This window comes from Cupressus sempervirens, chromosome 5 (genome assembly GCF_028749045.1).
Source record: "Cupressus sempervirens isolate cs-2001-9-10 chromosome 5, ASM2874904v1, whole genome shotgun sequence".
NCBI classification, from domain to species: Eukaryota; Viridiplantae; Streptophyta; class Pinopsida; order Cupressales; family Cupressaceae; genus Cupressus; species Cupressus sempervirens.
The window spans coordinates 890,108,869-890,180,957 of NC_143122.1; the positions used below are offsets into that span (position 1 = coordinate 890,108,869).

The following is a 72,089-nucleotide window of genomic DNA, read 5'->3' on the forward strand; positions in this document are numbered from 1 at the left end:
TAAGCATTGCTCATTGAGCATGACCTTGTGGTCATCTTGCACCTAGGCAATACGGTTTGGATATGGGTGTTTCTACCTCTTGAGATTTAACTCCGTGACCATCTTTTCTGACACTAGATTGTAAGTGCTTCTACCATCAATGATCACATCACAACACTTATCTTTACATTTGTACCTTGTGTAAAAAAAATTCCTCCTTTGATAAGGTTCATTCTCACCACTCAACAAGACTCTTCGATTAACTAGGACTTCTCCTCTTTCAACATCTTCAGAATATGATGATTTGGCATCTTCATCAACATCCATAATTTTATCCTGGCCTTCATTTCTTCTATATATTCTTCCTTGGCATTGGGAACATTCAAATGATATATGCCCTTCTTCTTCGTAGAGAAAACATTTTGCACGAAAACCTCCTCTTCCAACTCCTTGCCCTCTTCCTCTTCTTCATCCTCTTTCTCTCTGATCTCTATTGTTCGAAGCTAGAGTTGTTATCGCATCAAAAGGTCAACCTATTAATGTCTGATATGACCACTAGACTTATAGAACACAAGAGGTAGTTAAGCCATGTAGCAAATCTCGAAGGGGAAGGTTGTCGATTAGTCCAACAATTCCCCCCTTAGTGTTACCTGAGGGGATTTGAACTTGTGATTGAGCTCCAATACCACTTGTTAGAAGCCAAGGTTGTCATTGTACCAATAGATCAACTTATTAATGTTCGATACAACCACTCGACTTATAGAACACAGGACGCAGTCGAGTCATGTCGTGAATCCTAAAGGAGAAGACTATCGGTTAGTCTAACAGTTTTGGTCATGGAAATGATTGGAATTATTTTGCCTCTAGTTGTAACTACTACTTTTCATCTCGTCCTTATTCTTTTTTATCATCATTTTAGCCTCCATAACATCGTCCACTAGATCTTCCACTGTGACCTCTTCCACTATTCTTGTTATCAAACTTCTTGTTTAGCTTTTCCTCAACTCTTATGGAAAATTGGTATGCCTCTTCGATACTTTTCATTTGAACTAAACTCATCTCCTCCTAAATTATTGGCCTTAACCCATTGAGATAATGGAAAACTTTCTCCTTGTTGGCTTTCACATGGCCAGTTCTAATGAGAACTCGGTAGAACTCTTCAATATACTCTTGAACATATATTTTTGCTTATTTCAACTCTTGTACTTTCTTTAGTAGATGAAGATCATAATCCATGAGAATGAATTGTTGCTTCAATTTAACTACCATCCAGTCCCATCTAGTGATTTTTTCCTTTCCTTTTCTATTTCTCTCCAACTAAATATCCCGGCACCAAATTTTTGCATGTCCTTTCGATTTCGCCTTCGCAAAATTCACCCTATTAGGATCCTCAATATCTTCATACTCAAAGTATTCATCCAATTCATTGATCTAATCGATCAACTCCTTTGGGTTAAGATTTTTCAAAAATGTGGGAACCTCAGACTTAGGTCTTTTTCCAATCTTGGAGATGGCCTTAAAAATTCTACTCTTCTTTGAGGTTCAGAACCACCTCTTCTTCAACATTTTCTTCTTCTTCGCCTTCATCATCACTTTCATCTCTTACAAAAAGATTTATCCCTTTACGCATTTGATTTTCCAATGCTTGAATTTGAAATGTCCCCTTACTAATTTTATTTGATATTTAAAACCTCTAATAAGGTTTTTAAAATCAAACAACCAATATTTCAAAGATCCACCAATTTCTCAATAAAACCCAAATCGAGTATGCCCAAAATAGTGCCAAAAACTTCACAGCTTCACATATTATTAATAAATTTGAAAGTAGACATTTTTACAAAAAATTCACCAGCATAACGGCCTACAAAATGACATTTCTCAATTTGTATAGCATTTACACAACAGCTCCCAAACGGAGGACAAAAACAATGCTCATCGGGCTCCCAAAAATAACACAAAATAGCTTGAAAACACCACAAAAACACTAATAATCTATCACAGAAGTATAAACATGACCAAATACATATATTCATCTCTTTTTTAACATCTAAATGTCTGAAATATAGCAGCAACCCAAACTGATAATAAATACTCAACCGAAAACACCAAACTCTTACAAAAACACACCCGAAAACCCACAAATTTGCACTGTTCAACACAAGGGAAAACTCTGCATGAGCTTGCACATGGAATGGCTTTAAAATCCCATCCTTAGCCTTCCTTTAAACCTACAAACTCCCGTCCTTGGGTCTCCTTCTCCACAGGTTTGGCAGCCTCTGAAGAACAACAAAGCAATGAACAAAAATCAAGTTCTGGAATGAGCCCAAAATGTCTCCAAATCCCTTAAAAGAGGGCATAACCCTAACTCACGTCCAAGAGGGTTTAATAAAATATATTTTAATAATAATTTTCATTTATTAGTCCATTGGTTTCCAAAGATTAGCCCCTTTTGCTGAAACTTCACCTTTTTGGGCCTGCCTGCCTTAGCAGAGATTATTATTTTTAATTATTTGAAAAGGGCACATGATAGAATTTGTCTCTAAAGGGCTTTAAAACCCTCAAGTGTAACACATGCGACTCTTCCACCACACTCTTTTCATTGAGGTATTTTTATACTCTTGTGGAAACCCTAGTGTAAACTACCTCACAATTGGCAATATGTCTACACACTTAGCCTAAACGATGGTCCTAGTGCAATTGCCTCATAGTCAGCAATCTGTTTACCCACTTAGGAACTTTGATACAGCTTGATCAAGGGTGCTCCTTTTAATACCACAAAGACATAACTAAGATAAAGAAATAACAACAATTTTTGAGAACAAAATATGGGCTTCTAATTATCTCCACAAAAGAAAAATTACAAAAATTTGAAATATAATATGCAAACCCACATGAGTGCCTTACAATAATTTGCAACACAGAGCTGCAAAATATCACCCAGAGCTATCCTAGATAATGTATGAGCATTCATTCAATAGACATTTTTATACCACCTGCAAAGTTTCTAGACATCAAACCCTAACCCTTGAGACCAACTAACTCAAAATTTCCATATACAGTCGACCTAATACACCTTTGACACTTATTTTGATAAGTTTGGTTGGCCCAACTTTGGAAGGGCACAACTTTCAAACTATTTCTTTGGTTGGCTATTATAACCACTTTTTAGAACCCTCTGCTTTAATCTACAAGTCTTGATTAGCGAAGGTGACCCCATTTCAAAGCATATTCAGGGCCTCTAAGGTCTTTAACGGTGAGCCTGAAGTTTTTATACTAAATTGTACACCAACGCTTATGTTATAAATCCATGAATACTCATGATATGGCACTCAGCCTCAACTGGTAGGCTAATATATCCAAGATAAACATCCACCTCTAAAATTAGGACATTTTGAGCTCGTATGACTTACTTACTAAGTAGCAAGCCTCAAGAAACAATAACTCTATGCTAAGACAACCATTATTCAAGAAACAAAAAGGACAATTTTTGGGTGATGCAAGATTACTCTTACACCTAGGATGCTCATGCATTAGACACCTAGGGTAATTTGAGAAGTGACCCCTTCACGTCTCAGGTGTTCAGAGAAAAGCCAAGACGATTAACCTCCTCCCTTGCTAGTCATGATGAATCTTCTACTAGCATACCTTTCCACTTGACCATGTACTCTTCATAAGTTTTGTTCCTTGTACTCTTGCCAATACAGTTGTCTAATATCTCTTCAATCTCTTTTCTAGTTGAACTAGTTGCTGGAATACTCCACTGCGCTTCTGCAACTTCATCTCCATCACCTCCTTCATAATACTCTATCAAATCTAAAATGTTAAATACTGGTGGAATATTCAATTCAACAGGAAACTCTGCTTCATAGGCATTTCTAGAATCATGTCACTTTACTATCTTGCATAGTCCAAACTTCTTCATTTTCAGTTTATTATATGTACCTACTAAAAAATGCTTCTTTCTCAAATGAACAATGACTTCATCTCCAATATGAAATTCCTTATACCTCCTTTTCATATCTACCTTAGCTTTACAATGTGTACTCATCTTGATAATGTGCTTCCTCACCTGCTCATGGATATTCTTCAAATGTTCAACAAATTCTTTTGCTTTAGCACTGCTTATTTAACCTTTATTCAATTGTTGCAATTCATAAGCATTTCTAGGACTATTCCCATATACAATTTGGAATGGTGATCTACAAGTACTCATGTTGATAAAATTAATGCATGCAAATTCTACCTCTGATAAAATTAGATCCCAACCCTTTGGTTTATCTCCAACGAAGCATCTCAACAAACTACCCAAACTCCAGTTCACAACTTTTGTTTGTGCATCATCCTGTGGATGATGTGATGAACTGAACTTCAAATCTATCTTCAATTTCTTTCACAATTTTTGCTAGAAATACCTAACAAACTTGGTATCTCAATCTAAAACTTTACTCTTTGGAAAACCATGTAGTATTACCACTTCTTTGAAAAATAACTCTGCTACATGAACAACATCACTAGTCTTCTTGTAGGGAATGAAATGTGTCATCTTTGAAAATCTTTCAACCACCACAAATATTGAATCATGCCCTCGCTGGGTCCTTGGTAAACTAAGAATAAAATCCATGCTCACATCCTCTCGGGACTTCTTTGGTACAGGTAACGGCTGATACAACTCAGTATTTTCTTCATGCCTTTTGCCATCTAACATAATCTGCAATTCTTTAAAAACTTCATCACATCTTGCTGCAAGTATGGCTAGTAATAATTCTTAGCAACCAAAGCAATGGTCTTATCTCTCCCAAAATGTCCATTTAATCCTCCACTATGCTTCTCCTTGGTGAGATTCTCTCTTGTAGAACTTCTAGAAATGCACGATTGACATCCTTTGAACAACATACCATCTTGGATAATGAAATCCAACCACTTTGTCCTTTCAAGTGTAACAAGTTTTGTACAAGCCTCCCAAGCTTCGCAAAAATCAAGATATGTTGGATATAAAGTCTTGAGTTCCTTGAACCCAACCACCTCAATCTGCTTCTCTATCAGCAAACATTGTCTTCTACTTTGAGCATTTTTAAATTTGTTAGAATTCCCACTATAGTAATTCAAAACAAATGGATAACTCTACAAACACTCAACCCACTTCAAATGCCTTTGGTTCAATTTCCCTCAACTATTCAAATATTGCAAAGATTGATAATTAGGATACAAAACAAACTCCTTAGGAAGAAGATGGTGTCTCCAGTTCTTCAATGCCTAAACTATAACATTAAATTTTTGATCATAAACATAATATTTTCTTTTGATGCCATTCAACTTCTCATTGAAATAAGAAACATGTCTATCTTATTGGCTCAAAACAACTCATATTGCAGTACCATTAGCATCACAATCTACTTGAAACACCTTGTTAAAATCTGGAAGCGCTAAAATAGGATGCTTTGTAACTTTCTATTTCAACATATTACAAATTTTATATGCTCCTACAATCCACTTAAAGTCTTTCCTATTTTGTCTCATTATTTCAGAAAAAGGCTCACAAATGCTATTAAAACCTCTAATAAGTTTTTTGTAAAAACTAGCCAGTCCATGAAAAGATCTTACCTCACTTGCACTCCTCGAAGTAGGTCAGTCAAGGATTGCCTTCACTTTCTCATGGTCCATTTTCAAACCTTTTGTTGATATGAAAAATCCCAAGTACACCAACTCCTCCTTCACAAAACTACACTTCTGTAGAGTTATTAGCATATTTTCTTCCCTCAACTTATCAAACGCCTCATGAATATGTGTCAAATGCTCTTCTAATGTCTTGCTAAAGATCAAAATATCATCTAGACAAATAATGACAAACTCCTTCAATACCTCTTTCATGAGCCTCATGAAAGTACTCAATACATTGGTTAGCCCAAAAGGCATGACTAACCACTCATACAATCCTTCCCTTGTCTTGAAGGCAATCTTCCACTCATCTCCTTCTCTGATGCTACCCACTCTTCAGATCCATGTTTGTGAAATACATAGCTCCACTCAAACAGTCCATAATATCATCCATTCTTGGAAATGAAAATCTATACTTTATTGTGATCTTGTTAATAGCATGTGAATCTGTGCACATCCTCCATTATCCATTCTTCTTTGGTGCTAATATTACTAGTACAACACATGGACTTAGACTATCTTAGACTCAATCCCTTCTTCTACAACTCATGAACTTGTCTATTTAATTTTTCACTTTTTGTTGTTGTCATTTTGTGCGCTGCCTTGTTTGACAACCTAGCTCCTAGAATCAAATCCATTCGGTGACTGATTTTCCTCACTAGGGTTAATCCACTAGGTACATTATCTGACTCAATATTAGGAAACTCTCCCAATAAATTTTCAACTTCTGCAGGTATCTCCTCTACTTCTTCTTTACCATCTTTCGGGATTACAACAAAATACATCTGCTTATGCTTTATGACTTTGAGAAAATCCATTCTATCAACAAAACATGTTCTAGTAGCACTACCTACCTTTTCTTCTTTCTCCTTCAACAACTTTGACGTATGGTTCACTCCATCCTTTGTTAGAGTGTAGGTATTTGCTTGCCCATCATGTACAACATGTCTGTCAAACTGCCATGACATGTCCAACAACATATGATATATGTCCATATGTATGATATCACACAACAACTTATCCTGGTAGCTTCCAATCTTGAACTTCACTAAGCACTGCTCATTGACCATGACCTTGTGGTCATCCTGCACCTAGGCAATATGATACAGACACAAATTTTTATGCCTCTTGAGATTTAACTTCATGATCATCATCTTGTCTAATACTATATTGTCAGTACTTCCACCATCAATGGTCACATCACAACACTTATCTTCACATTTGCACCTTGTGTGAAACAAATTTCTCCTTTGATTTAGGTTAATTCTCACCACTCAATAAGACTCTTTTATTAACTAGGACTTCTCCTCTTTCAACATCTTCATAATGCAATGATTTGGCATCTTCATCAACATGCACAACTCTGGCCTAGCCTTTAGTTGTTCTATCTATTCTTCCTTGGCACTGGGAACATTCAAATGTTCTATGCCCTTCTTCTCCATGTGAAAACATTTGCCGCAAAAACCTCCTCTTCCAGCTCCTTGCCCTCTTCCTCTTCCTCTCTGATCTTTGTTGTTCTAGTCATGGAAGTGATTGTAATTATTTCCCCTCTAGTTCTGACTACTACTACTCGCCTCGTCCTTGTTCTTTTGATCATCATTTCGGCCTCCATAAGACCATCTACCAAATCTTCCATTGCAACCTCTTCTACTATTCTTGTTATCAAAATTTTTGTTTATCTTTTCCTCAACTCTTAGGGAAAAGTAGTATGCCTCTTGAATATTATTTATTCAAACTAGACTCAACTCCTCCTAAATGCTTGGCCTTAACCCATTAAGATAACAAAAAAATTCTCCTTGTCAACTTTTGGATGGCCCAATAGAACTCTTTAGTATAGTCTTGAACAAATCTTTCCGCTTGCTTCAACCCTTGCATTTTCTTTAGCAGATCAAGCTCATAAGCCATGGGAATGAATTGTCACTTCAATTTAACTACCATTTGGTGATTTTTTCCTCTCCTTTTCTATTTCTCTCCAACTGAATATCCTGCCACCAGATCTTTGCATGTCCCTTCAATTTCACCTTCAAAAACTTGACCCTATTAGGATCCTCAATATCTTCATACTCAAACTATTCCTCCAATTCATTGATCTAATTGATCAACTCATCTGGGTTAAGGTTTCTCAAAAATGCGAGAACCTCAAACTTAGGTCTTTTACTAATATTGGAGATGGCTTTAGAAAATCTTTCTTCTTGAGGGTTCATAACTGGCTCTTCTTCTTTGCCTTCATCATTGATTTTATCTCTTACAATAAGATTTATGCCTCTATGCATATGTTTTGTCAATGCTTGCATTTGTCTCTAAAGGATTCTAAAACCCTTAGGTGTAACACATGTGACTCTTCCACCACACTCTCTTCATGGAGGCATTTTTGCACTTTCACAGAAATCCTAGTGCAAATTGCCTCACAATTGGCGATCTATCTACATGCTCAGCCCAAACCATGGTCTTGGTGCAATCGCCTCACAGTCAGTGATCTATTTACACACTTAGGAACTCCAGCTCTGATACCACTTGATGAAGGGTGCTCCTCTTAATACCATAAACATATAATAGAAACAAAAAAAAACAACAATTTGTGAGAACAAAACATGGGCTTTGTTGTCACTGAGGTTTGAACCCTTGTCCAAAGCCTATGCATGAGGACAACCTAGTGAAACATGGAAACAACCTCCAAGCTGTGGGACTTGAACTATGAGGTTGAGTCTCTGGAGAAGGTCGGCTTCCTCTTACTATCAGGGTGCACCTAACTACTCTTGGAGAGGAAAAGGGAGAAGGAGAACATGAAAGTGAATCTATCTAATCTAATCTAAAGAGGTGATGCACCAAAATAGAGTGTTCAGACCAATCTCTGCCGATATATGCACTATTGAACCAGAATGAAACTAAGGACATACACATTCAGACTTGCTTTAATATAATAATCACATACAGATCAAAAGACCAAGATGAATGTCTCAAGGAAAGAGATACAAAACATCAGTAAGAGGCAAAGAGTTCTTGCACTTTCATAACAATGGATGAAAGATATAAGGCAAAAAATCATGCAGTTCAGAGGCACAGGGGAATTTACACTAAGAATCTGCAGAGCAATAACAGAGAAAACAGAGAAAGGTTGACCCCTTAAAATTTTTTAGAAGTTGCCTTTATAGCTCAGGCATAACTGAGATGTCCTCCAACTGAAGTTACTCCCCAACCACTACATTAAAGTCCTACATAGAACAATCATGGGGATCCAAAGGAAAATCCGATCTGAATATAGCTTTTTGGTACCATGAAATCTGATTTTTAAATAAAATAGGGCCTCAAAAAGATAGAAATGACACCATAATTGTGCTTTGACCAGGTAGATAAGTTGGATTGGGGGGTAGAGTGTTCCTCTTTGTTTCATATTTACTCCAGGGTGGTTGGAATCGATCATAAGATCAGATTATGCAAAAAACTTCGATATCCCCTGTTCCTAGTTCATGAACCAGCGTGGTCAGCAGGTCAACATAACCTTGGCACTGAAATGAGCCACATGGACCAACAATCTCTTTTCACTTTGCCACCCCACAAGGTCTTCCCGAGGTTCACCAATCTTTCTTTACTAATTGCACCAATTCCTCAAACTCCAACTACGATGGTCACATTAACTGCCAACGCATCTAACCGTTATTGCCTCCACCAGACCCACTAGGACACATGTCACTGAGGTGCTATGTCACTATACATATCCTCCAAGCAATTTTCCATAGTGAGATAGCGCCCACTATGGATTTAGACTGATCTGACGATCATGAAGACTCGCCATATTATTGCGCTATCTCCTTAAAAGAAACTTGAAAACCTAGGCCCACGAACCACTTGGCAACCTCCTGTTATCTTCATCTTGGCGTAACCTGGCCCTACCGATCCATGTGGCACAATGGCGCTATGGGTAATATCCTCATAGTTTTCCATAGCGAGATAGCGTCCACCGTTGATTTTCCCTAGATCTATGGTGATCAACAAAAATGCACGACTGCACACCGAGTTGGCTGAGTGGACCAATGAAATATCACCACTGTACTATGACCCACCTGACAATTGCCATCAAGGAAGAGCCATAATATTACTTTGGAGAAGCGCATGCCCATGATGTCGTCTGTGCCACGCGTTGTCGAGGCGCTATATCGCTATGGATAATTTCCTCGCAGTTTTCCATAGCGAGATAACACCCACCATTGATCCAAACTGATCTGAGGGTGAGGAAATCTTCATGCATTCAAAAGGGGCGTGGGTCCAGGTAACTGTTGACATCAACGAACTGCCCAACTGGTGATGAATCAAAGCCTTGTTCCAAGCACAGTCATCATTCCACGTTGCCTAAGGTCCCACCGTTTGCGCTAAATTTCATCACTGATATCCAACGGGGCATGCTTGGGACTCGCCTTGCTTCTGATGTCGCTGTAATATCATTTTTCGTCCGAGCGCTATGTCGCTAACGGCGAGGAACACAAATTTTTTGATAGTGCTATAGCACCCACCGTGGATCTATCAAAACTCAGCGCTGGAGAAACAACAAGGAAAGGGAGGACCCACCCGACACACGGCCAAAAGGCGCTATGTTCCTATGGAAAAACAACGTGCAACTTCCCATAGCGAGATAGCGCCAACTGTTGATCTTCCTTAGATTTGACGATGGGGACTTGCGGGCCCGTAGAAATATTAAAATGTGCAAGGAAGAAATATCATAAGGTTAGCCTAAAGTATTTTGCGCCCTTTTGAATATTTGAATATTTAAAACTTGTGAACTTTACTACGTTGAATTCAAATGTGGTGATTCTGGCGAGAAGGCAAAAATGACCAACATGCTTCTTATTGTCACCGCAAATGCATAATTACAAAATTTTGAAATACAATATGCAAACCCACATGGGAACTTTCCTTTTAGTAATTTGCAACATAGAGCTATGAACTATCACCCAGAGTTGTCCTAGATAATGTACAAACATTCTTTAAATAGACATATTTACACCAACCGAGAAGTTTCTAGACCAATCTTATTAGATTTCCACAATCCATTAAACATATAATTTTTGCTTCTGGATTTGGTTGTGTTTGCTTTTTTTAGCATCAACATTTCATATCACACTCTCTGATCCATCATTAGGATGAGAGAATGCAAGAATGGAATAGTTCTAGATTTGATTGTGTTTGTTTTGTTTAGCATCAATGTTTCGGATCACACTCCGTGACCCATCATCAAGATGAGAGAATGCAAGAATGGAATCGTATGATTACAATTCCATTCTTGCATTCTCTCATCCTGATGATGGGTCATGGAGTGTGATCCAAAACGTTGATGCTAAACAAAACAAACACAATCAAATCCATAAGCAAAAATTATAAGTTTCTAAACATCAAACCCTAACCCTTGAGACTAACTAACTTTAAAATTCCATATAGAATAGGCCCGATACACTTTTGACACTTATTTTGGAAATTTTGGTCAACCCTACTTCAGAAGGCCATAATTTTTGAACCGTTGCTCTAATTGGCTATTATAACCACTTTTCATAATCCTTGGCTTAAGATTTGCAAGGCTTTACACACAGAAGGTCCAATTGACCCCATTTCAAAGCTCATCTAGTGTCTCCGAGGGCTTCAACGGTGAGCTTGAATTTTTTATACCAAAATTACACACCAAAAATACCTAATAAATCCACAAATACTTATCATATGGCACTAAGCCTTAATTGATAGGCTGATATATCCAAGATGAACATCCACCTCTAAAATTAGGACATTTCGAGCTTGTATGACTAATTTACTAAGTAGAAAATCTCTAGAAACAACAACTCTGCAGTAAGACAACCCTTATTCAATAAATAGAAAGGAAATATTTTTGGGTGATGCAAGATTGGTCTTACACCCACGATGGTCCTCTGTCACAACCTTGTGTAATGGACCCAAGAAGTTTAAAATAATAGGATCTAGTGCCATTCACTTCTAACCTTTTGAATTTATCTTCATCAACATAGAATCTATCCAATTTGCAAAAGATTGTTTTATCCCCTAGTTAAAGATTGGACTCAGTATACAATATAGCTTTGTTGTTAGTCTTATTGCTATCCAAATTGCCAAAGAGCTTGTGTTTATTGATCTTTTTATACCAAAAGTATCTGTCTGCACCATTCTAGTCAAAATGACACCCTTTAACCTCATTTTAAGGGGGTTCAATCATATTAATGTCATTTCCAAAAATCCATGAATTGTTTCTTAGTTGGAAAATCCATTTCCACAACTCAGTTCTTTCTATGTGGTCATTTTCTGCATATACATTATAGGTGCCAATCTTTTCATGACTATATCTAAAAATGATCCAAATTATTTAGATTAATCTATGACAAGGAGGACATTCCCAATTGGTAATATGTTTGCTCCACTTAGGGCCAACTAAAATGACAACCCCACTTTTCCTTTATGGCGAGATGTGGTGAAGTATTTGAGATCTTTTGAGATGCATTTTAGGGATACATCTTGATAAAAATCAACAACTTTAATTTCTTGGAGAAGGATAACATCTTTTCCTCTATTCATCATAAGAAATCTTTTAATAATATATTTCCTATTAGGGGAATCAAGGGCCATGACATTCCATGACATACATTTCAAGTCCATAGGCAACCTTAAAAATCAATATCCATGAGTGTTATAAAAGCTCTTATAGTAGCTTGGGAGTTGTTTCCTTGGTATTTATTCCCTTTATTGTTATTAAAGGAGTCCTTCAATCCCCCTCTCTTCTTCTTAATCACAACCTCTTAGGGGTCCAAGTATTGAGTAGGGGTTTCTAAAGTGTTTCTTAACCTTTTGATCCTTTCCCTCCCCTTCTTTTTTAGAGCATTAAAAATAAAAATGCTAGGTTCATCTTGAGTGGCATTTACGAGAACAATAATGATCTCATTAATATCTTCTTTACCTAATTTTAGTGCATGAAACATCTCTTAAGGAGCATCACTTGGCTCTACCTCTTGAATCTTAATGGTACCAGGGTTAGAAGAGACATAAAGGGGAAATGCAAAAATGAAATGCTTGCAAAGGGGAGGTGGGGGAGGAAGATTCAAGATGATCACAAGGGAGAAATTAGAGAGCTTTTTCTCTTTAGCATACATATTTTGAAGGGCTTCCAAGCCATCACAAGAAACTACAATATTAGTATCGCTGTTTAAATTCTTAACCCTACCCAAAATCCTAGATTCGTTCTTAGTCACCTTGTGGACACTTCCAACCTTGCTACCATTCTTATCTAGGACTAAGGGTGAAATGACATGTTTTTCCAAAGATGCCTAGTCCATGGAGGTAGGATTGTGGGGTGAGGAACCTTCACCTTTGGAGGATCTGTTACTAATAAACATAGGATCAAGGACCCTTGTGATTTTTTCAATAGAATTTTTTTGAGCATTCTTAGTCCCGTGTTTAGGATGAGGATCATAGGGCTTCAAACCAAAATTTCAAGAGTTGGCCTTAAGTAGGTTTTGACCCCTAGGGAGAGTCTAGCTGGTGTACAAAGCGACAGGTTCACCTTTTTCGAGAAAGCAACTTTGAGGTGGTCAAGTTTTTTAGAAATGACCATAAAGTTTGATGGAAGATGTCTTAGAGGGGGTATGAGAAGAAAATTTAAAGGGCTATGTATTTGGAGTATTCTTGGCAAGATTATTAAGGTAAGAATTACCATTGCAAGTCTCTAATGATTTAGGGTTAGCAATAAGCTTCTTTTGATTAGTGGACAAGAGCTTCACATACGTCTTGTCCTACACAAGAAGCACACATTGATTCCTCCAAGGAATGTAACAAAACAAGAAACCAATTGATCATCCAAATCATTTCCCCCCCCTTGGCGATGTCTAGACTAGGGTTGAGAGATATAAGGACCCTTGCATTAGTATGGAGGAGAAGATAATTAGTTTTTATCAACCCTTATAACATTTATAATGAGTTAAAGAGCACGAGGTACAATATTGAACAAAAATGGAGGAACGTTTTCATTAGAGAGCCACCAAGGGCAGGATAGGGCAAAAATCTCCTCTTGTATAGGTTATGGAGACCATGAGATGACCCAAAAGTTATAGGCACCTATCCTCCAAAACTGTCTTAATACTTTTCTTTTCGCTATTATTGTTTATTGAAAACCCCAAAACAATCCTTGCTGTAACATACGAAAGCATGAAAAGTGAAAAACTAATATTTTTCCCCACACTTTATGAAGCCACTCATTTTAAAAATTTTGAGAAGGCAGATTAGTTAGTTCCTGGGTTGATAGAAATACAATAGAGCTCTTTAATTTAGATTTTTCTACATCAATAGCCATGACCATTTGTTGGTTAGGTTTAAGCGTTGGTAGGTAGTTCCTTACACCCATTGAAGTCCTTGGTAGAGGTGGATGTGGTTGATCACTACTTGTAGAAGCGTGCTCCATCTAGGATTGAGAGGGTTTCTTGTAATGCTTCCTTGAAAGACGCATGTTCGACCACCAACGATTTTTGGAGACATTGAACACTTTGATTATGGTTGGCCATTGGGAAATAAAGACCCTATAGAAAAAAAGGTTGGATAAGGAAATAAATGCTATTAATAGAAAATGACCTTCTACACACAAGGAAGGCCTACTTGAAGATCATACTCAACTTACAACCAATAGATTTCTTATTTATATGTGAAACTATTTTTAAAACTAGTTATCAAAAATTAAATGAAAACAACTTCAAATTAATCTGAAAAGTATTGTAATATGTCTACCAATATTTATATAGTTATGTAAATTTGTAAAATTTATATAGTTATGTAGATTTGTAAAAGTATATGTTAAATAATTATAAAAAAAAAATATTCCTTCCATCCAATTTAATTCTTTTCGGTCGCATAGGCAAGATTCAGTCCCCCAAAACCTAAAATTTATTTTCAGAGGTTTAAGCCGATGAAAAAATGCAGTGGCAGTCACAGAGTTTCTGAAGGAAGGTGCCGCCATTGTTAAAGCTGAAAGGATCAAGATTTCCGACAATGTTTAATATGAAGAAAAACCAGCAGCGCCATAAGAGCAATGTATCCAGAGGAGGAGGAAGAGGAGGACGAGGAGGAGGAAGTAACAGAAAAAGAAAAACTCCTGCAATTGGCAATGACCCATTTTTCAACGATAAAACCTTTAAACGACAAAGAGGGAAGGGGGAGGAGATTCATAGCAGCGAAGAAGACGACGACGATTTTGTTGACAGAAATGGGGAGGAAGAAGATGAAGACGTCGCCTTGGAAGATACAGAGACTGCTGATGATAAGCGACTTAAGTTGGCCAAAGCTTATCTGGACAAAATTAGGGAAATAACAAAAGATCAGGATGAGGAAAACGAAGAAGATGAAGATGAAGAAGGGCGGAGGGGTAAACGGGATTCGCTTGTTGCCGAGATTCTTCAGCAGGAGCAGCTCGAAGAGAGCGGCCGTGTGCAGCGTCTTCTTGCTTCGAGGTATTTCCCTTCTTCATTTAAATTTATTTATCGGATTGATAAAATTCTCTTTTTGGCTAAGGTAATAATTGGGAGGATGATTTTGAAGGTATCACGTGCGAGAAAACTTTTTCTTGATAAGAACATGGAGCAATGGAGTTCATGAAATCACTTGATTTTTGTTTTGGTTAAGAGACAGTCCTAAAGGTAGAAATTGAGCACGACAGCGTTTCAAAGAAGCAAGATAGACATTGCAAGGAGCAACAGAACTAGTGTCAGTTTACATGGGCAATATTGTGTAGTTTTCTCTTTAGGGACATTTCTTATTTTTGCCCTAGAACAATAGTTCCTATTTAGGTTGAAAACTGTATTGTATCTTAAATATTAAAAAATGATGAAATTTAATTATCATTCAACTCAATAATTCTGAAAAGAAAACTCATCTGAGTTTTCTGCTGTGTCATTGCTGATTGCAGTTCTCTTCCTTAATATTGACTTGTCTTTCACTCCTTAATAGGTCCTCATATATAATCCAAATGAGCCCCCTTGCTCCATCTGATCTTGAACTTTTGGTAGAGGAATTGCCCACTTTTGGCCACACTTAAAGAACAATCCATGGTTCTTACACGAGACCAAATCAAATAGCTGGAAATGATATTTTACAAGAGTTTCGAGAGATTGCTAATTATCACATTCATAGATGTATCTATGCAAAGGGATTGACTTTCAACATTTTCTTCTCACCATGTTGGCAAAAAATGCTCAGATAAATTAATGAAGATTGAAAAGGGTACAAGTGCCTAGGTTTTGAGGTATGTGACAACTAATTGCAAAAGATGAACCTCGTAAGGGATCCATTGAAGCCCATAAGTAATTTGTGGGATGAGGTAGAGGTATCCATATCATGGATGGAATAATGGAAACCTTTAGTTGTTGATCAATCAAAGTCATTGAAGTGACTTGTAAAAGGAAAATGCATCTGATAATAGTGGATTTTAAGGGGGAGATGAAGGATGGTGCATGTGTTGATTACATCTTTATCTTGACCATTATCATAATAGACAACACCAATAATTTTAGAGTAGTTGGCTTTTGGTTGAGGAGCATTATTTGTTGGTTTTCGCGAAGGATCGCTGCAAATGTACTAAGCGCTACCAGATTGGTATTTGTGTTCCAAATGCCAGCAACCTCTAATTTATAATGAGCAAAGGCTATGAAGAGACGGGGATGCACCAGGGACTTGGGCTATGAAACTATAATTATTATGCACTATTATCATAGTAACATGGAGACACGTCCCTCCCCTTTTGCCCCACATCTCGAAGAAGGGGATGCACCAGGTACTTGGGGACTTTGTCCCCCTATCCCAAGCGACACCGTCAATTTTTGCCACCTTCACTGAGGATGGGGGGATGTCCAATGTTTACTATGTGCTTATTTGACTATTTATTTTCAATGTTCGATGTTCCAACTCAATGCAATGTTCAAGTATTGACACTTTTACATGTTTATATCTTCTATTGCAATACATCTTTTCATAACTAGCATTTTAAGTATCGTATGTATAGTATATACAACGCCCCGTCCCCTGCCACCGTCTCCCCGTTGTCCCCAAATTGAGGCCCCTCTGTAAGCCCGTCCTAGGAACTTGCCCCCCAATTCTGCCGTCCCCCTGTCCCCAAAGGCGGTGTAACTATGACTATTATAGATTGCCCTTTTACAAGAAGCAACAAACTCTTATAGTTTATAATTAATATTACAAAGTAGATTCAAAATATTAATTGTTATTGTCTATTAATAAATATTAATAGCATAGAAGCAAAAAATGACAAAAAATCACGATTATGTGTGATTAATCATTAGTTGGCATGTGCAGTGATTCATTCTCCCAAAAATCAAGGATTTTTGGTCAACGACTTTCAACTTTTTTTGCAATTTAATAGATGATTAATTGGCAAAAAGTGACAATTTGATAAGCAAAATAATTACGGGAAACTAGCAAAAACTCTAATAGCAATTGTGATGGGAAAAACTTGCAAAAATATGACGTGTTTCTCTACAAAATTGATGCGTGGTGTTCAAGATGCAATTGGGAAAGTGGGGTTGAAAGTTTTGCGTAGTCGCGAAGTATTGTAGATTCGAGAAGTGGCATGAGAGATAGGCAATTACAAAGAAATTTTTCCTCTCAGCATTGAATATATTGTATAACTTGATTGATAATATTTCTTTTCTAACATTGATTTTGTTTATGTGAATTTCAAATATTTAAATTGTTGCAATATGAAGCAAAAGAAGATCATAACAAAGCTTCCTTATTTGTTGCAATATATCTAAAAGAGCAGGGTAACATTGTTTTTCACTATCTATTTTAGAGAAAACAAAGAACCTGTCGATAATTATATAAATCACTTTAGGCTTGTCAATTATGACATATAAGTTCTTATGATTTATGAAATTGCTCAATATTTATAACTTAAATTAAATTTATAATTCACGCAGCTCAGTCTTTATGTTCAACATATATAGAATTGTTTTGTTATATACACGTGTATGTATCACTTCACATATGTGTATGTCATGCCAACTTTGTATACAATTGTTTGTTGAGTGTATATAATGAAAGGAACTTGAGAGAGTTCTAAATAATGAATTTTCCTTCTTATCAATTGATGAGATTAAGGGGCTTCCTAATGAATGCTTCATAAGGCACAATACTTGTTAAAGGTTTTGCAAATAGGGTTTCAAGAAAAGTAGCCTTAACCTTGGACGAAACTCCATGGTTAAGCATGTCAAAGCTATAATACTAGGATGAATGACCTCTCGAGAATTCCTAATGCTTCACCTCTACGAGCTTCACCTAGATGCAACGAGTGGTTAGTGCTCCATTCATTTTCATGAGGGATGGGCTCTTGTGAACCACTACTCACAAAACATGGGTCAACGAGTTTAACTCAAAAATTATTAGCAATATCAAAATTTAACTTATGGAAAATATCTCCAACTTATCATTTGATGAGCTTAAGGGGCTTTATAATGAATGTTTCATAGGGCAGAACACTTGCTGAAGGTTTTGTGAATGGGGTTGCAAACAAAGTGGGCCTAACCTTGGAGGCAACTTTGTGGTTAAGTGCACTTTGAGTTGGAATAGTACTAGGATGGGTGATGTTTTGGAAAGTCCCGATGCTTCACCTCTGCTCATCACCTAGATTCAATGAGTGTTAAGTGTTCCATTCATTCTCATGAGAGATGGATTCTTGAGAACCATTACTCAAGAAACTTGGATCAATGAGTTTGACTCAAAAATTACACTGATGAATTTTGATAGAGATATCATAGTTTGACTTGTTGTGGAAAATATGGCCTACTTATTATTTGATTTGTATAAGGGGCTTTCCAATAAATGGTTCATAAGGCACAACACATATTGAAGGTTATGTAAATGGGGTTGCAAGCCAAGTGGGATTAACTTTGGAGGAAACTTCGTTGTTAAACACACTTGAGCTAGACCGCTATTAGGATGGGTGACGACTTGGGAAGTCTTGGTGCTTCACTCTTTATCACTTAGATGCAATGAATGCTAATTGTTCCATTCAATCTCATAAGAGATGGGTTCTTGCGAACCACTAATGAAACTTAGGTCAATGAGTTTGACTAAAAAACTACATAGATGAATCCTGATAGTAAATATAACGATTAGATTTTCTGTGGAAAACATCTCCCACTTATCAATTGATGAGTTTAAGAGGCTTTCTAAAGAATGATTCTTAAGGTACAATCATGGTTAATTGCACTTATGCTTGGAGTAGTACTGGGATGAGTGACCTTTTGGGAAGTCCTAGTGGTTCACGTTTGTGAGCACCACTTGGATGTAATGAGTGCATAGTGTTCCATTTATTCTTATGTGAGATGGAATATTGTAAACTACTACTCATGAAACTTGGGTCAATGAGTTTGACTCAAAAACTACACAGACGAATCTTGATAGCAATATCACAAATAAATTCTACTTAAATGAATATGAAGATTTTCGTAGCTTCATTCTGATTTTGAAAAATAAGAAAGGCCACATCATATTTTGTTGTTCAAATCATAGCTTGATTGAATTCTAAACAAACAATATCACGGTTAAAACTTTGAGTACTCCAAGTTTAAAATATATCAGGAGGTTGTGCAAGTGCTTTGAATCATTATGTATGTCCCTTTTCATCCATTCTATGGAAATGTCCTTTAATTAAAAAAGAAGCGCAGTTCTTGACTGCTTTTCTTGAGTTTTTCACATTTTTTTGTCTATATCTGATTTTTGTCGATTTTTTCCAAAATTCCACTCCTCTGGTTTGCGGATTTAAAAATCCCACTCCTCTGGTTTGTGGATTTACTCCCCAAACAATTTATGCTTTTATGGGGCTCTAAACCATGATATACTCTGCTTTGGTTATCAGTAAGTTTATACATTGCAAGTTGAAGTTATGATTTTATAGTACCTAAATTTTTGTTATAGTACTTCGCATTTTTGCAGTACTATACATTTTTTATTTTAGCTATGGCCTTAGTGGAACTTAAATTTAGGGACATTGCAGAAATTATCTTTTTGGGACAAGTTCTGCACATTTTTCTTTTGGGTGCGGATCCAACTCTAAATGATGCTTAAGCTTTTGCACCAGAAATAAGTCACAGTTGACTGTATGCCGTCAAATTACAATGATCTTTTAGTTATTTTTATTGGTGTCTGGAGTTCTCAACTGTATATTGGTTTAGTTGTGTATTATTATTGATGCGACAAATAAGAGCAACTTGATGGCCTGGAGATTCAAACCTCTTGTGTTTAAATTTTTTATTATAAGAACTTTTTTTCTTGAGGTGATTCTTTGTGTTTATTTAGACCAGGGCTTTTATTTTAACGTTTTTGAGTTTCATTCACCAGAGAATGGTTCAAACACTTAAAATTAGTAGTTATGATAATCTGAAATATTAACAGAAGATTGTTAATCTAAAAATACTTGCTTTTTTACTTGATTGTCAATGAAATATTAACAAAATACAATTTAAAGATAATTTTTTCGTAGATGTTATGATAGCTTGCTGGTGCATTTATCTTTTCTCTACTTCCAGAAAAGGCATTGTATTCAACTGAACTGCCTAGTCGTTTGATTCTGTTACATGTGTGCATACTTCATTCAAGGAACAAGTCTATACGCATGAATGTTTATAGCTGTTTTAGTTTCTTTTTTTGATGTTTATATCATGAATTTTGAATAGCTATCCAGCCTATTGGTAATATTTTTTTTTTGCTAAAGAAATGTTGATAGTGTGGTTGGTGCTGAGTTTTGTAAAAGAGTTCAATGCATAGCATCGTATGATGGTTTGAAGTAGTAAGTAATTGAGTGGACAATTATTCCAAATTCCAAATTTCTCTAATAAGTGCCACAGGAAATTATTGATTAGCCCTTCAGAATTTTGAAAAGAATTCATTTAGTAAATGGAAATTCAAGACAATATGTTGTGGTATGTTAGTTTGGTTCCGTATAATAAATGAATGCTAAAGGTCAATTCTCAACAGGGTTGTGAAGCCTTCCAATCAGGTAGAGTGGCGAGTTGTTAAAAGACACAAGCAGTCTGTAACAGCTGTAGCTCTAAGAGAAGATGATTCAAAGGGTTTCTCAGCATCAAAAGATGGTACTATTTTTCATTGGGATGTTGAAATAGGTGCAAGTGAGAAATATGACTGGCCCAGCAAGGAAGCCTCTACAAAAAGTTTAAATAGGAAGCAGCGCAGCAAACATATTCTATCAATGGCTATCAGTTCTGATGGCCGGTACATGGCTACTGGAGGATTAGATCGTTTTGTTCATCTATGGGATATCCGCACACGGGAACATATTCAAGTACAAATTTCATAACCTCTAGTGCTTATCCATTATTAATCTGGGCAGAGCAATCATTCAATTTTTAATCTTCTCTATTTACTGCAGGCCTTTCCAGGTCACAGGGGAGCTGTGTCTTGTTTAGCTTTTCGGCAAGGTACACAGCAACTCATATCTGGATCATTTGATCACACAATCAAATTGTGGAGTGCAGAAGACAGATTGTACATGGATACTCTCTACGGTCATCAAAGTGAAATCCTAATGGTAGATTGCTTGCGAAAAGAACGAGTTCTTTCTGTTGGACATGATCACACATTGCGTTTATGGAAGGTATCTTTTAATGTATTGGTGGAAGGATTTAGGCACTTAGAGATATCCTGTTTCATATATAATTTTTTATATAGCAGCTCAAGTTTACATTAAAAAATAATGTCACTTCTTTTGAGGTGTTTGATGATAGTATTCTGAAATTTTTGCTATCAGTATGTGTTGTGTGTCATGAAACAAATACCAAGATCTGCTGTAATTTGCTTTGAAACTTCTTGTCTAGAAAATCTGAATGATCTTATGGTGTAGGTGCTTAGCTCATCATATCATTCTCCCAATCTAGTGTCTATATTATGGAGCATTCCCGTGGTTGTGAAAAGTTCGTTTTATCTTTCACAATATTTAACCCCTTTTTTCTAGCTTCCCTGTATAGTTTTAGTATTTTATTTGTTGACATTATATAAAATGATGGATCATTTATTACTAATGATGTTCAAGGCAGATAGACTAGAAATTCCCATCACCATCCATTCAGTGGCTTCAACTTTTATGATGAAATCTATTTATGGCCTTTTTTCTTTAGAGTGCTTGTGTGATGGTTATGGTTTACTGATTATTTAATAGATTCTCCCCAATGACTAACTTTGGTGTGCAGATTCCTGAGGAGACACAGTTAGTGTTTAGAGGACCTGCAGCATCTTTAGAATGTTGTTGTTTTGTCAACAATGAAGAGTTTATATCAGGTTCTGATGATGGAAGCATAGAACTTTGGAGCATGATGCGGAAAAAACTGGTTTTTATTGCAAAAGGTGCACATGGGCATGCGGGTATTCAACATCTCTCAGAGAATCATGGCACTGAGGAAAAGCCAGAAGAAATGACATCATCACAAGTTGATGATGGCAATGATATTGGTAAGCAATTTGTAAATGATAATTGGAAATTTGGGTTTAATGTCATGCCACTGTTTGATTAAAATGCCAACATTGAACAAAAATAATTGATCTATTGAGAAAGGTTAAAAAAGACAACATTGAACAAAATGAATTAATTTGCATAGGAAGGTGCAATTAGCAATTATGCTAGGCAAAATAAGTGTCACAACTGCAGCTCTTCAAACTTGAAGTCTCTCTCTCTCTCTCTATACTATTCCGGAATCTCTATGGTAGATATTTTTTTAAAAATCAAGGATGAGTGGACTGTAAAGACAACCCCTGTAACTAGCCAAATTTGTTGCAAGAGAAATAATGTCATTTATTCAAAGAGATATAATTAATTGATAAATCATTGGTGCCTTTATTATACTGTTAAGTTGGAGAGAAATTGGGTTGAGAGAGAGTATTGGGTGTTTGATCATTTTTCTGCATAGATATTTACTGGTCTGAAATATGAGTAAATCTTCTGTATCAAGCACATCTTATGATATTGTATTTGTATGTATGTGATCTGTGATAAACCAGATTTGAGTGAGTTAGTTAATCTCATTTGAAGAACTTTTATATTCTGTATCTGCATAGTTGAAGTGATTGAACTTCGTATACTACTGACTGATCGATTGTTTGGTATTGATAATCAGAAGTTTAAGAGCCCTGTGTATTTGTTTTAGCTTTCTATAAAAGGGTCTATATTTTGTGGGGCTGGATTTTCCACCCCTGAGTAGGAGGGTTTTCTCAGGATAAGTTATTGTGTCATTTGTTATCGCATTCCTGTATTCTGGTTCGAAAACATTAACAACCAGAAGTCGTAAATAACATGTGAAAGTACTAATGACTCCTTTAAACCGTCTAAGCTCATTGGTAAATTATTCCTCTGATCAGGCTGACACTAACCTGCAAAGCCAACACCAATTGCATTGTAAAAAAAATCCAAAATGGAGACATTACACGACCTGCAAGTTTGGACCTTGTTACTGCTTTTTGGATGTCTATGTTTTTAACACGCTTTTGTTTTGGTTCATTTGTTTCTCTTTCTTTTCTTCTCTAGTTTATGTGTTTAAAACATTGTGTTGAATTTTTTGCTTGGATGCAGGAAATGGTAACGTAACACATAAAATGGGAAGTAGCTCTTCTGTAGAGTCCTGGGTTGGAGCTCTTGCAGTGTGTAGAGGGAGTGATCTTGCTGCATCAGGGGCTGGTGATGGAATTGTGCGATTGTGGGCTATTGAGAACAGCAATAAAAGCCTTAAAGTTGTGCATGATATACCTTTGGTAAGAAATGAGATCACCTTTTTCTATTCTGAAGTCAATGTCAGATGAGAAAAGGCCTAATTAAAATTTAAATAGCACCAGTGAGCATATTTTTAGTGGGAAGTTCATATTGCTGAAGTTAAATGCTAAGGTTATCTAATTAGACTCATTAAAAGATGATTGTCTTGCACTATTGCATATTGCAAATATATGTTACATTAAGGGCTTGCTTTTCTGCCTTTTTAACTTCTGATGTAAAACTTTCCTTGCATTTGAGTGCATATTGTTAAGATTATAGCTACAGTCGGATTGATTTAATCATAAGATACAATGTTGATATAATAAAGATTATATATGTATAGTGCATAGAGGATTATCAAACAACAAAAATGGAAGGTATCTGCCGGAAAAACAAACTTCATCTCAGCTATGGGAATGAAAGAAGATAAGGTATCACAATTAACCTACTACCACGTATACTCGAGTCAATGGAATATAAGGATTGACTCATCAAACAAGACTTACATTGATACCTATTATTGAGCATCCACACTATGGAAGAGAATCAGGTCTACTATCATTTGAAGACTTGTTCTACAGACCATATTTTAAATACATAGTGCAAAAACTAGAATTGAACAAAATTCTCTTCACACAAAAACCTACCATTGCTGAATTGTAAAGGAAGATGAATATTAATAGAAGTTATCTCAGAGATTCATTCGAATGCTCCAGCAATATTCTCTATTGGAAGTGTTGGTACTATAAGCATCAATGATTAGACTCAATTCAGACATCAATATATATTATCCAGTTTTCTATAGCTTAGGATGACACCTCAATCAATTAATAAAAATGATTGATAGAAATAATCAAGAAGGAAGGAATCACATAAGTTAGGTCCAGTCAGAATCAGCGACCAGTATAGAACCTCACAATTATATATCATAAAAAATCTCAGTTTCTCTTTCAGCTATCAGACAGAAATTCAACTCTAGGGTAAATTCATTAGTCGCAGATGACTATGATGGAAAAAGAGGGATTACAATTTATAAATCGAATAATATTTAATATGATTGGAATATAATCAGACAATGAATATCCAACCAGGGAATACACATGGAAGAATACATAGTCAATGGTACGAATGAAGATTCAGACTTTGTGTCTATTCAGCATATGTCAGAAACTACTGATGATTATTATATACAAATAACATGCTAACAAAGCATAAGTATCGACCCAAGGAATAATATTAAATCAACTATTTTGGGTATTTGCTGAAAGGTGAAGACACAGAAGAATTTTGTGATGCTTATTATTGATATAATCACCGAATTGGAGAAAAGGGAATCGATTCATCACTTAGAACATACGGTCAGTATTTTTGCCACATATAAACAAACAATGATGGGGGTCTCATAGGAAGTCGGTCCATTTCTTACTTAGTTGAGGAGTTTAATGAAAAATCCAAACTGATCCAAATTAACACAAGGCACTATTAAAGACTGCAATTGTATCATCCCAATCTATGATAAGTCAATAACCAAGATCGAACTAGACAGCAATCATATTTGAGGACATTGATTATTGTGAAGAAAATGGTTTGGAAATGTCATCATAAAAAAAATATGGTCTCCAGTTGTATAAGAAATTGATAACATAATTTTAGTGATAAGGAAGTATGAAATGGGAATGTTGATTCAATGAGTAAGAGTGTAAGAGTGTAACGTCTATTGTCAAAATAAGATAATTATATTATCACCCTAAACAAATTGAGAGAAAACTTACCAAAAGGAAGGGTTCATCACAGCGGTAGCTGAGATAGGAAATACGTGATCCAGTTGAACAATGTTTTGTTAATAGGGATGGTAACAATCATGTTCATCTTCAGAAGAGACAAATATCATTAAACACTTCTAGAATATATCTATCATAAAGTCAAATTTGGAAAAATCTGCATATTTGGAACAATGTTCACTATCACACCATATGATAGAGGGGCTACATCAATATTATGGGGGGGATATGACCATTCACCATAATACTTGTATCATGCATGGAGGCTTATGATGGATTTGGGGATGTTTTCAATAGCAGTTACACATTTTCTAGACCTGTCAATCTGAAATGACTTGAACACCTCATAGTGTTACTAGAACTTTTCATATGATACAGAGTCTCAATCCATTAATGTACCTTGCAATTTTCTCAACATCATCATCCACATGTCCAGATCTGATGTCCAATCTATAGAATTCCTCGGTATATTCTTCCACAGTCATGTCCCTTTGTTTCAAATTTTGCATCTTTCTCAATAAGCTAACTTGGTAATCAGTAGAAAGGGATTTGTTCTTTACCTTGTTCACCATCTTTGGCCAAGTTCTTATCTTCTCCTTTCCTCTCCTTTTTCTATTAGTTTGCAAGTGCTCCCACCATAATGATGCATGACCTTTCAGCCTAGTGACTGCAATCTTCACCTTTCTGTTATTAGGAGTGTTTTCATACCAAAAGAACTTCTCCATATCAGAGATCCAATCTAGCACAGTATTTGTATCCAATTTCCCATCATAAGGGACAACTTCTACAGCAGGCTTTGAATTTGCCCTAGTCAATAATCGCAACAATCTTTCCTCATCTCGATCTTCTTCAGGTTCTGGATTATGGTCTGGTGTTGCTGCTTCATCATCACTTACATCTTCAAGATGCGCTCCTCTCCTCTGGGCTATCTCCACATCATCTAATCTGGGTGCAATTTGTCTTAACTGATCCAATATAGCGTTATCAACATTATTTCCTCTACCACGAACCATCTTTACAAATTAGGTTCCTGCAAGATCGTAACCCTCTGCAAGTTATAGGTCAAATCCACAGATCTGCCACCCTACAACCAGATCCAAATCAGGGTTCTACACGATCCAATCTCCACAAGGATGAACTTCGGGCTCTGATACCAACTGATGCAGGCAAGGGATGAATAACTAGGGCCAAAGGCACACCCAGCTATCAAAACCACCCTACAAGAGTTAACACAACGAAAGCAAACACGAGGAACAGCACCAAGGAGAGGGAGAACAAGGATATATTTATTGATTCATCAAATATTCAGCATACATGCCCAGCTATAAGGCCTTTTGGGTTACGACCAATTACAAATGTACAACTTCCAGATCTTCAAATCAGCTTTTTAAATCCACATATCTCTTTTCTATTGAACTCTCCCCAAAAGTCTACCTTAACCCTAAACCTAAACACCCTACTTATACTTGCCAAAATGGCTTACGGATAATTCTAGAACATGGAGAAACCACAAGTCGGCCCTCATCAAATATAATTTGACTATACCAAAATTAAATGTGAGCGAAGTCGGCCCAATTGGAACTAGGCAGAATGAACTAATGTGCAGGATTATAAAGAAACCCAGGATGCTCCTGCATCACAAGTTCTCTACAATTGTATTTTTCCACCTCTCCCACTCTATTTCACTTGTTTAGGTTTGTAACTTTATCCTATTTTTCTTATGCTTTCTTATTTTCATCTTGATGATGGATAATTGAGTGTGATTTGGAACATTGATGCAAAATTATTCGACACAATTTAATCCAGAAACTCTTATAGGTAATGTTAAACTATTTTGATAATTTTGTGGATATATTACTTCAAAATAATTAAATTTATATAAGGCGATTGTAATGTTGATTTTGTTTTTTCAAATTTGTACCCTTGCATAATCTTAGTTTTATTATTACAAACCCAAATTAGAACCTTGTGACTTAGCGTCAGCTCGTTGTTATTCCATACTGGAATTGAAATTTGGATCTTTGAACCACTTATTTTCTAATTCAAACGGGCATTGATCTAGGTTTTGATCTTCTTTGTGTAGTAGCTAAATTGAGAAGTGGTCAGATCCAAGAATAACAAGCATACTTTATGCACAAGTGGGAAAGATTTCCAGTTGCTACTGATCTAGTATCTTTAGTTATATTAAAAAAACTCAAATGACGATTTATCCAAGTTAAGGGTGCGTCTTTTAGTTTAGTGTTTGGTAAACTTGCTCCATTTACAAATAATATAAAGTCCAGTTATGATTGCTTCACCTTCTTAACAACCGCTAAATTATCTCATTAATAATATATTTTTGTTGAATTCTAATGTCCCCTTTTTGAAATAGGACCTAATAATAAGTAATAATAAAATAAAATTATAAGAGAATCAAAAATAATTTATATATAAAAATTTAATAATATTAAAATATAACAATACAAAATTAAGTCAATAAAGGTTCAAAAGGCATTAAATGAAAAGTCGTGACTCCTTCAAACATGACATATATAAATAGAGAAGAGAACTTCATTATAAAGGGGAGAGAAAGGAGTAAAAAGGGAAAGGTATGAAGAAAGGAAGAATTAATAGAAGAAAAAAGAGGAAATTAAAAGATAAGGATGTGACTCCTTCAAAGGGCAAAAGTTTTGAAGGGTTGGGACGCTTTGAAAAGGTACTAATTACGAAGGCTTGTGACTCTTTCAAAGAGGTCAATTATGAAGGGTTGTGACTCTTTTAAAGGGCATAAATGATGAAGGGTTGTTATATTAATTGATAGGCTAATGTTCTTTGCAACTTGTGGTGATCTATGATAGGGACATTACAAGATGGATCTAGTCTTGATTGAATATTCTTGCCTCTTGTGGGTTAAAAACTTAAATGATAAATTAATTACCCTAAGGGATGGATTTGGTTCTGGTTGGGCGTCCTTGCCTCCTGTGGGCCAAATGATGAATTGATTACCCCAAGGGATGGTTTTGGTCCCGATTTTATGTTATTGCCTCATGTGGCCTAAGTGGTGAATTGATTACCCTAAGAGATGGTTCTAGTCTTGGTTGGACTTTCCTACCTATTTTGTGGACCAAGTTAACTTTGGCTACATTATATTCATGTGTTCCCTCCATTTTTTTTATGTGTATGTTTTGTGTTTTAATGTTATGCTTTCTGTTTCGATATATTCACTTGTTTTCTTTGTGAATGCTCCATGTCTTCACGCATTCATGTGTATGCATCATGTTTTCAAGTGTACGATCCATGCTTTGCTTTATGTTTTTAGTTGATCTAGAAGAAGAGAATAACTAAGAGTGAACAAAAAGATATGAATTTGTGGTATGCTATCATGCGAACATTGGCATTTGCAAATTCAATTGACACCATTATGAGATGGGCTTGATCTTTTTTCTAGAAGAAGAGAGAAAAAATTCTCTCAAGCTTTGTCAAGTTTCTACTATTGATCATAATTCACTTTCAAAATAAGGGAGAGAACACATATGATAATAATTGTGCAGTGGAAGGTGGATATGGATGAGATTCCATGATCATTTAATCATTGCTTGAGGATGAGCAAATTTGGGAAGGGCATGTAATGTCCCCTTTTTGAAATAGGATTTAACATAATTAAATCAAAATATAAAAGGATAAAAATAAAATATAAAGTAATAAAATAAATATTAATATATAATATAATTAATTTTAGTTAAGTTGGTGAAGGGTCAAAAGGCATGAAATGAAAAGGTGCAACTCGATCAAACATGTGATATATAGTGGGAGGAGAACTTCATTTGAAAGGGGGAGAGAGTATAAAATGGAAGGTGTGAAGCAAGGAAGATTAATTGAAGAGGATAAATAGAAATGAGAAGAAAATAAGGAAGTGATTCCTTCAAAGGTCAAAAGTCTTGAAGGGTTGTGACTCTTTGAAAACATGGTGATTTTGTAGGTTTGTTACTCTTTGAAAGAGGGCCAATTTTCAAGGGTTGTGACTCTTTCCAAAGGCATAATTATTAAAGGTTGTCCCATCCAAAGAGGGGTAAACCTTTGCAAAGGGAGCCACGATGAAGAGGTGTGGTTCAAGCTCACATTGCAAGATATGAAGGGGCAAGTGTTTCATTTGAGGACATTTAGGGAGAGCAATTTGGGGAATATTATATTATTCTCAAAGGCAGCATTGATAAGTGTTGACTCAATTCTAATGAAATGTGGTGACCCTTTTACCAATAAAGTATACAAGAGTTATCATTCCAAGCCAAAATGGAGGAATAACAGTAAAAGAGTGTTATGCAGATTTTGAGAGTAGACTGAGTAGAAGAATAACATTTGATAAAGGAGATTGATTTAAGAGATCAAGCTGATATGAAAAATTGGACTTTCGGTATTCATACAACTTATTTCATCTTATTTAAGTAAGAATTGCGACTCTAACTGCTAAGAATTACAACTCTAACTGCATTTTTGCTCTTGCTTCATTTTGGATTTGTGAATTCAGAGCAAACTATAAGTTGGTTCTGAAAAAGGACATCACGTGAATAGTATCAATAAATATGATAATTATTTTCTCGAATCCTTTTTTAATTGTGGAAAAATATTCGATTTGATATAATATTAGTTCTGAAAGGGGACATTACATGAATGGTATCAATAAAGATGATAATTTGTTCCCGAACTCTTTTTATTAGTGCATATAGTTGGGCCATATACATTTGATCAAGAAAAATATTCAATTTGAGCAAAGATATAGGTAATACTACTAATTTTACTCATCACTAGTGTCATTCTTTCCAAGTGATTTCATGTTTGATAATTGAGGATCTCTTGTTGCACTTGTTCCTATTCTTCTCCTTGTATTGCATCCGCTTATCTTTCATTTGGAATTGGGTGGGCTGTTTGCTGATCGATTCCTTGTCCTTTTCTCATTTCTCCCTAGGGGTGAATATTCCCCTACTTTTTTTGCACCTCCAAAAAGATTCAAGGTGATATCAAAGGTAGATTGTCCTTATATATCCAAATATCCCCCTAACAAAGTATGATTTGTATGCAATATTATTTGCAAATCTCCATTTCTACCTAATTATTGCCAGGTTTTGGGGTTTGATTTTGTTTCTTATTTCTCGAGAGACTCGGTTCTTCCAAGGCTAGCAGTTGTTTTGAATTCTTTAGCAATTCTCTTTGATTTGACCACATTTTGAGCAGTTAGGGTAGAACTCTGACAACCCTTGACTTCATCCTTTTGTATTCAGCTCCTTTCTTAGGTCCGGATTCCAATTGAATATGGCATTGTGTGGTAGGTTTAGGAAGGCACAAATGTGCACATATAACCATGATTTTATTTTATCAGCCATTATGAAAGTGTATAGGTAATTGTCTAGTCCTACCAGGAGCAAAGAGCTCCAGTTTTAGAGTTTGGTTATACATTCTAATCCACAATTGTGTATTCAAAACATTGTGGTTAGAAGGGTCAAAGTTTGGCTCCTAATCCTTGATGTAAAATCCAGCTCGATCCATTAGCCAAGGTGTCCCTTATTGATTTTTTTTGAATCTTTGATTCACACTCAACTTGGAAGAAGCCTTTTGCAGATTTTGGACTTTCACCTCTTGCCCTTCCTCTTCTTGCCTCCTGAGACTTTCCTTCAATTGATATATTATTCTGCTTTATTGCTCCATTTTTTTGTGTTCCCAATCTTTTTGTCATTTCTCTGCATTTTTCCGCTCCATCGTCTTTTTATCTCTCTCTCTCTCTCTCTCTCTCTCTCTCTCTCTCTCTCTCTCTCTCTCTCAGATTGATATTTAATTATATTCTTATTTTAAATTTTTGGGTCTTCAGGCTGGTACACAATCACGATTCCATTAGTATTATGTTTTATGCTATATTTCTTGTTTTGTGCATTTCATATGCTCTGAGGCTATACTTTATTTTGTTTCAAATATTAAGCCTATGTTCATGTTATGTTAGTTATCTGAATAGATGCCTTGTTGTGCTATGTGGAAAACAGACCGGATTTGTTAATTCACTTACGTTTGCACAGTCTGGACGATTTCTTATTGCTGGAGTTGGGCAGGTACGCTTTTTATTTTTATACGCAATCTGAGTTCAGTATGATTCAAAACCATTGTATTTTTTATTTTCAGCTTATATTGAAGGTTTTTATTTGTTGTTTCTATGGTGGGCAACAACAGCTCAAGGTTGAATTCTTGTCTGTTTTTGTTCTAACTTCTAATATTCAACAATCTAGAAGAATGCCAAAATTTCTAACATACATGCATTGACATTGCATTTTTTTGGTAGGAGAATTCTTCTTTAATGATAAACGTGGTCTTGCATTTATGTGGTTGCACTTAATACTTCCTATTCTCCTACTGCTGAAACATTGATTTATAAGGGGTAGTCTATTTGTTTAATTGCTAGATTAAATGTGCATCATGCCTCTATCTCCCTAGCTCAAGGTTTCTTTTCTGATAAAGATTCACGTACCCATATACCTTGTATCTTGATTTACCATTTCATTAAGCTCAAGTATTGGACGACCGTGAATGATAAATAACCTTTTTTGTGAACACAAATTCATAATTGTTTGCACAACTTGTTATTTGGTATTTTTATGAACCTTTCTCAATTGATTAAAATTTTGAATGCAATGTTGGACCATTTTTATACCTTTCTTGAGCAACAGCAACACTAGATATCTTATGGACATGCAGATATCCAAGGTAAATGCAAGTCGACCTACACGTTTAGGTGAACATGTGATGTCTGTCCCTTTTGGGATTTACTTGGATTAAGCCCAAAAATAAAAAATCAACTTCAAGATGAGAATGCATAATGCTCAGTGACATAAACTTGTAATAAAGTTGCCCACTCTAAAGATCCTAATTGGAATTATTTTTGGTTTAGGATCTGCACTTGTCAATAGTCACTAGAAACTTATATTACTACAATAAATATTAATAATCCATAATAGCTTTTTAATTACATAAATCCATATTAATATCTAATTCCACATCAATTTCATTTTGAGCAATTATATTCCAATATTTAATCATATTAGGAATGTATTAGGAATAGCTTGCATACTGCAATCCCAAGGATAATTGTTTTTGTATTCTGAGAGCATGCGCGGAGCTCACATCCATCCATCCCAGGTGGCCTACTTGATAAGACTCTCAAGCCCAAGGGCACTCAATGCCCTTGGTCCATATGTATGACAAGCGTAAGGTCTCCTCCATCCCTCAGTCCACCCTGGAGGTTGTTGTCCTTGTTCTGACTTGGGGGCATGCAACTCGCCTCAACCCATGAGAATGGCTCCAACCATCTTAGAGTGGCATACTTGATGGGGCCTCAAACTTAGGGGCACTTAATGCCTCTGGCCTACAAGCATAACAGTCATCTTGGTGGGCATGCTTGGGTCTCATGAACTTCAAAATATGTTCCTAAAGGAAATTTCTTTATCATTGCCAGCAAAATATCTCTTGATGAATTAATAGATTTATTCTCAAACAGATGTAACAAGTACACACACACACACTCACACACCCCTATGCACGCACGCACACACACAAGTTGCTGCTCTCTATTTGTATTTCCAAATTGATGTCTGTGATGATTGATTGAATGAATTCCTTTGATTTGTTGATTTGAGGTATTGGTGGATGATGATCTAAGATTGTTGATTTAGTAAAGTGATGGTTGATTGCTGGATTGTTTTTATCTTATTCACAAGATGAAGTGATGATTGATGATGATTTGATTGACCTAACTGATTGTTTGTTTGCTTGATTTCTTTAGGGATTGTTGATTGATGGATGAATGGAGGATTTGTTTTGTTGGATTTTGGAGTGATGATTGAACATTGAATGCTTGAAACGATTTCTCATTTATACTTCATTGGTGAAAGAGTCACCTCCTTTCATAAGAATTGGGTCACAACCCTTCTTTGTGCCTTTTGATAATAGTACCAAAAGTATCTAATAGAAAACTGACCTAGCTATTTATCCAAGGTTAGAAGATTGTATTTGGGGCTTGGTAAGTGCACTCAACCCTACACCTGTTAACGATGCAATTCAAAAAGAACTTAATGTAGTCATCATGCTTACGAAGGACAAGAACTGTACAAAGACTCAAAATCTCCTAAGCCTTTTAGTTTTTATAAAGACAAATGAAAAAACCATTGATGCCTTACAAAGAAAGGAAAGAGTCTATGAAAAACAAATTGTGTTTTAAGTGCAAGGAAGAAAGGGAATAGGATATATTTGTAAAAGACAATGCGAAGACCAAAATTTGTATTTTAGCTACCAATAACAATTGATACTAGGCACGTGTGGAAAGGAAAGTCGAGCATGCTGTATGGAAGCATTATTTGGCAAAGTAGTATAGAAAGGAGGGAAAGAAAACCCTAGCAAATGAAGATGGGGTGAAGAAGGGAAGATCATGGGAACTTAGCCACCATCTCACAAGCCTCCAGATCTTGGGTAGTGGGGCATTCTACAACTTGATCAACAAAGACTTAGTTGCAAAATTGAAATTGGAGATTAAGGACTTCAATGGTTTTACAATGGGTCAATTTACCAAGATAATTCCCTGAGTAGAAATTACTCCAGGGAAACACCCTAGCGAAGAGGATTTCCGTGTAACATTAGATGCCAGTGAGAGATTGGGTACTCGGATACGCTCCTTGGGATGCTTCATTTTTGACCTTCCAAATTTGGAGATATTTTTCCAACATAATGGAGTAGTAGTCACTTTGAGAGGGTTACTTGATAGATCACCAAAAGTAGTCTCATCTGAAATGAAGAAGAGTGGTTTTTTAACCACTAGGGTTGTACCAAAAGGTCGACCTGCGAATACCCGATACAACCACTAGACTTATAGAAGACACATGAGTCAGTTAAACCATGTTGCGAATCCAGTGAGGGATGTTGGCCTATTGCTAATTTAGCCGATAGGCTATTTGTAGGAACTTTGTTCCCAGAAATTAAATTTTTGACGAAAAAGTTGTCAGTTTGGCCGAAAAATTGTAAATCTTTCCCATTAATTATTATCGACCAGTTTTTATCTCACTCCACTTTTAACTCTTGTTTTGATATTTATTAGTTGTTATATCCACTTTTAAATATTGTTTTTCTTTTTCTATATATTTTTTTAAAAAAACTATTACTTGTGATCTCATATTAGTTCATGTTGTGATCTCTATTTATTTAATTTTTGATTCTCAAAATTGATTTTGGTTTTAGCTTTTAAATTATTTTATTTTGTTCTAATGATCGAACATTGAATGCTTGAAACAATTTCTCATTTATACTTCATTGGTGAAAGAGTCACCTCCTTTCATAAGAATTGGGTCACAACCCTTCTTTGTGCCTTTTGATAATAGTACCAAAAGTATCTCATAGAAGACTGACCTAGCTATTTGTCCAAAGTTAAAAGATTGTATTCGGAGCTTGGTAAGTGCACTTAAGCCTACACCTGTTAACTATGCTATTCAAAAAGAACTTAATGTAGTCATCATGCTTACAAAGGACAAGAACCATACAAAGACTCAAAATCTCCTAAACCTTTTAGTTTTTATAAAGACAAATGGAAAAAACATTGATGCCTTACAAAGAAAGGAAAGAGTCTATGAAAAACAAATTGTGTTTTAAGTGCAAGGAAGAAAGGGAAGTAGGATACATTTGTAAAAGACAATGAGAAGATCAAAATTTGTGTTTAGCTACCAATAAGAATCGATACTAGGCACATGTGTGGAAAGGAAAGTCAAGCATGCTATATGGAAGCATTATCTGGCAAAGTAACATAGAAAGGAGGGAAAGAAGACCCTAGCAAATGAAGATGGGGTGAAGAAGGGAAGATCATGGGAACTTAGCCACCATCTCACAAGCCTCCAGATCTTGGATAGTGGGGCATTCTACAACCTGATCAATAAAGATTTAGTTGCAAAATTGAAATTGGAGATAAGGACTTCAATGATTTTACAATGGGTCAACTTACCAAGATAATTCCCTGACTAGAAATTACCCCAGGAAAACACCCCATCAAAGAGGATTTCTGTGTAACATTAGATGCCAATGACAGATTGGGTACTCGGATACACTCCTTGGGATGTTTCATTTTTGACCTTCCAAATTTGGAGATTTGTTTCCAACATAATGGAGTAGTAGTTACCAAAAGTAGTCTCATCTCAAAGGAAGAAGAGTGGTTTGTTAACCACTAGGGTTGTACCAAAAGATCGACCTGTGTATACCTGATACAACCACTCGACTTATAAAAGACACATAAGTCAGTCAAACCATGTCGCGAATCCAATGAGGGATGTTGGCCTATTGCTAATTTAGCTGATAGGCTATTTGTGGGAACTTTGTTCCTAGAAATTAAATTTTTGACTAAAAAGTTGTCAGTTTAGCCGAAAAATTGTAGATATTTCCCGTTAATTATTTACCGACCAGTTTTTATCTCACTCCACTTTTTACTCTTGTTTAGATATCTATTAGTTGTTGTATCCACTTTTAAATATCATTTTTCTTTTTCTATATATTTTTTTAAAAAAATTACTTGTGATCTCACATTAGCTCATGTTGTGATCTCTATGTATTTAACTTTTGATTTTCAAAATTGATTTCGGTTTTAGCTTTTAAATTATTTTATTTTGTTTTTTATATTAGTTTTTTTTTTCTTTAAATATTATTTTTTATATTAGTTTATTTTTTTCTTTAAATATTATTTTTAAGTTTCTATAATTTATTTAGTCAATAAAATATTTGTTAGAGATGTTGCTATTTTTTCATATTATTTTTTTGTATTCCTTTTATTAATTTTTCATAATAGATTTTTTGAAGGGGTTTTTTTAAATGATTTTTTTTCATATTTGATAAATTGAATTTAAATAAATAATATTTATTAATCTATTTAAAAGATTTTTAATAAATATTATGTTATTTAAATTGAAAATTATTAATAATCTAATTTGTTCACAGAAGATTATATTTTAAATCTCCATTTTTAACTATTGTTTTTCTTTTCCTATTTATTTTAAAAATAATTACTTGTGATCTCCACATTAGCTCATGTTGTGATCTCTATTTATTTAGCTTTTGATTTTTAAAATTGATTTTGATTTTAGTTTTTAAATTATATTTATATTAGTGTAGTTTTTTTAGTTTCTATATTTTATTTAGTCAATAGAATATTTGTTAGAGATGTTAGTTTTTCATATTATTATTTTTTTATTTCTCTTATTAATTTTTCATAATAGATTTTTTGATTTTTTTTAATTTTAATTTTTTTTCATATTTGATTACAAAAAATTTATCGGTTAATTATTATTATTTGTGGTTAAAGATTTTTTATTATTAGTTAAGCTTGAGTAGATTTGAACCCAAAACCTCCCAATTAAGAGGCTCACAATTTACCGTTATGTTGTAGGCTCTTGCCTTCATATTTGATAAATTGAATTTAAATAAATAATAATTATTTATCTATTTAAAAGATTTTAGTAAAATGTTATGTTATTTAAATTAAAAATTATTAATAATCTAATTTGTTCACGTAAGATTGTGTTTTAAAAAATAATTTTATTATTGAGCACCTATCAAATTATCGTTGCAAGCACATGCATGCAATTGCTAGTAATCCCCCTCCCAACATTGCTCATTGCGACCTGCAAGGATTCAAACTTGTGACCAAGTTCTGATATCACTTGTTAACTGCTAGGGGTGTCGTTGCACCAAGTGATCGACTTGTCAATGCCTGATACAAACTACTAGACTTATTGAAGACACATGAGGTTGTTAAACCATGTCGCAAATCCAGTGAGGGACTATTAACATGGTTTGTGCAATGTATGACTATTAACAAGACTTTTTCCCAAGGGAAGATAGTTCACATTGATATCCAACCCATGTAAAAAGAACATAGGAAGGTATTTGGTGATATTCCTCTAGGACTACCCCCAAAGAGAGGATTTGAACCTTTTGCATCCATCCTGGTGCTAGTTGAGAAAGTCAATGGCACTATGAAGATGTGCATAAATAAAAGGGTGTTAAAACAAAAAGACAAGAAAAACTCCCCTACTTTATCCCAAGAATTAATAGATTAATTAATGAATTACACAAATCAAAATATTTTTCCAAGATCGATTTAAGGTCTAGGTACCATCAAATAAAAATGAGAAAAGAAGATATTCCCAAGACGACTTTTAGGTTGGACACTTGAATTTTTGGTCCTACCCTTTGGCTTGACCAATGCCCCTGCAACATTTGAATTGTGCACGAATAATATATTGAGGAAACAACTAAGGAGGTTTCTATTGATCTCCGATAATATCCTTCATTACAATAGGACATGCAAAGAACATATGATTTATACTATGTTCCCCCAAGTTTCCTGTACAGGGACGGTGTTCGATGGCAGGATGGGTTTTCAGGACGGCAAATTTTTATGGTGATTTTGGGGATGGGGGGGATGGCAAACGGGGATGGCTATATATATATATATATATATATATATATATATATATATATATATAGAAAAATTTAAAATATATGTTGAAATTTGCAAATATACACATCATTCATATGAGCATGTCATTTAAACATTATAGAACCATAACATACAACATTTGAATGCCATCTAGGAAATAATATCCGATTTTAGTACCCAATTGTCAAAATGCATAACAATATCAGTGAACGCTGAACAATAAACATTAACAATTGTCAATATCAAAATTTCATAATGATAAACATGATAAATCTGAAAATCAAAATCAAAATATGCCCAAAGCTATAGGCCCAAAGGATAGAGGGCTGCCATAAAGTAATAAGTATCAATGTATCATAATCATGTTTTTTTTTAACTTAAAAAACAAAACATAGAAAAATGAAGCAGCTTGGTGCTCCTATTTTGCCTCTATTGCCTTTTAGGGCATTTGGACGGGTGGGGCCAACCTAGCCGACCAAGTTGGAGGCTTTAAAATATTTTTTTATGTTAAAACTTTTTTAATTTTATGTAAACAAAAAAGGGGGACGGCCAGCCATACCTAGTACGGAAAGGGAATGTTCGGAAAGGGAACGTTTGGACGTTCCCTTTTCGTACTGGGTACAGCTAGCCGTCCCCCATTTTTTCCCTCTAGCGTCCCCAAGTTTTTGAGATGTCCCCTGCATTTTTTCACTTTTTGGGGACGGCTAGGGGACGTCCCCTACTTGTCCCCCTCGTCCCTAGGACGTTCCTGTCCTCAAAATGTCGGGTTTTAGGCCGGGTATGCATCCCCGGGGAACATAGGAATTATATTAAGCGAGTTCTAAGCATTTTGTGACAAGAACCACTATACACCAAGACTTGCAGATTTGAATATGGGCTAGAGGAGATTTTGTACCGTAGTCATCAAATCAATGCACGTGGAGTGAGTGTCGATGAGGATAAAATTAAAGCCATCAATAAATGGTCAACTAAGAACCCTAACACATTTATGGGGATTTGTGGGAATATGCAATTATTATTGATGGTTTGTAAATGGATTTTTTGAACTGGCCACTCCACTCACAGGCTTAACTAAAAAGGGCGCTTTTGTATGGAATAAGCGACTCAATAGGCTTCTAAGAAATTAAAAGAGGTATAGGAGCTTATGCCCTATCTTAGCCATGCTTAATTTTACGTTCTTTCATAGCCATCCTTGATTTTACGTTCTTTCAAATTGGTACTTCATCTATGACAAGAAGAAGTTAGCCATCATGCATACCCTATAACCTAGTCAAGACTATTTGGTTTGTGGGAAGTTCCATGTCAAAATAGATCATAATAGCTTGAGATTCTTTATTAATCAAAGCACCTAAATGAAAAACAATATACAAGCCTATAACTTTTGATCTTGATTATGTTTGTCCCCAGATGCCCTATCATAAGGATCCCACCTTAACTCCATGAAAAACATTGGAGCCAATTAGAGGAATGACATCATTGCGAAATATGTTAAAGACACACAAGATGATAATATTCTAGAAGGAAATATGCTCAATGAAGAATACAAAGTAGTAGAAAAACTTTTCTTGTACAAGAATAGGCTTTCTTGGTACCCAATTCTAAAATGAAGGACACGATTATTAAGGAATATTGTGGCAACTCGTTAGCCGGTCACCATGGATTTGACAAAACTTACAAAAAAGGGGAAAATACTTTTGGAAGGGACTTAAAAAAAGATGTCCTTTGATGTGTACAAAAATGTATGACTATCAAAGAAACAAAACTGAAGAAAGTCATCCAGTCATGTTCCTACAACCTTCATCCAATCCAAATGAAAAATGGGAATTATCTTTATGGAATTCATAATCTGGTTACTCAAGGTTGAAGGAAAGGATTGTATGTATGTAGTGGTGGATTGTCAAGCTCTGCAAATAGTTGAAACTTCTAACCGCATGACCTTGCAAGTTATCAGTGGTAAAGATAGTTCCTGAGCCTATCTTGGTAAGTTCTCTTCCATTTAATAGGTACTAAACTTACACCCAATACAAGCTACCATCCCCAAATAGATGTACAAACAAAGATTGTAAACAAGTGATACAAGGATACTTGAGGAACTATGTCTCTAGACAAGAAAATGAATGGACAAGATGGTTGCACCTTGGTGATCATTGTTATAATACCTCCAACCACATGTCATTGTTCATCCAAGAAAGTTGAGTACCAAGGGCCAAGGACTTTGCACAACAAAATATGGATATCGCGAAGACTCTCAAGGGCATCTAGCATCGTACCTGGAACTAACAAAAGATCTATACCAATTGGAATTGCATTGAGAGAACGCTTGAAGTTGGAGGTTTGGCTTTCTTATGGTTACAACCTAAGTTATCGATTCAGATGCGGATATAGGATGTAGGATTTTTTCGGGTACGGATGTGTTTAAATTCTTTGCATATTAATAAATATGCAAAGAATTTAAGAAATTTATAAATACAAGAACTTAGAGTTAGAAACATAGAAATAGACAAACATACATCATTTGATAGTATCGTATGATGCTTTACCATTGATCAAGATTCAAGATTATTTATATGTCAATTAAATAGTTCAAACTTCAAATTTAACTTCATAGCCACAATTATTCATGTTCTAGACTCCATGTCCAAACTACAAAATCAAAAACATAGTTCACGATTCAATGTTCACTAATCAGAATCATAAGGATTCTCAAAAAATTCTGGATCCTCCTCATCTCCAACATTTGCAAGCTCCATATCATTTGAACCAAGAATGGTTCCACTTGCACTAGATGCACCCTGTGTCATAGACCTATCATCACCATCATCCACCATCTTAGTAAGATCATGAAGTGTTGCATCCAAGTTTGCACACTGAGGGAGTACATCCCAAATTTTGGCTGCCCCATCCAAGTATTCATCATCCTTATGTGACAAAAGATGCAAGCTGGTATGAATGTAGACCAAGTCCTCAGCTTTCTTTGACCCCAATTGGTTGCGCTTCACTCAATGGATATAAGAGTATGTAGCCCAATTCCTTTCAGCAGCATAAGAATTCACAACTCACATTGTGTTCACAAAATTAATTTTTAAACATACAAACGAAAAGCAAATGACAATATGATAGATGTTAAACACTAGATTGTAGAATACAAGTTGTATTCTAAAAACAAAAATCAAAACTTACTTGTGAGATGATTTTGATTGCAAGATGTTGTAGATGTTGGTATGGCTGATCATACATGTACCACCATGTGATTGCTCCCATTTCATTTTGGTCCTTAATTGGAAATGGAGTAAGTGTTGCTCCGAAAGCAAATAGTTAAACTCTAGCCTCACCTTTTCATGCATCTCATCATCTTGGAAGATTCTTGCAAAAGCTTTGGAGCACCCATTAGCAAACTCTTCATCACCATATGGTGCAATTCTATCTGGCATTGAAAGTATCGCCTCACTATAATACCTGAGAGATAAAGCATATGCAAGGGGGTGCAATGGGGTAGTCATCTTCTCCCAATGATGAAGAATTAATGCTTCTGCTTTAATGCATAAGGCTTGACATTCTGTAGGGTCACTCTCATGTGCTTGTATAGAATTTTTTACCATCTCAATCATGGTGTCCATGCCATTGTACACATCTGCCAAGCAAGGTGTATCTGTATCGGCAAAGTGAAGCATAGTCATGATGGGCTCGGTGATATCTAGTACGTATTGCACACGAGTCCACCAACAATCATCCAAGATCATACCCCTAATCTTTAGGGCTCTTTCTGTATTTGAAGCCTTCCACATACCCCATTGAGGACAAATGACCATTTGGCTCAAAGCGTCTTGCACCTTAAGAAGTCGTCTCATAACAATAGTATGAGATGCAAAACGGGTCTTAACAACCTAAGCAAGTGAACAAAAAGTGTAAATATTAACTAAATTGCAAATCCATGAAATTTAATAATTACAAAAAATTAATTTACCTTCAGCAACTCCAATTTTGAGTACGTTCTAAAAATGGATTGTGATTTTTTTCCAAACATTTGTGTGTCCTCTCCCTTTTTGTATATTTGCTTCACCTAATCTATTTGAGTGCCAATCTCTTGCATGATCAAGTTGAGGGAGTGTATAGTGCATGGTGTCCAAAAAATATGGTTATACCGACCCTCAACCAAAGCACCAACTCCCCTACAATTTTTGGCACTGTTTGTAACAACTTGGACCATATTCTCACTACCCACCATATCTATGGCCTTAATGAAAATATTAGAGATGAATTTTGAATCCTTCACCTCCATCTAACAATCAATTGCCTTTAGAAACATTTCCCGTTTGGGGGACACTGCAATCACATTAATTAATGACCTGTTTCTTGTATCTTCCCAACCATCAAACATAATTGTCACACCCAAAGTTTTCCAAGCACTTCTAATGGGTTGAAGTTCTTTCTCTATAGAAACTCTCTCCTTTTGCAAGAGTATGGTACACACCTTTTCATACCCAGGACTTGTGTAATCATTTGGTGCTTCTTTGATGACTCTTTCCATTTCCTTCCAATGTGGTGATCTTACCAGGTTGAACGCAAGGCCATTAGCATAGAGGCAACGTGCAATGGCTTCATTAGCGTGGTCTCTTGCCTTCATTTTAAATGTAGAGTGCAATGGGCCTCTTTTTTGGGCTGATGCACTATTTTCTACTTCTTCCTCCTCTCCCAATACAAGTACTTGCATGAATGAACGTTTGGAGGATACAATTGGTTCCGGTTCAATGGGTGATTGCATTTTGTTCATTTTTGAGGAAGGAGGTTGATAATAACTTTTTTTTGATCTTTTAACCAAACGATCGACAACTTCTTGTTCTTTTATGAACGAAGCTATCTGTGCATCAAACAACCCCTTCCCCTCTGCACCTTTGCATATTCCAAAAGCTCTACGAACTGGGCCCATAAAATGAAGTTTTACTCGGGAATAAGAGCTATTAAAAGGCTTTCTTTTGTTACTTTGATAATAACTACAACTCCAACTATAGGAGCCACCACTTGAAACCTGTGATATTCTTGTTGCATGTCTTCATAGAGGAGACCCTAAATTAATTTTGAAATTATCCCCTCCTTCCCCTGCCATTGAACTCTGACCTTGCCCTCCCTCCCACTGAACTTTGACTACTAGTGGCCCTAACTACCGGTGGCAACCATTCTTGCACAATACAATGTAGTTTCTTTCTATAATAAGAAATTGAATAAATTTAAATAAATAAAAAAACTATGAATATCAATTATCAAGCATACAAGTAAAAAACAATGATACAAAACCATTCGAATAGATACCTAAACTTGTTTCTAAATTTCTTTAGAAAAAATAAATTGAAACAAACATGGAAGATTTCTTCACAAACTTCCAAAGATTCATCAAAATCTCAAAAAATTTCATTGAGACACTCAAGAATAGGATAAAATGCTTACCTCTTTGTGTTTTAATGAACTTGTGGAAGTCAACTCTCGCCCTACGATGATTCCTCTTTGAAAATATAATTAAGTTGCCTTCAAAAGGCCAAAATGGAAGCCAAATGAGAAGAGCAAACCCAGCTGCAACAAAATGATAGTTGAATGGTTGAAAGACTTTCGAGAAAGAAGCAACCTTTTCTGGCCCATCTTTTTCAACAAACAGATTCCCCTGGAAAACATTATTCAGTTTTGCAACTGAATCTTGAAAAGGTCCCTCTTCATTGGTTTCTCACTTTTCCCTATTTTAAAATATCTGACCCTTATGTTTACCTTTGCTGTAAGGAAATATCATTTTATTTTTACCAATTTCTTTACTATTGACAAAAAAGTCTGCACCCTTGCTTGAGGTATGACCCTCAAGCGACCTTGTGTAACATGGAAACAACCTTCAAATGTGTGACTTGCGCTCTGAGGCTGAATCTTCGGAGAAGGCTGGCTTCCTTACTATTATGCACCCAAACTAAAACTGGCAAGGAAAAGGGAGAAGGAGAACTGAAAGAGAATGTAGAAAGGGAAAGGGGGTGATGCTCCGAGATAGAAGTGTGGTCACAGCTCTGCTTATGACTGCACTACACAACAATGAAAATCCAGAATACTCTAGTCTTGACTCTATTCTATGTCAAAGGAACCACATGCAGGTTTGGAACTGATTGAAGTGCTGAAAGGAAAGATATTTCACTATGCAACAATTACTAATAGACTTAACACAACATATGAATCAAGAAAACAGAAAGGAACTATTCACTACAAGGCAAATACATGCACTAGAGAGCAGAATGGTAAGAATAGGTAAGAAAATGAAAAGTTTTATTAATGGAAGGCAAAGTTGCAGTTACAATAACAGTGCACAAGGCTGTTGTCATGAACCAGAGAAGAACAGAGAAGAACTCAGAAAAAGTATTTACAACTTGTCTTTATAGAGCAGGCATAACTCGGATCTAAACTATGGAGTTCAAACCCCAACTTAAGTGGAGTTGAATTGCAGAGAGCAATAAATGAATATCAGAGTAAAATCTGATCTTAAAATCAGCTTGTTGTAGTGAAGTGACAAGAAGGGCAAAACAAATGCACCCAGCCGTAAGAAATCAAATCCCATGAGATTTGATCATTACATTCAATAAAGAGGCATGGAGATGCAAAGGTGTTGTGCAAACAAGGCCTAAGAATGTAGTTCAGCATTAAAGAACAATCCTTGTAATGTGTCATGGCCGCAACAAATGAATTCACACCACTGTTAGAAAACGCGTGATGGGATAACATGCACTGTTAACCTGCAGCAAAATTGTAGAGTTAACCCGCGTGGAATAAATCTGATTTGCCCCAAAAAAGATGAATCCTCGATGTAGATCTTCATTTTGAAATAGACGGCCCAAATGTTGCAAGAAATCTCCTCAACAAGTGAATAAAACCCAACTGTAGATCAAGATCTTCATAACAAATGGATGGCTGAGATGCATACATAAATTTTAAAAGATGCGTCCAGATCTAAGGCAGCTATGCAAAAATACAAAAACCATTGGATCAAAAGCAACCCAACATAAGAAGAATTTGCCATGTGGCATGAATCAGTTGGTCAACACATTCCCAATTGCACGGTGGAGGAGGCAGCATGCGATTTCATGAAAGCAAAAGGGTAAGCCTTCCGAAATAGCAAATTTCGTTATTTTGGAAAGAGGAGCAAAGTCATTCTCTAAAATGGCGAAAATGGTTAACCCTGACAGAAAACGTGTGTTAACCCGCAACTTGACAAATGAGACGACCTAGTTCACTAGGTCAAAGAACACACTGAACTAGCTCGATTGATGAAGGAACCAAGTCAATTTGGTTCATGAAGAGACCGAGTTAACACAAAATGTTAACCCCAACCTAATTATGTGTTAACCCACAAAAAGAAAATAGTCCATTGAAGATATCCCTGATCGGTTATTGATGGTGGGTTGAATGGGAGGCAAAAATGGCTAACACTTACGGTAACTCTCCCGTGAACATAATTTTCACCTTTAATGAAAAGATTTAATCTCTTAATAGATATTAAAAATTGCTAATCTGGGTGAATATAGTTTCACTTGAGATCGCAAACATATATCCAGGTTTCCTGTACAGTGAATTTCATCTTTCAGAACTTTGTGTAAATATTTTCAATTGAGTAGCAATACTCACTTGGCATATTGTTGGGCCTAGAGAGAACTATAATTTTTTAATTCTCAATACCATACTTCATGCAAAATGTTGCCTTTAATTCCCTTTACTTCTGGAAATGGATATAATTTTTAATTTTTTGATGTACCTTTGCCATTCAAGGGTAAATTTAGGAAAGTTGAACCCACTTTGTGTAAAGTTTCTGCTAATTCTTTGTTCTTTCGATCAAACTATTAGTTCAGTCTTGAATTGCTGAGAATGGTCTTCTAAATATTATGAATATTCAAATTGTTGAGGAATTTAACACTTATCTTAAATGTAGATCCAATACTCTACAATCGATCTTGATTGAATTAGAATATCTCTGATTTAGAATTCGTTGGATGTAAAATGCTTAGAGGAGCAGACTGCTGTAATTGTGTGTCCTATAAATTACATTTACAACCTACTATATATCCTTTCTAAAGGGTATTTCCCTTAGAGGGACATAACCCTTCCTAAATGAGCACTAATCAAACTCCTTCCTAGTCTGCGATTCATGAAGATATAATTAATAGCACTTAACAAACTAATTGTTAGTTTGGTTAAACATTATAATCTTGTTTCCTAAGAAGTCGCTGGCCCTTAGAGTCATATATAAAATGCTAATTTAGAGATATATTATACTGAGAAGAACATTTATGGTCTGTACTATCAAACCTGTAGGTGATCAGGTTAACATTATTAACACTCCCTCTTAAACTGATAATCCTATAGAGGGATATTATATCTAGCAACACCAATACAGAAGAATTAATACTCTCTATCTGTTTGATTCTTCTTAGTATATGGTATCATAGAACACATGATACAAAGTCATATTACTAAACCTGTGGTATGACAAATCACTACTACTAGTGATATTATACAGGATAAATCTGAAGAGTAATCTCTTCGTTTATCCAAATTGTGATTTCATAGAAACTAGTATCACAACAATATCCAGAGTTTAAGATCTATCAAAAAATAGGATAACCTCAGAGAAGAATAAAATTCTCCCTTTATCCAATTTGTGACTCATAAACATAGCAATGTCTACATCACAATATGATCTTGAACTCATCTAGATCTTACAGTAGAACTCTTATGTTTAACACATTATCTAAGAGATAGTCATCTCTCATAATGTTTTGTACAAGTGTCCATTATTTTTCAGAGATCATCACCTCTTAAAATAATGAATACAAATGGTGGAGCCATAACAGTCGATAGCTTGACAAAAATAAAATTATTTTATTAATAATCAAAAGAGTACAAATGGATTACAACTCAACCATACCAAGTCTCCTCTCGAAATGTTCTATCTTTACTCTAGATAGAGGTTTGGTGAGTATGTTTGCTATCTAATTTGCAGTACAAATGTATTCCAATTTTACAGAATTCCTGTCTATCATATCTCTTACATAATGGTAAGAAATTTCAATATGTTAAAACCTGTCATGGAAAACTAGATTCACTAAGAGTTTGATGGAACTCTGATTATCACAATGAATAATCGTAGGATTCATGGCTTGCCCAAGTAAATTAATAATCCTACAAGTAACTTCCTCAGCCAGACTGCTTCATGAGAGGCCATTGCTGTTGCAATGTATTCTGCTTCTATGGAGCTCTGAGCAACTAAAGACTGCTTTTTGCATATCCAAGATATTAGAGTTGATCCTAAATTGAAACAGCATCTTGAAGTGCTTTTCCCGTCTTTAACACTTCCACCCCAATCTGAATCGGTGAATCCATGCAAATCTAAAGCAACTTTCTCATATTTGAGTCCAAAATTAAGGGTGCCTTGTAAGTATCTCATAGTGTGTTTAATCGCAACTAGGTGAATCTCCTTTGGTTCACACATAAACTGATTTAAGGCATTAACTGCATAGCAAATATCTGGTCTTGTATTTACGAAGTACATAAGTGATCCAATCATCTGTATGTAGAGAGTAGAATCTATGGAAGGTGATTCTACTACTGCTTCTTTAAGTTTATGTAAATTAGTCTCCATTGCAGAAGACATAGACTTGCAATTCCACATTCTAAATCTGTTGAAAATGTCTGATGTGTACTTCCCTTGATTAAGTATGATACTGTCAGAATACTATCATACTTCTAATCCTAGGAAGTAATGGAGAAGCCCCAAGTCTTTCATCTCGAATTCTCTAGTTAGATCTTTCTTGCATTGATCTATAAGATGATCATCACCTTGATTAATAAGTCATCAACATACAATATCAGAATTACCATATCATTTTTATCTCTTTTATAATACAAGTTTGAATCGGCTTCATTCTTGGAGAATCCTAAGCCGGTGAGATATTTATCAATTATTTCATACCAGGCCCTGGGAGCTTGTTTAAGCCCATAAAGAGCTTTCTTGAGCTTGCAAACAAAAGTGTTAGGATCATGAGTTTCAAATCCTTCCGGTTGCTCTAGATAGACTTCTTCTTAAATATTTCCATTTAGGAATGTTGTTTTTACATCCATCTGATGTACCTTCCATCCCTTTGATGCGGCAATTGCTAAGACTGCTCTTACGGAGGTATATTTGGCAATAGGAGCAAAGGTTTCTTCATAATAAATCCCTTCTTTCTGAGAAAATCCTCTGGCTACAAATATGACTTTATACTTCTCAATACTACTGTCAACAACATGCTTTATTCTAAATATCCACTTAGAAGAAACAACAGGTTTTTCTTTAGGTCTTGGAACAATTTCCCAAACATCATTTTTTATGATAGATTGGTATTCTTCTGTCATAGCTTCTTTCCAAGCTATCTGTTTAATAGCATCAGAGGGATTGGTTGGCTTTGTTTTGGATAAGTCACTCATGTTAGCTGTATAACCAGAGAATCTTTTAGGTCTTTTGCTTTCTCTGACTGTTTCGGAAGGTGCAACAAAGTCTTGGGCTGCTTCAATTGTTTTAATGGCCCAAAGTGGTCTTTTCTTTGAATTTTCTTTAAGGTTCATATTTTGAATTTCATCTTTGATTTCTTCTAAGTTCTCCCTCTGGGACCCAAAGTCACTATTTCTTTCAAAAATAGATAAAGAAGAAGGTTCATCAGAACTTATGACTCTTTTGAATGCAAGATCTTCGTCAAAGATTACATCTCTGCTAAGTTCAATAGTTTTTTGTCCAGGTATGAAAATCCTATATGCTTTAGAAGTTTCACTATACCCTACAAAAATACCTTTCCTCCCAGAGGGTTCTAACTTGGTTCTATTTTCTTTTGGAATATGGATATATACAGGACGTCCAAAAATTCTAAGAGGACTTATATTGGGTTTTACTTTAGTAAATACTTTTTCAGGGATTTTATCTTAAAGATAGGAGTGAGGGCTTCTGTTTTGCAGTACAAGAGGCTTCTGCCCAAAGATAGTATTCTAGATTTTGGTCAAAAATCATAGCCCTAGCAGCTTCTATAATTGTCCTATTCTTTCTTTCTGCTACCCTGTTTTGGTCTGGGTTATAAGGAACAATGTACTCCCTCTTAATTCCTGATTCGTTACAAAACTTTTAAACAAGTCTGAGGTATATTCTCCTCTGTTATCAGTTCTAAGGGTTTTAATTTTATGTCTTGAAATTTTTTTAGTTAATGCTTTGAATTCTTTAAATCTTTGTAGGATTTTTTCTAATTCCTTGCATTTTAAAAAGTAAATCCATGTTTTCCTAGAGAAGTCATATATGAACAAGATATAATACCAAAATTCTCCAAGAGAAGGAATAGACATAGGTCCATATAAATTGGAATGAATTAATTCTAGTACATTATTTGTTTTTCTAGTACTATCATGAAAGGGACTTCTGGTGCTTTTACCCAGAGCACGCCCTTTGCAAATACTAGGATGGTCTTTATTTAATTTGGGTAATCCAGTAACCATCTTCTCCATAGTTGATAAGGTTTTAAAATTTAGATGCCCTAATCTTCTGTGCCATATTTCATTTGTATCTATAGCTTCATGGACTAGGGCTTGAGTGGATTGACTAGATTCTGTATTTAATTCATACAAATATTCTTTTCTTTGACCAATTAACTTTGCTTTTTTGATAGAAGAGTTATTAGCCCAAGTTAATACTTTTCCATCTATGAATGCAACATTATGTCCATCATCTTCAAGTGCTGTAATTGAGATTAGGTTTCTTTTAATCCCTGGTACATAGAGTACACCTTTAAGAAGAAGAGTATTTCTTGATCTTAGTTTCAAAGTACAATTTCCAATTCCTTCAACGGGGTGTGCTGAGTTATCACCAATGTTAGCTTCACTATTAACCTTCTCTGATAAAAAATCTAGAGTTTCTTTGTATCTCGTTATATGTGTAGAAGATCCACTATCAATTACCCATGCTTTATTTGAAATTTCATTTGATAGAGAGGAATACAAAACACGGTTCTCAGGATCATTAGTATCTTCTTCTTTAGTGACATATGTACAATTTGCCTGTTGTTTGGAATTTTTAAGACAATTAGATCTATAGTGTCCAAATTTTTCGCATTTGAAACTATTTATTTTAGATAGATCTTTCTTGGGCTTCACATTTTTTTGATTTCCCTTTTTCTTCTTGAAATGCTTCTTCTTGCCCTTATAAGAGTTTGTATTAAGAATGTAAAGTTCTTCATCTTCTACTTTTGGTTTCCCTCTTTTCTTTAGTTTTCTAGATTCCTCTTGAAGACAACTATTCTTGAGTTTGTTAAAGTCCAGAAGCTGATCTCTCGCACTTATTCTTTGTGCGAATGTCTCCCATGAATCTGGCAATCCATGTATAGCCATAAGTATTAATTTTGTGTCACTAATGATGGTTCCTATGCTTGATAGTTCATCTCTAATGCCGGAAACTCTTAGGAAATAAGAATTTATCGATTCTCCTTTCTTTATTTGAATGTGATTTAGTTGCCTTTTTAGTGCAAGAACCCTGGTTGCATTTTTTATTTCATATGCATTTTGTAATACGTTCATCATATCAAAGGCAGTTTGATGTTTTTTAAGCATAGGTACAATATCATTTTTAACTCCATCCAAGATGATTTGAATAGCTTTTCTATTTTCTTTTCGCCATATAGATTTGTGAGGTTCAACTGGGGGTTGTTTGGATGCTCCGTCAACGAATTGTTTAACATTGTTCTCTTCAAGAATCATCAAGATTCTGAATTTCCAGGCTTCAAAGTGTTCTTTTCCATCAAACTTGTCCTCAATTCTTATTGTGTATGCCACTGAAGATAGGAGAAAGCTACTAAATATATATGAAGTTTGATAACTGAGTTTTGCAGAGCCCTAGAACCGATAACTTGGCTCTGATACCATGTAAAGTTTCTGCTAATTCTTTGTTCTTTGGATCAGACTATTAGTTCAGTCTTGAATTGCTGAGAATGGTCTTCTAAATATTATGAATATTCAGATTGTTGAGGAATTTAACACTTATCCTAAATGCAGATCCAGTACTCTACAATCGATCTTGATTGAATTAGAATATCTCTGATTTAGAATACGCTGGATGTAAAATGCTTGGAGGAGCAGACTGCTGTAACTGTGTGTCATATAAACTGCATTTACAAACTACTATATATCCTTTCTAAAGGATATGTCCCTTAGAGGGACATAACCTTTCCTAAATGAGCACTAATCAAACTCCTTCCTAGTCGGCGATTCATAAAGATATAATTAATAGCACTTAACAAACTAATTGTTAGTTTGGTTAAACATTATAATCTTGTTTCCTAAGAAGTCTCTGGCCCTTAGAGTCCTATATAAAATGCTAATTTAGAGATATATTATATTGAGAAGAACATTTATGGTATGTACTATCAGACCTGTAGGTGATCAGGTTAACATTATTAACACTTCGGTTTGGAGTGTGATCATCTGGTGTGTGTGCACAAGACACATAAAGCCCCATGACTCTGGAAGCAGCTTGCACACTGTACTGGTTGCATTTGTGCAAACTATGCTCCCCTGTGAAAAGATCGGAAATGTGAAAGAAAATGGAAAAAGTTGAGCTTCTCTGCAATGACAGTCATTACAGAACTCTATTGAAGATCAAGACCAGATTGAGTATTGAGATTTCCAGTATTTAGCATGTTTTCAATAACTTTGATAATACTCCCAGAAGGAGCCTTATCCATTGCCTTCTTTGCCTTATTTATATCTTGAAGAACAAACTCAAAACTTGTATCCTGCATCTCCCGCAGAAGTTGCGCCCTAACCTTGAATAACCATTCATGGAGCTTCTCCTTTACCAACTGTGTCGATTCCTATAATGGCATTATGTTTGAGATAGTGTATCTTAACCTGCGCAATTCCTCAGCACAAATTTCAACTTGAAGTTGTAACTGGTCTGGAGTATGTAGAGAAGAGGCAAGGAATTCAGGACATGATAGATATCCAAAGATTTTTCTTGAAATTTAGTGATATTCTGCTGGCTGCAAAGTACCCTATAAACTTGACTCCCTTTTGTACTACATCTTTCTATAAGTTCCTGAGCCTTCTTCAAAGAAGAATATAGTTCTTCAAATACCCTGACAACTGATCCCATCAAAGCTGTCTTTGAGTCCTTAACATCATCCAGCAGAGGCTTCAAAAGCTTCAATCGTTCAACCAGACATTGGCAATTTGTATGATCTGCCCCAGTCTTTCCATTCAGCGTCACAATTTCATGAATTGCTTGATAAATGTCAGCAAATAAAACATGTAGAGTATCCATAGGCCTTACACTGTCACCTTGTACATAATGACGATCTGCAATGTTTTGAGCAGAAGGAAATCATAGCATTGCCATGTCATAAAGACCACAGTCTCTGAAAAACAGCATCCCCCTGGGCTTCAAAATCAATAAGCATTCTTTTATGACATGTGACATTCTCTTCAAAGGTACTGAAGACACAGTGAATATCTATCACTGTGTCACGAAGTCCAATCTACCGGTGCAGTATAGCCAACTGGGAAATGTTCCAATAGAGAAGTCACAACAGAATGGTTTGATGATGTGCTTCAGACATTCCAATTGTAGCAACCACCATTTCTTGAGCTCTCTCTAGAGTAACCATGATACAGTCACATGCATAGACAATTCAACCACTATTTTGCCTCATAATCCTCTGTTTTTGCAACTTCGGAGATTGACCGTAAGAGCTGGAGCTCGGCATTGGAGTTGCATGCATTTTTTTTGAACTTAAGAAAGAGCCCGATCCTCTGCTTATCTCAGCTATTCCAAAGCCTTTATAAACTGCCGGGAGAAAATATAACTTTGGGCGTTCTTGTCGAGCTTTTCTTTGAAACTCACTAGCCACCCAATAATATCTACATCATAAATTAACCAAGGATTATAAGAAAGAAGTGTTTCTTCTACTTCCCAATGTTCTTTGCATAGTCGATCATAGGGCTATTCATAATGGACTCCAACATTTGTCAATTAAATGCCATAAAATTTGTCCATTGCATCATATTTATGGATCTCATTTTTAGTTGTGATTCTAGAATAATTTTGCTAAAACAGTGACCTTGAAACAAATCAAGCATGGGGTAAATATAATGCCCATCACGCTGCCCATTTTGTGAATCGGTAACTTGATCACGAATTCTGCCAACAATGGATCAAAGATGTATTATGAATCCAATATTCAAAACAATGCAAATAGCCCAATCACGCCTATATAACAGTTATAACCATACAAGAGGTCACGATTTCTGATCATCTATGGGAATGTATGAGTATCCACTCAAAGTAAGCAAGAATGGTTTACAATATCAATTGGCTAATTTTTGTTATTGGACGTTCATTTGATGGGAAGTGGGAATGTGTGCCGATATTCTATTGCTTCTAATGTATAATTAATAATGAAGATTCCAATAAGCTTAATCTACCATTCCATCATGGAGGGGAGTGTACATATAGGGATTGTAAGTAGTATAAGATCCATTTGAGAGTGGTAACCCTGAGTGGGGCAGGGAGGTTGAATGGTGGCTGTCACTTTCTCGCTCTTGGGCTTGATGGATAGGTTCCATGTGCCCTGTACGATCTCCCATGGTGCTTCATAATGAGGATGGGTTCTTTGAAAAAGCCTTAAGGAAATCTCGTGTACATTAGGATTATATAATAATGATTAGAATTTTCTTTGGAACATTGTTGAACTATGTGTTTGTTTAGCTATTGATAACTAACTTGGTGTGGGCCTTAAACCAAGGTATTAATCCAGACCTCGTTTAGGGGTCCTAGTGAAAATTAAGTGAAGTTCTAATAGGGAACATTATGCTCTCCCTCTCCCTCTCTATCTCCCTTTTCCCCTTCTCTCTTTCTATCTCTCTCTCTACATCTATCTATTTGTCTCTCTTTTCCTCTCTCGCTCTATCTGCATCTACTTCTAGACATGTCATAGTCTCTTTGCCCATTCATCTCTCCTCTCATCTCTTTCTCTCCCTCTCTAGCTTCCTCTTCCTCAACCTCTGTATCTCTCTCTCTCTCTCTCATGGACATCAAAAACGTATGTCAAAAATAGACCAAAATTTTCCCCATTTCACCTTCCACTCCTCTTTGGCGTACCCATCACACACCAATAGCAATTACTGGTTAGTACCAATGCCAGAAAAAAAAAAGGGCAGAGATCACTGGGATCGAACAACCTTAAGACATTTTCACTGCCTAACTCTGATGTGAGATGGCAATACATACCAAATTGTCTCAAAAAATAGGATAATTTTTTTCCATGTTGTGCATTGTGGTGCTAGAAATCAACTCATGCATCTCAGACAAGACATAGAACTGCTTGTACCAAATTAAGTAGTCTATCATTAATTTGCAAACATTTCACCGTCAAACCATTTTTTTTTGTAGAATCTTTTGGAAGTTTTATGCTACACTAACAATTTTACCATAAAATTTGTAATTCTGAAAACACTGCGGTTGAGTTCAATATTTCCTGAGCTCTTTAATACGTGTCTACTAATTACACAGATGCTGAAATCAATACACATTAAGGTTGAGTTTATCCTGTTAAACATTTGTAAGTATTACTGTACAGAAGCTTCATTTTAACCAATGATAGAAATGCTTGCAATTGCCTTGTGCATCTGCACAAAGGTTCAATTAATGTTCTGCATTCAGCTACCGTGTCTAATTTTGAAGATAAGTTTCTATCAGATTATATGCTGGAAAGAATTGTTGCTGGCTTTTAACCAAGGTTGCTGACTGATTTGTGGGTCAATTCAATAGAAATAAAAATAAAATTTAATAACTAAATAAAGAAATACTAACACAGATCAATAAAATATTAAAAGTAACACTACAAGAAATTTGAAACGGCAAAGAGGTCAAAGGATTTCAGATCTAGAAATAAGGCCTAAAAACCACCCTTCCATTGACGGACATATACTCCTCTGTTACGCATTACTATTTTGTGTTTCAGTTTTACTGCACGAAACTTCTTCTTATGCTTAAATTGCTTTAATGTGTGCCATTCTTCCTGGCTGGTTACTGTTCACTAATTCATTGTCCTTAAGTTGTTGCACTGTTTCGAAAGGAGAGTTTAATCATGTCTTACAGACTCAAATAATAAGCTTAAAAAGGCGAACCTTGAGACATGCATTCATTCATGTTGTGACTTATGGCAAAGAGGATACATAATTCTCTGCGAAGTTCTGCATACAATATATAAGTGTTTTTATTAGGGTTCTAGGTTACTTCCAATAGTTTCATGCTTCCCAATCGCTTTATATGATTCTACCTTTATATGCTAATTTAACCGCATTTCTATTGGGACATCTTTCATTGCAACTTGTTTTTTGTAATTAGTGCAAGGGAGTAGTACTCATGGCTGTGCAAAGTTTTGGGATGGAAGATTGTCACAAAGTGTTAAGTGAATGCCGCCTTTGTCAAGGCTCTTTAAGCAATGATGTTGGGGTGATATTAGAGTGGATGCAAAACTCCATTAATGGGTCTTAAATATATCTTTATATATGTATTACTGATACTCTAAGATGTATGTGGGCATGTTTTGGAAGAGGGTAGCCAGCTCATCTCACATGTTAATTTTGTAGTAGAATTTATAGGTAGTCTAAGGCCATCACACTATTATCAAATTTATATTCTGTTCTCCTTTTTTTCTTAATGTTGAGTATATTTTGTTGTTACAATACTTGGAGGATTCCACTCCAGTATTGCGTTTGGTCTATCATTTTGTACATTTTTTAGATATATCATATCTGTTTATCATTGAATATTTTGCTTAAATAGAAACTGTAAGATCGTAATTCCAATGCAGCATTCACCTGAGTTTTTGGTTCTGCAGCTTTTTGTCTCCATTCCTCTAAAATTGCCTGCACCAGACCCTGCATGGAATTATCCGAACTCTGTACATTTCAAGCTTTAGCATTATCGGTGGTCACAAGCATAATTATGACTGATTTTTTTGATTTATCTATGCTCATCGTACCTACTTAAATGCTTACCTTGTTATAAAAGACTGCATTGCACTATTGTTAATTAGTTCATGGCTTGATTTTTTTGGTGATACTATATCCAATACATTTAACAAGTTAATACATATCCAAACTAAATGTACTGGATATGGTGTTACATGTCTTTGGGAAAGGGAGGGCTCTGGTTTCAATAAATCCTATTTGCTCCTATACTTTTGCTTCCTTGCTTGTTGATTTATAGCTACAAACCAATGCTAAATGTACAATTTTTCACATTCATCTGCATATCTTTTCATTTTGAATTCTGTACGGATTCCTTCATATATTACAATTCAAGTTGTTTTATCAATCATTAAAATCAACAGTTAGAGCAAGCACTAATTATCTAATTGGAAATTTCTTAAACAGGAGCCTCGGTTAGGTAGATGGGGTCGCATTCAAGCTGCTCGCAACGGTGTTGCTTTGTACCCTATAGATATTTCATGATGAGCATGAGGAGAAAATTGGAATTATCGTATCATATCTTTGTTGCTTCTCTCAGTGATATGCCTGGTATGTACATTAGTGTATAGGAGAACTTGGTGCATGTTTTGGGAAATCCTTTATAGCAACACATTCTCCTGATTTGTTAATGTTTGCTTTATGTCTAAGGTCGTCTGCCGCATTTCAAGTTTCAAGCACCAAGATCGTTCTGACCCCTAACTGTGGCCGACTAGAATATTTTATTCGGGAATATATCAAATGTATTTTTAGGAAGTTGGCTTGGCATGAGACTTAGTGCAGAGAGAATTTTCTAATTTTGTCCTCTCAATCTATGCATTCTTTTATTTGTTGTAAAGCCAATGTAATTTTGTAGTAGATATGAAAAAAATTGCTTAATGATTTAATCTTTTTAATACACCTCTAGAAGTTGCCTTCTTGAGGTCAATTTTGAGAAACCTGAATCTACATCAGGTGCCATGCAAATTCGCCAGATTTTATCAAATTTTAGGCTATATCTAAATGGGCCTCGCAAAATAATTTTACATAGAAGGTGAATTGTATGGCCTATCAGTGCATGTCTCATTATTTAGTGGAGTTGGATTCTACTGAACATTATGTATTTTGGCATTTCTCATATTTAACTTTTCTGTAATACAGAAAATGTGCTCGATCTTTACTTGTATCATAAAGAATTATGTCATCAAATTGTCAAACAAGGTGACTGACACATGAGGTTGGTAGTACAAAATTACATTAAAGTCGCAAAAAATTAAAGAATGGATTTCACAACATAAAAATGCAATGTGCTGTAACATATAACTCACGAAACCATAATCAGGAGCTGGTGATAAATTGAATGGCTGTATGTTACTGCATGTGTGGCACCTTTTATGCTGAAATCAATCGTTGTATTATTTTTGGCATTTTAACGTTATGGTGTTATATAATGTGTAATGTAGATCAAAGTTAAATATGTAGTTCTTTGTCAGCTGAAGACCACATTAGACTGCACGGATGGCATCCTTTTCAAGTTTAAATCAATTGGTGTCAATTTTCATTGTAACTATATGTTTTATACTTTTTGCAATTTAGATTAATGTTAAATTTGGAGTTCAAGTGCAGTAAAATAAGCAATGGGCACTGTATGGCACACATGCAAGGAGTTACAATTCACCATGGCTATTAGAGAATACAATGAGTGCCGGTCACGACAATAACCAATAGTATTCCACATTACACAAAGAAGCGAAGTTCCACTCAGTGGTAGAGAACTGCACATATCAGAATATTGCATGTGGGGTGAACTTTATGATTTTACATTTTGAGCTTATTTGCATGCTATTTCCATAGCTATACATTTGAAGATTGACAACATTAGTTGGCTTTTGATTTGCATGCTTTTATGCAAAGTCTTGTTGAGTCTATTGGTGCAAAAACAGTGACAATCACTTAAAATCATTGTTGTTGATGTGTAAGGGCATGACATAATTTGCTTCATCAAATTGTAAATGATGACACGCACACACAAAAACTAGGCAAGGTTAGTTTCTCCATTCATCAAACCTTGAGATGAATAGATTTAAAGGCCTGGAGCAAAGATGAAGGATGACAATAATCCAAATTGTTTTCCCTAGGATGATGAAATAATGTTAATATCATATTCTTTGAATGATACAGAAAGTGAAAAATGAATTGATACTTTGCCAATTGTGGATGGTAGAGAACTTGTGCTCTTGTAAGAGGTCAAAAGTTCAAATCTGTAGTGGGGAGGGGTTGTACACCTTATATTAAAAGCATTAATATAAGCACAATAAGAATAGCAATCGACCAAACAGTACTATCCTAGGGTGATGAAATAATGTTTTTGATTAACTAAAACAGGGTTTGAAGGGATCTTGAAACCTTGTACAAGCCTAAAGTTTTCAATGAGTGCATAAACAAAAGGTACAATAAATAAATGCAGAACTAGTCACCCCCCAATCTAAGGGTAACCATGGTGACAAAAAGCCAGTCACCAGCCAAAAGAGAAGATCCAGCTAGGAGGCAGGGCCAGATACATCACGATTTGCCCTTTGATTTAGAGCCTCCCTTGCATGATCGAAGATTCATTTTTAAGGAGCAGATGGCCTAGTTTTCTTTCTTTTTACTGGATTCCAACTATCCTCCACCTTAGTTGCTTCAGCAATCCGATCTCCAGAAGAAACAGAACAATGGAACCCAAGAGAATTCGAGAAAACAACAATCTCCCTAGAAGAACCCAAAGCCAGTTGGCCCCCCACTGAAATAGGAGGAAAGTCCAGAACAAGGGCAGGGCCAAGAGAAGGAACAGGGTCCTGGCCCCCAATAGGACCACGAGGAACAACAAACTCCTTCACCGAAGAATCATCTGCAAGGGAGACATTCGTAGACAAGGGTAGAACAGAGGAGGTCTCCAAAGAAGGGGCCACAAGAGAGCCATTTGAGACAACAGTCATGGCAGCCACCAAAGAGTCCTAAGGAGAGTCACCATCCCCAACAGAGGGGGCTTTGAGGATAGTGTAATGATCATTCGACACATTCTTCCACCAAGGAGACTTCTTCTGTCTAGGTTTTTCAGAGGAGCAGCAAGGTGACCGGTCTTGTGGCACTTCCTGCATCGAAAAGGGATACCTTCGTAATCAAGACACTGGATCCAAGATCCAATTAGAGAGGCCAAACAAATCTTCGCTGAGAGACCTTTGGAGATGTTGACCTCAACTAGGATCTGAGCATAAGTGGTGCTATACACATTGGAAGAAGCATAAGTGGTGAAATAATGTTAATATCATATTCTTTGAATGTTAAAAAAAGCTAAAACAATGATTCAATACTCAACTTTAGATGGTGGGAAACTTGTGTTCTTGTAAGAGAGGTCACGAGTTAAAATGTATAGGAGATAGGGTTTGCACACCTTATATTAGAGGTGCAATAACATGTCTCCTAGATATTTAAGTATGAGGTAGTCTTGTATAATGGATTATAAATGACCTATGTGCTATGCCATTTCAATGTTCAAAATAAAATAAAGTTCATCCTTTATAAACATAGCATACAATTTAAATACTCCAACTCTAGATGGTGAGAAACTTGTGTTCTTGTAAGAGAAGTCACGAATTCAAATGTATGAGAGATAGGGTTTGTACAACTAATATTGGGATTTTGATGAGGCCTATAAAAATCTTGCCCTATTAGGAGCAACCCTGTCAAAGGACTTTGGAACACAAGTTAATGTGTCACCCTGTTAGGGAATTTGACGCAAGAACCCTATTAGGGTCCACTCTCAATGAGATTTTCTGTTATAGAGATTAGTAAACAATAGGGATTGATCTAATAAAATAGCTACTACACTTAGCTTGGAAATAGATCCCTCTTCAGCCATTCTGACACATTTGGAACTATGCTCCATCTTCTCTTGGCTAATCAACTTCATACACGATCACTTGTGGACTTGGCTCTGCTCACTCTCGCACATGATCACACTTGTGTTGTTTTGGCTCACTAGATTATACTCAACACATTCTTAGGTGTAAGATCTTCCCTCACTTTGTCACTTTCTTCACACTTTTAGATTACACTTATCTTGACTCTTTGGCTAATCAATCAACAATCTCGTTGCAGTAGTGCGTCACTCTTGTTAGATGTAGTACGTTTGTATAGGAGTCATGGGTGTCTTGTGTCTTCGATGACTTTCTTTTGTTGGAAAGAATTCAAATTTGAATTCTTTCCACCGTTCCTTGATATGTCAACCCCATCACCATTAAGTGCAATGATGAGTGCAGTTCTACCCACTTGGTGACATCGCAGTCATTGGTATCTTGCTTCATGTTTTTCTTGCTAACTTGGCCAAGCCATCTTTCATAGTCACTAGTTGATCTGACATTCTTTCTGCTTGACATCCTTCAACAGATTCTCTCTTCACTTAGCATAATTCCATCTAAGTGGATCTCCTTTGTCATTGCCTCTACTAGGCTTGTACTTCATCTTTCTTTGATCACCCCTGTGAACTAGAGTCACACCTATAAGATTAATGTGCCTTTTTGGCCATTACTTCCTACTAGTCTTGGTTCCTTTTTGTGCCTTGACATCAATGAAAACATCTTCATAACATCATCATTACTTCCTACCAATCTTGGTTCCTTCTTATGCCTTGACATCAATGAAAACATCTTCATAAAATCATCATTACTTCCTACCAGTCTTGGTTCCTTCTTGTTCTTGATCCTTTGTGGGTTTACTTAGACTTAAGGGTAAAAGCACAAACCTGTGTCACCCTTTTATAAAGGAAAATGATATCAAAATTTAAACTGTTCAAATTTAATGACAGAAAAGGGACATTTGTGTTTAAAATTTGAAGATGATGTAAACTAATGAAATGTGTAAAATTGGATGAAGTTTATGCCTATAATTTTTTATTTTTTAATTGAGTGAAATTTTTATCATTTAAAAAAAATTTTAAGTCTATTTTTAAATTATTTTAAAATGTTGAAAATATACAGTTTCCTTCGCACCAAACAAATATATGCAAATGATCATATGTTGGTCTAATTTAAACTATGTTATAGTGGACTTGTATACCTAGAGGACAAAAAAAGATTTTAAACTTATATGTTTCAAGTTATAAGTGTTCAAAGTCGAACTTGTCAGAAATTGACAGTTTTTTTCCCCGCCAAACTTTTTCTATCAAATATACACATTTAAAAAAAAAATATTACATATTCTTGAAGATGACTCTCTCCTGTAGAGGTACACATAAAGTTTTTATTTTTTGAACATGATTTACTATTTTTTTCCTTTTTTTGAACAAACATTTTGTTCAATTTTAAAAGACCTACTCGTAATATTTTATAAATATAACATATTTAAAATAATCAAAATGCCACAAAATTTATATGAACATAATCTTGACTCCAAGCTCTTCAAAAGGGTATTTTTAGTTTTTAGAAAAACTTCATTTTGTATGGAGAAATTAGTATTGAAAGTGAAAAGTTTCGAGAAATTGCATCTTTTGTTTGTGTGGCTGCGACTTAGGATGACACATAGACAGTTATGACCAAACCCCTTTCGACCGCAACTCTTTTGGCTGTAACGGTTTTGGCCGTAACCCTTATCGGCCCCAAAAAATCGCTACTGGTTACATTGGTGGTTTCATATAAAATAATTTTCTTTTAATTTCAATTTATAATAATTGCACAATAAATTGCAAAATTTAAAGGAGCATTTTCAAAAATAAATATTTTTTTGAAGCCGTGTTTATCAATTGTTTCGTGGAGTTTAATGACAATTACAAAGGATCGTCAATAAGGTATTTTTTTTCACCTAGTTATTTTTATGTACTCTATATTGAAGTATTGAAATATATTTCTAGTGGAATCTAAATTAAAGGATCGTCAAAGTATTGAATAGGTAATAAAAAGGCTAGATCAAGGAAATACGACAGAATAAGAGATGACAAAATGAAGGGTCATACAAAATGTAATCAAAACCAACCTATTGAAGTTAATGAAGAAGATGAGATTCATGAAGAGGACGAGATTCATGAAGATGAACAAATTGATAGTTTTAATGATAGAAACATATTATTAGGTGTAGGAAATTTGATGGATATGGATGAGGACCTATTTTATAGTCGAATTCCATCTACAAAAATGGCAAAAGAGAACACTATTAAAAAGCATTGTCAAAACATGTGGGATGAATATTTCAAAAACAAAAGTATATTTGGAAAGACACAATTATTTGTCAAGTTATTTAGGAGAAAATATATGAGGCCTGTTTTGGAGTTGTTGGGTGTTGATAACAGGAAAAACCATGCACATAATGTTAATAAAACAATAGTTAAAAATTTGCAAACTGCTTATAACAAAATTGACAACACAACTCGAGGAGGTGATTTGAGTGCTACAAATAGAGCGTTGATGACTATTATATCTAGTAGAAAGTTAACACATAGAAAACAAGTACGTGCAATTTCTGATTTACTACATATATCTAGAACTATTCAGAGATACATTAGGAGGAGAAATATGTTAGATGAAAACATTGAGAATATTTGGGTGAATATTTGCAAAGCTCCTCGAAAAGACAGAATTTTTGAAGATATAAAAAAATATAGATTATTGAATTTGGGACCACATTGTCTCGTGTTTCTTCCAATAGACATGATACTCTACAAATTAAAGATCAAGAGACAGGGGTAAAAATTGAACATCCAAAACATTTTATAGATATAACACAAAGTGAATTATTTCAAATATTCAAGCAAAAAATTTCAAATGTGAAAATATGTTAGAGAATGTTTGAGAGCCTACATCCTTCCTTTGTATGCATAAATAAGAAACGTAAACTTGGTGTTGTCAAAACCATATTGAATTTGGTCTACACTTGTAATCATAAAAAAAAGTTATGGCAGTACTTGATCCAAATTTGGTCATCCTTAGCAGTACGTCACAATTTGTGAAGTCTATGTTGTGTGATATACTAGAAGATTTAGATGAGTTCAAAGTACAGTGCATCATAAATCAATGTCCAGATTATGGAGATTTATCTAAATTTCCATCGCAAATTGAGAATATTGATGAATCAACAACAGTTTCATGCATGAGATATGAATATGAGACATACCAAAATAAGACAGGAGTTGAATCCAAAAAAAATGTATTGAAGGAGAGTGAAATGCGGTATGATGAGTTTGCGAACAAGTTTCGTCCATTGATATATCTACATATCCAACATTGTCACGGTGCACGATGGCAAGCTAGACAATTTTGTGATTCAAAAAATTGTTTTCCACTTGGTTGTATTCTAGTTGTAGATTTCTCTGAGAACTATACATTTTCACCTCAAACAGAGCTTCACGGAAAATATTTTCATTTTGAACAAGTTGCAATATTTGTGCAAGTGGTTTATAGACATGCAAAATTTGAGGTGGATGAGATAGAAAGTTCAGAGAAAAATGAACACATTATCATCAAGGAGGTTCATTTCTATATTAGTGATGATAGAGTTCATGATAGGAGCTATGTTGCTCATTTTTTGCAATGATCTCTCAAGATCTTAGAAATTGTCGAATAAATGTTTCAGAGCAATGGATCTGGTCTGGTGGTTGTGTAGGTTAGTGTATGTATGTGTACATTTTTATTTAACTTTAAATTCAAAACTTATATTGATTTGTACACATATTTCAATTTTATTTCTATATATTTTTATTTTTAATAATCTCATTTCATGAACTCACAAGACAACTTAAATCTGCAAAAGGATTTAATTGGTTAGCCATGCAACTTGCTAGAAGCAATGTTAGTTTTTTGTGGAACTGCTTTGAAAGTGGACATGGAAAAGGGGAGCACGATGGAGCAAGAGCATGTATAAAGTGCGCACTTAAACAACATGAATTTGTAGGTACATATGTACATACTTTTAGTGTGTTATTGATCTACTTATAGAATATATACATGTATAGATTATGTCTAGAGAGACACACGTGCGCGTGCACACACACACACACCCACACACACAGATTTAATTTTTTTTAAATTATATATACATGCATGTTACACATGTAGAAGTTATGAAAACCAACTTCATAGATCACAAAAAACACCTCCATGCAAATAACCTGTACTGAAGAGAAGCCAGAAAAGGAAAAAAATAGAGTTTGGAAAATCTCAATGGTGTGAGAGAAAAATTGTATTCCAAGTTATGAAAACAAAAAGTACAAAAGTTCAACCTTAATAGTGAACGAAACCCTAAAGGGAAAGAAAACTAGGTTTGCACATTATAATTAATATAAAATATTAATTATATGCACCTAAGAGAAAGCTTAAGTAACTAGAGTAATAAAGAACTTGATTAATTAAATACACATGATCTATAAATTAATAAGAGAAACAAATAATTACTCTAACACCCTACCTTAAGTAAAGCTTAGGAGGAAGCTAACCTAGCATGTCGTCTTTTATAACAAGGTAAGCATTTAAGTAGGTATGATGAGCATAGATAAATCATAAAAATCAGTCATAGTTATGCTTGTGACCACCGATAATGCCAAAGCTTCAATTGTACAGAGTTCGGATAATTCCATGCAGGGTTTGGTGCAGGCAATTTGAGAGGAATGGAGACAAAAAGCTGCAGAACCAAAAACTCAGGTGAATGCTGCATTGGAATTACGATCTTACAGTTTATATTTAGGCAAAATATTCAATGATAAACAGATATGATATATCTAAAAAATGTACAAAATGATAGACCAAACACAATACTAGAGTGGAATCCTCCAAGTATTGTAACAACAAAATATACCCAACATTAAGAAAAAAAGGAGAACATAATATAAATTTGATAATAGAGTGATGGCCTTAGACTACCTATAAATTCTACTACAAAATTAACATGTGAGATGAGCTGGCTGCCCTCTTCCAAAACATGCCCACATACATCTTAGAGTATCAGTAATACATATATAAAGATATATTTAAGACCCATTAATGGAGTTTTGCATCCACTCTAATATCACCCCAACATCATTGCTTAAAGAGCCTTGACAAAGGCGGCATTCACTTAACACTTTGTGACAATCTTCCATCCCAAATCTTTGCACAACCATGAGTATTACTTAAATTAATTGTATTTTAAGTATTTTAGTAATTAAATTAATTGTTTTTTAAGTGTTTTAGTAATCAAATTAATTATTTTAAAGTGTTTTAGTAATCAAATTAATATTATTTTAAGTGTTTTAGTAGTTGATTATTTAGATTAGTTAATTTTTTTAATATAGTTAGATCATATGTTAGATAAAGAGCTATATAGTATTTTTTAATTAAGTATTTACTTAATTTCATAAATGTAGATTTTACATCAAACATAGAAAACTCAAGTTGAGACCTAGATAACTAAATTAATTACATTTGAGAAAAAATTAACATAGTAGAAACCTATATAGATAAAGTTAACATGCAGTGAAACATTAGGTAGAACTAAACTATAATAACTTAGATAGTTGTTCAAACTTGAAAACTTAAAATTTAACCAATTTCAAATTTAGAAAACTTGGAAACTATAATTCAACATACATGTACATGAAACTTAAAAATCTTGTTCAGACCTCAAGATAGCTAAAAATTAGTTACATTTTAGAAAGCATTAACATAGTAAACCTATGTACTTTAACATGTAGTCAAAAATTAGGTAGAAGAAAGTTGACTTAATTTCAAATTAGTTTTTTATCACACATACACATGTGCATATTTTTTGTTCACATATATGAGCTAGACACATCAAGTTGATATATATTTAACAAGTGTGTTAAATAAAACAATGATCTATATTTTTTAGTTACATTCAACTTTATACACCTTTTAAATTAAATTAAATTTTCAATTTTATATGTACTTACATATATCTTAACTTTGCATTTATCGGCATAGATCTTCTTTGCATATCATTATGACATCTGGTACTAGTGGTGCACCTACATCCTCAAAGGAGGCTAGTGTTCAGGGAGGGGGTCATAGTGTTGAGTCAGGTACAACATGTAGACCTACATCATCCTCTAAGGAGAGACAACATTTATTTAGAGATACAGTTGCTAGATTATCTCATGCTTTAGAGTTTCTTGATTCTACACTTTTGGCTTCTACCACTCTCCCTAATAGGGAGAAAATTGTTTCTATGAGAGATGAGTTATGCCATATGATTTAGACGATAGAGGCATACAACCCATATGATGAAATTAGTATTGAGACTTTTTACTCTTCTCTTTCTCACAGTGTCACTGGCACTGTGAAGTATACACAGATTGTTAGAGAGGTCTCCATCGCTATGGTGAAGAGTATGTTTCCCTTTTATACAAATAGGTCTAGGCTTGGAGGTTATTTGGCTTTGAAGTGTATGGATTATCTTGTTGCACCATTTATATATCCTCGTTGGTTAGTTACTCATCACAGGTGGCTATAGATGGATGAGTTTCCTCTTTATTTATGCAAACAATTGTTTGCAAAATTTTATTTACATCATGATGTAGATTATACAAATTTTTCAGGTCATGTTGGATAGGGCCTCGATAGATTATTAGAGAGATTTAGACCTGCAGACACCCCTACACTCGTTAGTAAACGAGCAATGATGGGTCCAAACCTTTTGGTCATGCTAAGAGCTCCACAGATGGTTGTTGTAGGTATGACTATTCTAGATGATACAATCCAACTCAAATCTATTCTAGCATTGCCACAGTTACTACACAGTTACAGGAGATGTCTTCAGATCGATGTGGTAGATATATGTTATGATCTCGTGGTACCATTCTGAGAGCTACACCCTCTAGCACAGGAGTTGATGATGTGTATGTGATAGCAGATATAACATCTCCACTGAAGGTTTCTGCTATATTAGATGTGGATGAATTGTGTTGTATGGCATCCTATTTAACATCTGATCTTCTTGGTTTATATCACTCTTAGTGACATTGGTGGACACATCAGCCATATTCTCTCACGCATAGCAAGATCACTGGGTTCACAGAGACAGGAGGATATCCTTGCGCCTTCTACAACACCTGATCTATACAGGGCCCTACAGCACCCACCCCCACCTACTGCTTAGGATCTTGTACCACCTCCTAAAGCACCCCCCCATAATAGAGCCCCCACAGTACAGCGAAGTCTATTTACCACTATGCTTTCAGATGAGGTAGTCAACCTGGACCAAGCTACTTTATCACTTTATGATTCAGATATCAATCAGATTGGCAAAGCATTACATGATGCTATGGTAAATATAAATTTATATATGTTTAAATTTACTTGTTACTATAATTTACACTTATAAGTTTAACGTGTACTTGAGCTTTTATGCATGTACTTAAAGACATACATATATTCAAGTGATTAAATCTGACTTGTGTACATACATTTGTTCTATAGGGTCTTAGTGATAGTGCGTTGGATTTTTGAGATCTTCAGACCCCAATAGATCCTGCACAACATGAGTCACAGGTATGTTGCATTTTTTAATATATATTTGATTCATATATATATATATATATGATATAATACATGCACGTACATAATTTTATATAATATAACAAATTTCGTTCATTTGACACAGGGTTCAGACCCAAATCATAGTGCCTCTTGGGATCATGGATCAGAGGGGAATGTGGTTAATCTCATTCTAGATGTCTATTTCATTGATTTGTTGGGACATTATATATATACATGTTATTTCAGATACTTTGATTTGGAGACCTTGATGTTGTTTATATGTTATTTGGATACATGTGATGTGCCATTTTAGAGACAATTGATGTGGTATTTTGGATACATTTTACATGGGTCCATTATTTCATAGATGTGCTATTTTGTAGATGTACATGTTATGTTCATGTTGAATGTATTTATGTTTTCAATATTGATATTTTTATTTCATAGATCATGTGTTATTTTGTACATGTGTTACAACATTTAATCAATAAATTGTATACATATTAAAGAACATAAAGCTCACTAGTAAAGAATACATGTGTTACAAGATTTAACCAATAAATTTAATACATATTTAAGAACATAAAGAGTATTAGTAAAGAATACATGTGTTACAACATTTAATCAATAAATTGTACACATATTTAAGAACATAAAGCTCACTAGTAAAGAATACATGTGTTACAACATTTAATCAATAAATTATATACATATTTAAGAACATAAAGAGTACTAGTAAAGATTACATGTGTTACAACATTTAATCAATAAATTATATACATATTTAAGAACATAAAGCTCACTAGTAAAGAATACATGTGTTACAACATTTAATCAATAAATTTAATATATATTTAAGAACATAAAGAGTACTAGTAAAGAAAACATGTGTTACAACATTTAATCACTAAATTGTATACATATAAGAACACAAATAATACATACAAACATAAAGAATGTAATACATGAGCTATAGAATCTAATAAGAGTGTGTTTAATTAGTAAAGGGGTTTTCCTAACTGGATGTCTTAAGGGGAAGTCTTAAGGGGAGGTCCTAAGGGGAAAGTTCTTAGAATGGGATGTCTTAAGTCGTTGTCTTAAGGGGAAGTCTTATGGGGAGGTCATAAGGGGAAGTCCTAATGGGATCTCTTAAGGGGTTGTCTTAAGGGGAAGTCTTAAGGGGAGATCCTAAGGGGAAGTCGTAATGGAATGTCTTAAGGAGAGGTCCTAAGGGGAAGTCCTAATGGAATATCTTAAGGGGTTGTCTTAAGGGGAAGTCTTAAGAGGAGGTCCTAAGGGGAAGTCCTAATGAGATGTCTTAAGGGGTTTTCTTAAGGGGAAGTCTTAAGGGGAGGTCCAAAGAGGAATTCCTAATGGGATGTATACATATATATACATCAAACCATACACAAAATATAAATAACAATACATGTAACTTATAATTTGTACCATATATCCAAGATCCATGATCAAATTTATATAAATTTATAAAACATATATCCAAAATGATGTGTATGTAGTAAATATGTAAGTATGAGAGTTGTATATAGAAAATAAGTACAAATAGCTGAACTAGAGCTCCACAAACATTTTATTGTTAGGATCCTCTCTATTTTTAATTATCTCTAGAATATTATCATGTTCTTCAATAGACAGTTTCCACTTTTGATTTCCATGACGTCCTCTTCTTGGTATTGTGTCAAATTGCAACTTTGTCGCTATAACTTGGTTACTGTATTGTAAAAAAAATTGTCCAAGCATGTATTCAATAAATTCAATACCATTATTGGTTATCCTATTTTGTTGATAATATGTTCCTTCAACAACAATTGATCCAATTGGATATGACTATCCATCAACATCTATAGTTCCTTCTAGTAACTTGTGTTTTGCTTTTGTGCATCTTAGAAGATAATAGTCTACATTTTCTACATTATCTGCTAAGGCTTGGACAACAAAAATATCTCCTACATTTACATAAAAATAGACATGTTTATAAAGTGAAAACTTTAATATATATATAAAAGTTTTTTTTAATGAGCATACATGTGTGTGTGTGTGTGTGTGTGTGTGTGTGTGTGTGTGTGTGTGTGTGTGTGTGTGTGTAATACATGCCACAAACCTGCCATAACTGAATTAGAAACACACTCATAATCAACTAAATATACAGGATCATGAATGTCAATGTCAATGTCAGCATCTTCAAAAGGAGGCTTTCTGACTATGTGCTTCAAATCCCAATGTGAAACATATCCATTCGTAATATTTTCAAATAAACTCATTGGATTGTCCTTCATGTAGTCATCACAAAAACATGATTTCTCTCATACTTTAATCACTGGAGGCTTGTGGTGTCCTATAGTCACCACTTGATGTAAACTTCTAATACTAGAAATCATTTGGCAATTGTAATGATTAGATTGATCTATATCTAAACATACAAATACAGATAATTTAATTTAAAACTTGAATTATAAAAATATACATATGTAAATATTATATCAAATAAATAATGTATATATAATATTTTCCTTTCACTTTATTGTGTTCAATATCTCGAGTAGCAAAATGATCTTTGCACCATTCAACAATTTCATTCACACTCTTTATCCTATTACTTGAATGTGTTGTTAGAGTAATTATTTATTTTGCTTATTAATTAGATTGTATTGATTTAATTAATCAAGTTCTTTATTACTCTAGTTACTTAAGCTTTCTCTTAGATGCATATAATTAATATTTTATATTAATTATAATGCACAAACCTAATTTTCTTTGCCTTTAGGGTTTTGTTCACCTTTAAGGTTGAACTTTTGACCCTTTTATTTTCATAACATGGAATACAATTTTTCTCTCACACCATTGAGATTTTCCAAGCTCTGCTTTTTCCTTTTTTGATTTCTCTTCAGTACAGGTTATTTGCATGCATGTGTTCTTGGCGATTTATGAAGTTGGTTTTGACAACTTTTACATGGTACCAGAGCGTCCTTACTGCTTCTTGGTTTACAGAGTTTGAAGCCATGATTAGGAGTCAAAAATCCTAGCTTTTTCGAGGTTTTTTCCTTCAATCAAGAGGACATTTTTTTGGCTCACTTTGGGCCCAAATAGATGTTGCCATTACAGTCAGAATCCATATAAATTTATTTTTTTTCGACTACTATAGCGTTAGGAAAAAAAATTTTTCCTCCTGGAAGGTCGTACAAATGCATTTATTGCAAAAAATTTTTAAAATGGTTTAAAAAATGGTCGTACAGGCTACTCCACCCATTGGCCACCCTGCCACTATTGGAGCACAGCCTGCGCTCAGCTCATGCTCAGCCGACACTGAATGCGTAGCCGCAGTGCTAGCCACTCCAGGCCACCTCCGACGATCGCCCTCCAGCCACATCCACTCAACCCCATCGCTATCAACACTAGTGGCACCACCCAGATCCGCCACCGCCACTACAACCTCTGCCAGTGACACCGTTGATAACCCCTGCGCAGGCATGATGTAGGCATGAAATCATTTTCAGACTAGAATACATCAACATCACGACTGATTATGTCATCTTTTCGATGAGCCACATCATTTTCTGGCACCGATTTTTTTACCTTGCTAACATCATCAATCTGACAGTTGATGTCATCATTCTAATGGCTGAAAATTTTTTCAACGATGGTCATGTCTGTAATTTTTCAATGAGCATGTCTATTGTAGCAATAGTTGCTTTTTTGGCCATAATTTGAGAAAATGGAGGTCTTTTTTCAATTCGAAAGAAGCATCAAAATGCTAGTTCCAAGACAAAGATAATGATGCTAGTTTCATTCCATTTTGAGTCTATTTGAGCTCCCACTTTTTGTGTTGAAGAAGAGGCTTCAATTTCCTCTCACTCTGCATCCGGAATCCAGGTTCTTTTCTCAATTTTTGTGCTTTCAATAGTTGTTTCTTTGGTTTTTGAGGGATATATTTATCCATTGTGGGGGTAACCATTTTCTTTTCTATAATTTACTTCAAAATCGACCCTTCTACTTTCGTCTTTTTCTCTCAATGTCGAACCCCTCTATGGCCTGGCTAACGCCACACAACTATCACAATTGGAAAGCACACATGACTCAACTTCTTATGTCACGTGGCTTATGGTCATGTCTGGATGAAAATGAACCTATCCTGTAGCACCCTTTTGAGGTTCTTCAGCATAGGAACAAAATGGATGAGGCCATGGGATTGATTGCAGTGAACATCTCTGATAGTCTATTGTTTCACCTGGATGGTTTAACCACTTCTCAGGCTATTTAGACCAAGTTTCACAACTTGTTTGGCATAGTGAATGAGTTTCGGGTACTACAACTTGATGCAGATTTGACTTCTTTGACACCTACTAGCTTGCCCACCATTGAGGACTTCTTGATGAAGTTTAAAATTCTACATACAATTTTGCAGGGATGTGGGAAAAACAAAATAGATGATGAGTGTATTTTTTATATACTCTCAAAGTTGCGAGGACAGTGTCAGTTCTTTTCTTCCACTTTCTACTCCACTATGGATGCCTTGGGTAACAGACATCAGATGCCTTCTTTTGAGACATTTTGTCATCGATTGACATGGGAACAGGAAAAGATCCAATAGATGGATGCCTCTGGCTCTTCCATCCAAGCAATTGTTGCTTAGACTTCTTAGGGGAAACCAAAAAAGAAACCCAAACCGAAGAAAGATACACCAAAAATTGATGCCAAACCTCTAGCTAACCCTTCCAAGGGTAAATCTCTTTCGAAGTCTACTGAGTCTACCTCCAAGACTAAGAAGAAATCAGCTAAGACCTACAGTTTTTGTGGAAAGGATGGACATCTCATTTGTAGGTGTTGGAAATGTTTAGAGGCTTTAG

General features: G+C 35.1%; 1 protein-coding gene across 1 annotated transcript; it reads left to right on the forward strand.

Annotated features, from left to right (window-relative positions):
* The first annotated feature begins 14,575 nt into the window (after positions 1 to 14,575).
* On the forward strand, positions 14,576 to 56,922 carry LOC149558781 (U3 snoRNP-associated protein-like EMB2271). The gene is made up of 8 exons (XM_089832848.1): positions 14,576 to 15,113; positions 20,650 to 20,974; positions 21,062 to 21,286; positions 21,879 to 22,137; positions 23,252 to 23,430; positions 31,218 to 31,283; positions 56,156 to 56,299; positions 56,399 to 56,922. The coding sequence occupies exons 1-7, from the start codon at positions 14,656 to 14,658 to the stop codon at positions 56,231 to 56,233; spliced, it is 1,590 nt and encodes a 529-aa protein (XP_089688974.1). The 5' UTR covers positions 14,576 to 14,655; the 3' UTR covers positions 56,234 to 56,299; positions 56,399 to 56,922.
* The last annotated feature ends 15,167 nt before the right edge of the window (positions 56,923 to 72,089 follow it).

Bases quoted from the DNA above. Each gene is read 5' to 3' on its own strand.
- LOC149558781 (XM_089832848.1), top strand. From the start codon at position 14,656: ATGTTTAATATGAAGAAAAACCAGCAGCGCCATAAGAGCAATGTATCC. The intron at 22,138-23,251 runs GTAAGCAATTTG...GCTTGGATGCAG, and splicing joins TGATGATGGCAATGATATTG to GAAATGGTAACGTAACACAT. The intron at 31,284-56,155 runs GTACGCTTTTTA...TTTCTTAAACAG, and splicing joins TTATTGCTGGAGTTGGGCAG to GAGCCTCGGTTAGGTAGATG.